This window comes from Mauremys mutica, chromosome 1 (assembly GCF_020497125.1).
Source record: "Mauremys mutica isolate MM-2020 ecotype Southern chromosome 1, ASM2049712v1, whole genome shotgun sequence".
Classification (NCBI taxonomy): domain Eukaryota; kingdom Metazoa; phylum Chordata; order Testudines; family Geoemydidae; genus Mauremys; species Mauremys mutica.
Window position 1 is genome coordinate 107,000,755 of NC_059072.1, and position 72,089 is coordinate 107,072,843.

The following is a 72,089-nucleotide window of genomic DNA, read 5'->3' on the forward strand; positions in this document are numbered from 1 at the left end:
AAAGTTATGATGAAAATTTGATAGAATGAACTCTCTTCTGATTTTTATTTCAAATGTACCACACCTCACACCCCTGGCTCTGAGTTAAGGACTTTTAGGTGGTTCTTACTCTTCAGATTTTTCTGAGCAGCAAAATAGCTGTGCAATTCCAGTTCATAAAACACATCTACATCAGTCTTCTCCTCCCACTCTTGGGAAATACATGATGCTTTGGAAAGACTCTGATTCCAGGGACAATTCATTTCCTCAGTGAAAGGATCCTATAGTCCCCTGCAACTTGCTCAGTGGACAAGGCTGGTTTCTACACTTTCCCCATCTAGCACATCTTTATGTCATTAAGAAAACTAGCAGCAGATGCACAGACATATGGAGATCAGCTAACATCTGGAAAGGCAGCTGTGTTCTTCCTATTTCTGAAGCACAAATAAAATCCTAAAGCAGGAGAGAGAAAAGAGAGATTAATGTTTTCTCATTCTACAAATTTATTTCAATTTGTAGGGTGCTGTGGGAGGGAGAGGGAAACAACTCTGGTCCTTCCTAATCAGAGAAAAAAATCAGCAACATAAAGGAAATCCCTCGCCAGCTTTGACCTGTGTGTATTGATACCTGATATTATTGGAGATCAGCTTACCCCATCTGTGGATCTAGTAATGTGTGAGTACTTCATAATAAACTATTTATTAAAAGAATTTTGCCTCTATTTCTGTTCCCAAATAGTTTGTGGGTAAATTGTTATATTTCTTAATTTATTCATGACATGAAATTATTTCTAAGAAACTAATTTCTTTGGCAAATAATTCTTGGAGCCAGGTTCTGCTATTCTTTCTTACATTAAATAATAGCTTGGTGATCTCAGTGAGACATCTCATAGATTAAGGTACTACTCAGTGTGAGTAATAGCATCTAGCTCTTAGTCTGCAGATTGTCTGTGGTAAATTCATAGATTTAAAGGCTGCACGGGACTATTAGATCATCTAGTCTGACCTCCTGTATATCACAGCCATAGAATTTCACCCAGCTACCCTTGTACTGAGCCCAATACTTCTGTTTGGCTAACGCTTCTCTTCCTGAAAGGCATCCAGTCTTGATCTGAAGCCATCAAGAGATGGAGAATTGGCTACTTCGCTTGGTAGTTTGTTCCAATGGTAAATCATCCTTGTTGTTCAAAACAATTGTGTTTTATTTCACTGGAAACTTTTGAAATCAATGTTGTGTTAGTTAGTTACCTAATTATTGTTTTATTGTTTCTGTCCCCTGATTGGCTGTCTGATGGAACTAACCAACAATAGTGCAAATTTAAAATGGAATATTTGAATGCAACATTGCAGTTTGTGACTCAAAATCCAAATTGTTGCCTGCTTAGTTATGAAATTCAGAATTGACTTTTGACTAATTTTTGAACATTTACAATTTAAATGAGCTGGTGTGTGTGTGTGTGTGTGTGTGTGTGTGTGTGTGTGTGTGTGTGTGTGTACACGCACGTGCATGCACACACGCTATCGAAGCGTGTTTTTTGGAATAGTTAAGGGAAATAACAAAAAGAGAGAAACACAGCAGAAATAAATTAGTTGAAAATTCAGATAACTTTGAATGGAAACGTTTTACCCAGCAATACGGGGAGCAGAAGGAGCAGTAACAGTTTTCAGTGGCACAATGCACAAGGAAGTCTGTGTGCAGTGCCAGCTCCAGCTTTTTTGCCGCTCCAAGTGGTGGGTCTGCCGCTTGCAATTGCTAAGGTAAAAGGGTCTAGGCTTGAAAAACTTTTTCTAAGGACCTGCTCTTTCCAGTGAGCAAAGGGACAGAATGATACTGCTTTTCAGAGCTGGTAGGGGTCAGTGGCTTTGTTGGAATGGTTTTCTTCATTTCCATTGTTCCCATTCCCTTGTTTGTTTGAACGTTCCTCCTCCTTGTTTTGTTTGTGCTGAGATTCCTACTAAGTCCCACATGTAACATCCCCAGGAGCACCAACATCCAGCTGCACTATCTTCCTCCCTCCCTCCCTCTCTGCTCCTTGCTGCAAGAAACGAAAATAGATCACATCACTGTACAGTTCCGTATGTATTCATCTGTGCAAAGAGATTTCAAGTTCTTTTTTTTGGATGACCTTATGGCTGCTACTGGCCAGAACTACCCAATAAGGATGGAGAGGAAAGATTGTCTGGAAGTCAAGGCATAGGACTTGGACATAGAGTGGGAATTGCACCCACCATTTTCTGTTAGAGATTCCTTGTGTGACTAGATCTCTCTGCTAGTTCTCAGACTATTTCCCTATCTGTGAAATGGGGATAATATTTCCTTTTTCCCTATTTAGACTGTACATTTTTGTGGCAGAGACTGTTTCTTATTATGTATTTGCACAGTGCCTAGCAAAGTAAGGCCCCAACTTCTTAGTAATACTATAATAATATATTCCACATGCAGACCTGCACGTCTTTCCTTCACTTTTAGTTTCTTTCTACTGACTTCCTGCTCTTCAATTTTACTAAGGCAACGTGACTTCACTACTGTACAAGCCTTCTTTTGACAGGCCTGTCTCATATATGGGCACAAAAGATTTCAGTAGGGTACTCCTCTCTTTATAACTAGGGGAGGAATGAATGACACAGGATATTCTTCCATGCTGGGAGGTGTCTGGGACTCTCTCAGGTGAACAAGAGTGACCTGATATAGTTTCTAGGTGAGTGAACATTTCTCCAGGTGCATTCTAGCTGTCTCACATCAGTGTGCTTTTTCCTGCTCAAAACATTTCACCCGGAATAGATACAGGTGAATACTTTATTTAGCTATATAAACAAAATCTCCAGAAATACCTCTCTATTTAAACTACAGATGGAAAAGGCCTTTAAATCTCCCCAAGGGATAGGCCCTACGATGTTATCACTAGCACACAGGAAAGGATTTGCCTCTCCAACCTGTTCTACACTGACATTGCTCTACACTGCACATCTTCTGATCATCTTCTTTGCAGTCAATAACACATCACATTGAGGCCTAAGATGATAGAATGGGAAGGAACACCTGGGCTAGGAGACAGCTTTTAGCAAATGGGCTCTTCTTTGATGCATGATACACAAATTAAAGGTAATCTGAAACCATAGTATTTACTTAGATAACTAAAGAAATATATAGTTCATTTTAAACAACTTTAAAAATAGAATTTATCTTAAAACAGCATAGAAAGTTGCCTGCTTTTCTCATGCATTCCCATGGCGGATGCATTTCCTGTGTTCTAACCTACAAAATCAGACTTTCAATATGGCAGCTTCATTTTTGGATCTTAGTTAAAATAATAATAATAATTAATTAATAATTAAAAAAAATAACAAACTTCTAGGCCTGCCTCTAGCCAACAGAGCAGAAAAAAAATAATTGTGTTTTTAACTCTTGGGAGCTGAGTCTAAGGTGGTGGGCATGGATATAGAAAGCTAGATCAACAGATTCTATTTGCTTTTGGGTTTTTTTAATTACTGATTTAGGTTTGTTTTTGTTTTTGCGGTTATTGTTTTCCTTCATAGGGGATGGAGACTTCATACCCCCAAAATGGAGGCTTTACTGCATGAAGGCCAGTTTCTACAGGTGTTTGTGTAGCACTTGTCATTGATGGACTTACTTGTGTGAGTTAGTGCAGTTCCATGTAAGAGCTGCAGAAACTGGTCTTTAGAAAACTGAGTTTTCTTGTCTTTATGGTTCAATCCAAATGATCTTTTCTTTCTTTCCCTTATTTCTATCCCTCCTCCAGCAGTTTCTCTCCCCATTTCTCTTGATGATGGGTTAGTATTAAATCATTTTTAACCTCGGATTTTTGATAGAGAAGTCAAAATGGCAAGAACTAAAAAGAAGCTATGCCTGACCACACTCCATTGCAATGCTCAGGGGTGGCTCCAGGCTCCAGCACGCCAAGCGCATGCTTGGGGCGGCATGCCGCGGGGGGCACTCTGCCGGTTGCCGGGAGAGCAGCAGGCGGCTCCGGTGGACCTCCCGCAGGCGTCCCTGCGGAGGGTCCGCTGGTCCCGCGTCTTCGGTGGAGCATCCGCAGGCACGTCTGCGGGAGGTCCACCAGAGCCGCGGGACCAGCGGACCCTCCTCAGGCACGTCTGTGGGAGGTCCACCGGAGCTGCGGGACTGGCGACTGGCAGAGCGTCCCCCGCGGTGTGCCGCCGTGCTTGGAGCAGCGAAATGGGTAGAGCCGCCCCTGGCAATGCCGGTCAGGCAAAGTTCAGGTCCTGGCCTGACAGCCAATTGCATGTGTTCTGCATGCATTTTCCAAACACCCTGTGGGAACATGCATCCTTCTGGGGTCAATGGAAGTGCTGGCCAAGAAGTAAGGAAGGATGGGAATATTGCAAACAAGTCTGCTCATCTCTTATTAATACAGATCCAGTCACCATGATCTTGGTGGATTTCATTACTTCCTTCACTGCCTGCTGAACATCCCTCATGGGCCAATACCACTCTACCCAGCAAGAGGCAACCCTTCTGCCACCAGGCGTAGGGCAAGCTCAGCCACAGATGTACACTAGGTAGTTTCCCAGGGATGCAAAACATCTAGTGACTCTTGATTGAGCAGTTGCAGGGCTGTGGGGTGCAGATATTTCACAGTTAACTTGAGGTGGCAATAATCCTGGAGCCAAGTCTGACTGATCAGGTGTTATTCTATTAATGGAATAACTAAACAAAAGGACTACAATGACTATTCCTCTAACAAAAGAATAATACTTTCAAACATCAAATATTATGGGTCTGACTCAAAACCCCCAAAGGCAGGCATATTCAAAGATGACAGTCAGATAAAAGCCTTAAGCAGCATGTCCTGAGTTTGAGTCTCACAGCAAAATTTCTGCTCATCCCTAATGTCAATACTGTAGTGTACTAGTGGGGTGGGAATTGTGAAATGAACTACTAGACATACCTCAGAGGAGCGGCTAAAGGAAATTCTCTTGTGAACTTCTCCGGTGTCTGCCCCATGGCCCTTCTGAAGAAGCTAGAGAATATCTTCAGTGAACGGCCGTGCAATCGTCTCAAGCAAATAGGTTCTATTATCCCAGGCTCTTTTTGAGCTATTACTGGGTGCATGATGGCTAATGCATTTGCCTGCATCGTCACTGCACTGCCAGTATCCAATTCATTTGCTTTGTCAAGTGCTTGGGATTACCTGAAATTAAAAAGATGCTGATTTACAATGAAAGTCTGTTCTAGGAAATAAAATAACCTCTCTCAGCTCAGTCCTCAGGATTGGCTGAGCTGCAGTCAGCACGGAACACAAGGGGAGGAGGGCAAAGGTGTCTCTAAGCTACTTTTGTGCCCCTTTTCCCCAGATCCTAGGACTGACAGTCATCATTGCAAGTTACAGCAGCCCTCCAGGCTGCCAGAATATGCACCCAGGAGCAACAGCTCCCAAGGAGCCATTCTGGCTGTTGGTGACCCACAGCTGCAGCAGCAGTGCTAAGGCTGTGCCCTGGCACACCCCCTGCACTGGGGTTGGTGGAGGGTTGATGTAGAGAGAGCTACACTCTGTGCCACCTGGAAATTCCACGATCCCAGGGAAATTCCTAAATACCCAGCAAAGTCGGCTTTCCACATGTCTTGCACTACCAGAGCAGTAAGCAGACAGAACAAGGCCCAGGTTATGGCCCTCTATTTATGGCCCTGTACACTGTGTGACAGCCAGAAACAGCAAAAAGCCACAACTTCAAGCAAACAATAAAACATGGAAGATCTCATCAGGCACCTGTGACCAGTAATGCCCTTTCCCACTACCAGGCTGGCCCTAGATTTTGAAGGACTGAAAATTAACTCCTGGGGGCTCCATCCAGCTTCCACCCAAACCCTGACCAGCTCTGCCCACCTCTGTGTACTCTCTTTCGGCCACTGCTGGCCACATCTGTTTGTGAGGCTCTGGCAATCCATGCTACAGGTGCAAGGAGGCCAAGAGGTAGAGCCAAAGTACAGCTTTCCTAGTGGGGACTAAGGAGGGAAATTAGGGTAGTCCATTGTTGCCATTGGGACCACATGAGGACATGGATGGACAATCAGAGATAATACTCTAGCTCAGGTGTGTGCATGGAATGTGGGGTGTCTTAAGGCTAAGCAGACATATATTTTGCATAAGCCACCCCTCTTCATCACCAGGAGTCTGGAGTGACTTTAGAAGTAGTCCTGATTTATCTTCAGCTGTTAGCACTAAGGAAACCTCCTTGAGAAACATGTAGAGAGTTACAGCTTTAGGACAATGGCAGTAGGAAAGCTGCTTTATCTAACCAAACTCTAATGCTAAAGTGCTGCCTGGAATTTTATCTCCTTGGAGCATTCCAGCAAGGATTTAGGCAGAACTGTTACTGCTTCACTGAGTTAGAGGGGATAAACAGAGCAGCATGGAAGGTTGTCACAACTTTGGGCCAGTTCTATTCAAATTGATTTATGATGTTGCAGACATCCTCCTCCTGTAACAACAAAAAATACTGTGCTCTAATGGAGAATTACCTCCAAGGAGAGCATGTGGCGTTTCTCTTTCTGGCCTCCTTTGGGTTTATGACTGGGAAAACAGTTCTGTTTCTGTTGGGTACTCCCTACTGTGGCGGTTGCCAAAGTGCTCACTGCCTCACTATAGCCCCCCTGAGAGACTGAGCTTGTGGTAACCTCCCATGGCCATAAATTTCCACCCTAGAGACTTTTCTACTCCAGCAGAGGCTATCACAAATAAGGGCTGATTTTGGCACTTCATGTTTTTTTCTTATTATTTAATTTTTAGTGAAGTGAACAAATGAGACTCTTCCGAGTGTAAAAGATCTTCCTGCTTTTCTGTGTGTGTCTTGGGGAAGGACATGACAGCACTGCCAAAAGAGACTTTATAAAATGCATTGGTTTCAAGCACATTATCACGCTGAGATTAAAAACAACATAACATTTCTCTATATTAGTTGGTATGAAAGGAAACTTCAGAAACCAGTCTGCTCTTGGATAATGTCTGTCTATTACAGCTATCTATAAAATATTTCCTTCTTGTTTCACCATTTTGGAGAGATAGGGTCTGATCCAGAACCCACTGAGGTCACAAGAATGACTCCCATTGGGTCAATGTTTATGGGTTTTATAATCCAAAGCCTATTGAAGTGAATGGGAAAAACTACCACTGAGTCATGATCCCATTTGGATTAGATTCTTATTTTGCAGCCCTGAAGACTGGAAACAGCATTATGTTGTCCCTGCAATAAACATACATTGGCATAGTGCTCACCAGTGTCATCCATAGGGTTTTGTATGATTTCTTGTCTGAAGGAAAGGGAAATAAATGTATAAGATTCACAATGGTAGTAAAAGAATGATTTTTGTATCTGTGTGATTTGCTCAATACTTATTTTGTGTTCAAGTCACTACTGGGATGAAAACAAGGCAAGCAGCAGTCTGGACTTGAAAGCGGATCAAAGTATCTGTCAGTTCGGGCCAGTTCTTAAGTGAACCTAAATGGAATTTTGGAAAAGGGAGAAAAATACTTGTCACAATACTAATGAAATACAGGACCCTCCAGCGTGGCTACTTTAGAAATAAGAAAACAGTCTTTAAGAAAACATTTTGAATATAAAAGTCTCTGACTAAAAAAGAAACTATTGCAAGCTTAACTCTTGGTGGTATATGTAAATATAAAGGTAATAATTGGAGATATACCAATCTCCTAGAACTGGAAGGGACTTTGAAAGGTCATAGAGTCCAGCCCCCTTCCTTCACTAGCAGGACCAATTTTTGCCCCAGATCCCTAAGTGGCCCCCTCAAGAATTGAACTCACCACCCTGGGTTTAGCAGGCTAATGCTCAAACCACTAAGCTATCCCTCCCCCCTAATATAAATATCTAAGCAATGGTGACCCACCATGAGTTACAAGTTGTCAGTGCAGTTACCAAGTAGGCTAATGCAGAAGCAGCCTTCATCAAAGCTTGTGGGATAGTTCTCAGAGGGAAGTAGTGGCAATTCCATCTCTTGTGTCTTTTTAGAAATGTTCTGTATGAAACAGTCTTGTGCGGGATGGACTGGGTGACCAAATAAAGCACATCCATCTCTAATATCTAAGACCATGCATGCGCACACCCACACCGATACCCTGAGAGCCTGCATTTGGTGAGAAGGGGAATGTTGGCCAAGACACACTGTTGAAAAGTGATCTGGGAATCTCTTATGTTAGTCTGTCATATCCCCTACCTCTTTGTCTGTCTTGTCTATTTAAATTGTAGGTTTTTCAGGATAGGGACTATCTCTTATTATGTTTTTCATAGGGCCAAGCGCAACGGGGCCCAGATCTCAGCTGTAGTCTCTAGGCACTATAATAGAAATTGGGAGGGCCGGGGGGAGAGTCAATAAGAATGTCTCCATTGACTAGATGATTCTTGGATCAGGCATTATATGACAGCATTGATCAGAAATCCCCTTCCTTCAGACCATCACAATTTTTGTGGATGATGTGAATCAGCTGCATCATCATCATAAAATGATACATATAACTATGATATAAATACCTAGTAATACTACAGGAAACTCCTTTGGGGCAAAAACTGGAAAAGAGATGGTAAGTCATACAAATAGTCCTGTGCTATTCTTTGATATTGCACAGGTAACTCATGTCAAAGCTGTAAGTGTAGGAGGAAGTCAAGTCAGCAGAAAAGTTTCTAGATGAGTTTATAATAATTAAATTCAGACTTTCTTGTGACTGGCTGGCTGCAAATCTTTCCCCATCTTGATGTTTGTGCTAAATTTACAAGCTCATAAACACTGAGTAAATGAAATCAGAAATCGCTTTCTGTAAATACATACACAAACCCTGAAGGAAATGTAAATCACTGGGGTTAAGAGAATTTAAAGTGTGTGTGTGTGTGTGTGTGTGCGTGCGTGTGTGTGGGTGTGGGTGTGTTGGAAGATGAGGGTGGTTAGGGATTGAATTAAAATGCTGAGCAAGAAAAAATAAAAATGCAAAAAAGGAACACAAAGTTTATGAAGATAGAAAAAAATTTCTAAGAACTGTAGCAAAGGTTTAATATCTGTATTTGGGGCCAGGTGAACAGTTCAGAGAGTTCATGCAAACCTGGCCCGTATAGAGGGGTTTGTATTCTCTAAATACATTTGCAAACAAGAGGCTTGTATGTATCATGTTCAGGCCTTGGCCCCATCAAATCTCACAGCCTACTAAGCAATGTCATCCTGGTCAGTTATTGGATAGGAAAACATCAGGAAGTGCAGCTAGTAATTCAGTAAGAGGCACTTTTCTAAGGATGTGTCTACACTTCAAACTGGGGGTGAAAATTCCAGCTTGAGGAGATATACCCATGCTAGCTCTGATCAAGCTAGCATGCTTAAAGATAGAATGTAGCCACCGTGACACAAGAGGTGAGAGGGGTTAGCCACCCTATATATATACACACCCTCAGGGAAGCTAGTCCCTCCTGCTGCTCTCACCCCTGCAGCTACACTCTATTTTCAGTGTGCTCACTAGATCAGAGCTAGCGTGAGTATGTCTCCCCAAGCTGAGAATTACACCCCCCAGTTCAAAGTGTAGACATACTTTAGGCCTTAGCTACACTTGCGAGTTACAGTGCAATAAAGCAGCCCCGGGCACCCTAGCTCACTCCCTGTCCACACTGGCAAGGCACGTAGAGCACTCTGACTCCACAGCTACGGCCCTGCTGTACTCCACCTTGGCGAGTGGAATAACGTTTGCTGCGCCCCCTGCTGGAGCACCACGGCACCAGTGTGAACGAGCTGTTGCATTACTGTGCTGCAATCAGCCTCCGGAAACGTCTCACAATCCCCTTAAGTCAAGTAGTCAGTCTTGTCACTGTTGTGAAATCGGCTGCAGGAATGTGGAAATGCCCTTTGAAAGCTCCCTTTTGGAGAACCCGGCTGCTTATCAGATCCAAGAAAAAGCAAACATTTACTGTTTGCTTTGAGTGAGTGAGAGAGAGGCGGGGAGGGGGGTCTGAACTTACAGGACAGCATGCTGACACACTCTCAGCACCCCAAAAACCCACTCACTCGCCCCCCCACATACACACAACACATTCCCTGTCACACTCCACCCCACACCATCCCATTTGAAAAGCACTTTGCAGTCACTTTCATGCTGGGATAGCTGCCCATAATGCACCGTTCCCAATGCCGCTTCAAGTGCCACAAGTTTGGTCACTCCAGTGTGCTTGCAGCTGTCAGTGTGGACAGACAGCAGCGCTTTTCCCTACTGCGCTTGACAAAGGCGGGTTTAACTCACAGCGCTCTACATCTGCAAGTGTAGCCATGCCTTTAGGTCAGCACTGTGCCAATTTCCTAACATCGAGAGGGTCTTGCTCATGGAAGTGATGTCTTCTGGATGAGTTGTAAAATAAAGGTATTGATCATTCTTAGCTAGATTCCAATGTAATAATCCACCCACCTAAATTCTCCCTATGCACTTTCAGCTGGCACTATCATCCTTCACTTCCTTTATCAAAAGCTGTTGTACAGTGTCACTGTTAAATAGCAGTTGCATTTCCGTGGGGGATAAGTGATGTCTATATATACATAATTTGTATAGTGCCTGGGAGATAGTTATAGATATAAGGCACTATTACAGAGACAAGTGATTCTATAGAAATCGATCTGTCCAGAATTTCAATCTATTTTCTATCCCCCTCTAACTTTGAATTGTAAGTAGTGATTAGTCTGAAAATATACATGGTTATAATAGATTTTGTTTTCCCCTGGAAACTTGGAAATTAAAAGATAAAATATCCATCCACTCATTCAAATAAAAATAGCTGTGTTTTTAAGTATTACAGCAATATCTTAGGATACTTTGATCACCTGTTCCACAACATAGGGAAAATTTAAGAATACAAAATTTCACACCTGTATAGATGTTTCTATGCATGGGGCAGTTTCCATGGAAAGGATGCTTAAAAAGTTATGAATGAATCGTCATTATTTTGACTGGATCTCTGCCAGCTGCTTGGCCATTAACATTTTAATGGCCTAGTGATTAAAGTTTGAATTACTAAACAGACATATCCATAGATAAGTTCATATTAGATATATCTAGGCTTGGAAGAATTCAATTTTTATTTTTTCAGAATGTTGACAGATAAGCTCGATGTTTATGTTTAAACATTTATTTTAAAAGTAATATATTGATTTAAATGTACACAATTGTGGGAAATTATAGATTTTAAGCATTTTTAATTTTTTTTCTTCATTTTAAATCTTTACATTTGCAGGACTTTACCACCAGGGAGCGGAGGGGTCAGACAACAGGGGGAATCAGAAAATAATACAGGACAAAAATGGAGATTCAAAAAGTTAAAGATTTGTAACTGTTAAAACACAAATTGTTAAGATCATCTGTCAAAATATACAATGTAAATATCCTGAAATCAAACTGGAATAAGTTCTCAAAGCAACATTTTTCTAACTTTGTCTGTCTGTACATTTTGATTGCTGTTGATGGAAATATGTTTTGTTAGTTGTGTGTGTACAGTGAAATCAACACTTACCAATATGGGGGGAGGGATAGCTCAGTGGTTTGAGCATTGGCCTGCTAAACCCAGGATTTCCAAGTTCAATCTTTGAGGGGGCCATTTGGGGATTTAGTTAGGGATTGGTCCTGCTTTGAGAACGGGGTTGGACTAGATGATCTCCTGAGGTCCCTTCCAACCCTGATATTCTACGAAAAGCAATCTAGTCCTTTCAACCCTGGCTATATCATAGACATGGCACTCTGACCATGCCAACAGACTCAGCTGTAGCCTGCAAGGAGGCTGTATAACCTCCCCTTACAGTTACCATAGGTGGAGTCTGAGCAATAAAACAAGGGTTGAGTGACTTCCTGACTATATGTGACTAACAGGGTGATCTGTCCTTTCCCTGTGACAGTATTAGATTCTCAAAATGAGGCTCCTTTCTGGTCCTGAATCAGAGAGAAAACCTCTAGGTCATATTATTTGTATTGCGGTAGTGCTTAGGAGCTCCACTCCTGGACTCTGGACCCCATTGTGGTAGGCACTGTACAGACACAGAACAACAAGCTGGCCCTTACCCCAACAAGGTTATACTCCAATAAAAGCTTACAACCCAAGGAGTCAATTTTCTTGCCCAGTGCAAGGTTGTTTCCCACAATATATTTTCTGCATCAGCCTGTACATTGGTTAAAGCTGATACTGAAATGTCCTTGGCTCCCTTAGTGTGTGCCACTCGCTTAAGTCTCTCTTCCTGTTGATTATTTTTCCAGCCATGCTTTTCCCAGATGCTCAGCGGTTTAAGAGATGGTCATCATCTGCCCCCGTGAGCCCGGTGCTGCAGAACTCGCTGGATGATGTGAACATGCTTTTTGAGGTTCAGTATGTTGGGGCAATGGGCACCCTTCTGTCTCTATACCGGAATAGTGTCATTGTTTCCCATTCATCACAGCCTCCCCATTTCACCCTATCTCTGAGCTCTGCCCCAGCCTCAAACCTGAGTTACTGACCACTGTGCAGTCCCTTATGGTTAGTAGCCCACTGTTGGTATCAAACAGAGAGGGATTGGAGATGTATATACTTTTTAAAGTATAAAATATCTCTATTTCAGATTCTACATACATGTACATTCAATAAATTAAAATATACCTAAATTTGAGAAACCCTCAATTCAAAGTGAACTGATTTAAAACAAACAAACAAAACTTCCCAAGAAATGACGTCCCTTCAGCCCATGGGTAAACCTGACATTGGCACCTGGAGTTCAATAGATGTGACTTCTGTTGGACCAACAGGGAGGGCAAGATCCAGAGCCAATGCCCCCCCCTGAACATACCCCATCTTCTGCCCCCTAACCGGTAACCATATGGTGCCATTTTGATTCCTTGATCCAAAGCATCAGTGCCAAACGAATCAATGCTTAGCAGCATAGCACCATGCCTGGCAGTGCCAAGGAATCAAAATGAAAAACAAACCTCCCGGGACAGCACGACTATTTCACCTGTACAGAGCAGGCTCAAATCCTCTGTTCAGGCCACATTTGAAAATGATTTTGGTGCTTTGACCCTAGTATACATTGCAAAGCCACTGCATGATCTGCCATAGTTCAGCATGACTAGAAAAGATCCTGAACTGTAAAAGGAAGGGTATCATAGGCCAGTATTAATATGTGTTGGTAACACAGTGTAGTGGCCCCAGAACTGGAAGGGCAGGAATTAAGGTGCAGTGGTGGAATATTAGAGGGCAACTTGAACAGTGTCTTTTTACTCTACCGTGGCTTAGTTCTTTGCTTGCATTTTACCAAGAAAAAGAAATAAGAACAAACTCTAAATTAATGTTTACTCTATATATAGATGCTCAGAGGATAAATAGCTTTCTGTGTTCTGATTTTGTACCAGTTTCTTTTAGCTGAGATTGAAATTGACAAAAATCTGAGGCTCTCCATAAAAGACGAGGAGCTGGCTTCGCTGAGGAAGGCCAAAGAATTTGACACTGTCTGCAATGACATTATCCCCAAGAGCATCACAGAGATTCGTCGGCTGAGTGCCAGACTGTCTGACTACCCGAGGGTCCTAAAGAAAGAAGATTTTGAAAGGACAGTTTTGACCATGGTCTACACAGCTTACAGGGCAGCTCGATCTCGGAAGCACCAGAAAGACTCTTGGGCCGAATCCTTCATCAGTCTCTACAAGGCCCTGAAGCATGACTTGATGTTCTCATGCAGCAAAAAGCCACTGCACTGAAGGAATTTATACACCAAGAATGCAACAAGCTCTGATGAGAAGGGGACACATAGCACGTCCACCACTTTATTCTGTAAACAATTTGTCTAGGCGTAGTTAAGGATTCTTTATTCTCTAGCTCCCCCTAGTGGGATCCTGTTATAGAAACATGTTAAATAGGAAAAACATCTTGTCTGCTTCAGTCCCTGGCATCCATTCTCATGTGGGCAAAGAAGAATGTTTTATTACTGAGGTAGAAGGGAATATTTATATTATATATACATATTTAAAGTTATTCCCAAAGGATAAAGGAAGAGCATGTTCATCTGGCAAGTTTGGGGGGAAGTTTTAGAAACCCATTTCCTGTTTTGGAAAGTAGTAGATATTTTGAAGTTGCATTAAACAAGTTCATCCCTGGTGTAATATCAACGAAGTTAATGGCTTTATGTCTGAGATGATTTGGGCTTGATCTATCTTGGGGGTGAAGGGGAGTATGCTCTGGTAACTACTTTGCACAGCAAGCTCAGAAGGAGAATGTGCTGGGGAATGCTACCTTCCTGGCTAGAAATGGGGTGTAAAAAGAGAGAAAGAGAAAGAGAGAGAGAGAGAGAGAGGCCCACTATAAAATGAAGAAGAGTCGTGGCAATTAGAGCTTGGAGGCTTTGGCAAGAGTAAAATCATCAATATTCTTGTAAATCAAACTAGCTGACTTGCTTCCCAGGTATTGGCAAACTATTTTAATCTCTTGTTCACATACATTGGGTTGAGCCAGTTTTTATTCACAAGAATGTTTGTTTGTGGAAGGACACATAGTTATCTGTGTGTGCATTCTCCCCAGAAGAGCTCTCACAGCCAGTCTATAAAGGTCCTTCCCTTATTTGCACGTCTCTGAGCCTGCAACTATCTGTCCATGTGGAGTCAACTCCAGGATCAGAGCTTAAATTAATTTAACAATTACACATTTTTCAGCTTGTCCCTATAACTCAAAGTCACTGAACTAGTCTCCCGGTTCAGAACTTCTCTGAAGTTTGTGAAGGGTGTAAAAAATCAGGACTTTTATGGATAATTCATGGACAGAGGAAAGGTATTCATCAGAGAAATTATTTGCAATGAACAGTTCAACCTGTTCTAGTGACAATGTCCTAAGATTTAAAACAGGTTATACTAATGCTGTTTATCTACCTATGTCCGATATTTCTAGCATGTCTCACAGTAGTATCTGAGCACTTCTGAAAAGCTGTTACCCCCTTAATATTTGCACCTGTGCTCTCTCTCATTGACTCTCACACACTACACTCAGTCTTTCTCTCTTTAATCATCCACTTTACTTCACTGTCTAAAGTTTATAAATAGAGACAGGCCCAAACCAAAACCGGCCAGGGAAATAGTTTAGATTTGAAGGGCCAGACTCTGAGCCCCACACTGCTCCGTTTGCATCACTCAGGCTGTGCAGAATTTGCCTGCAAGTCCCTTATTGTGGGGATATTCCACTAGGTGGGTGATTTCCCAGTAAATGTGGAGCCAGCAGAGCCACCTCCTACACTTCCCTCTCTGCAGCTTGCACTGCAGACAGGGTGTTAGGGACAGTCAAGGGCAAGCAGGGGGAGTTATCAGAGCACAGTGTGCTCTGGCAGTCCTCAGCTGGTGTATGACCTTGCCTGCTCGTGCTCTTTAGAGTTTTGCAAAGTTATAAACAACTGAAAATAGAGTTTTATAATGGCAAGTCTGAGACATCTTTAAAAACAGGTGTAGCTAATTGTGTTCATGTGTGAAAGAGTATTCATACCCAAAACACCACGTTGTGCATCCTTTAAAACTGGCCTACACTTAACACATCTAACAGAAACGTTCCAAATGAAAAGCAATACATACCTTCCACTCCTGTGCCCGGAGCAACACAACTCATTGCTAGCCAAACTACCATATGATACAACCTTTATTAATTAACGCTTCCCCGAAAAGGACGTCAGTCTTCCAGAATGCCCTTTCCCAAACTCCCACCACCAAAGCAGGCCAGCAGATGTCCCATGTGTAATGTCTCTTCTGCACCGTTCTGGGAAACCACCCTCCCATATTTCACAATCTTGTGGATTACTCTCTTTTTCCAGAGTGGCGTGGAATGCGAGTAGAGGGGAGCACCCATATGTGCCTTATTTCTTAAACGCAAACACAAACGGTCTGTTTTTTCCTTTTTAAAATTACCCTGTCATATAATTAATTTACTCATGGAGGGTAATTACCATGAGTGTTCATCCTGCTTTTACTCTGTGCTCCTATTCCATTCCCTAGAGTGATATCTGCTGGGAGAGACTGGAACCAGAGCATTCAGGTGCTCCCGCCACAGGCCAGTGGTGCTATGTTCTTCCTTACTGTGACAACAAGCAGGACTGAGGCAATAAGTATGAAGTAGAATTGGCTACACAGAGAGGTCTCTCTCACAGCTGGTGGTACTGTACTGCATACAAGGTTCATCATAAGCCCCTCAGAAAATGATCAGTACAAACATTGCTCAGAACATCCTCTACCATTCCCCGTGGATTACTGTACTTTACAAATTATCTTTATTTCTTCACTGTTAAATTAAGTCTTTTCAGGCTTGTTATCCCCTCCCTTCTGGCCCAATTTCTGTGGATAATGTAACAAAAGAGAAATACTATTGTGTCACTCACATTGCCCAAGTTTATTTAATACAGAATCATTAATGAAATAATAAAACTATAATCGAGAACTACTTGACTGTTTGGTGCATTTGTTAAAGGAAGTAACTCCACTGAGGATATGTGGTAACTTGCAGATGTAACATGCCCTTATTTCAGGAGCTGATTTGCTATTTAACTACCCTGCAGCATGCTCTCAGTCGCTGGATATCTTTCAATCTGTGGAGCTCCATCCCCACAAAGCATAACCATTAGAGATGGGCAGGAAACGGGATTTCTGTTCATTGGGAAACTCCAACACTTAGAAACTCGTTTTCATTTGTAATTGTTTCAAAAAGGTAAACAAATTTCATTTTCATGTTGCAACGTTGTAATATAAAATATTAAATATAATATACAGATGTAAATATTAAAATTAATATAATAGCAAAAAATGAAACAAGACTGTTTTTGCCTTATTGAAACTAAATATTTCAACATTACCAAAATGAAATTAATCATCTCCATGGTCTTCCATCAGAAATGTTGTTGAAATCAACATGTTTCCACCAAATATTTTGATTTCAATCAAACTGCATTTTCTGATAGAAAATTACTCTGTGGAAAATGTTTCTACCAGCTTTGATAACCACACTGCCAGGACATCGGGATAATTCTAGTAGCTGGATCTCTTTCCCCTTACAATAAGAATAGCCTAGTGATTGGCCACACAAGTTTTCAGCAGCCCACAATGTTTCACCAAAAATGTTTGTGGCCTGTTGGTGTAAAAGACACCATTGTTCATTGCAAGACATTTGGTGCTCACAGTTCTCTGCCAGAGTGGAAAGCACCGAGCAAATGGATCAATAGCCCCATGGGATATCTATCTTTCCCCCAGGCAAAGGATACAGAGTCGTGCATAGGAGCCAGGGTAGAACAGAGAAGGGCATATGGTCCCTTGTTTTGGAAAGGAGGAGGTAAGAGATAAGAAGTAGAGTTCCCTTCTTTTCCTTCAGCTAGGAGAGAGGGTGGAGCATGGAGTTCAGTGCAGTGGAGCACTCTGATTCAGGAAAGCCATCCTGGCACAATATCTCTCCTAGACTCGCTCAGACATGTGCACAGATTGTCTGATCTTCTGGGGAGAGAAGTAAGCACTATTGTCATCTTTATTCCCAAGCTCTTTCTAGCATAACTTGTTTAAAGCCAGGAATTTTTTGGCTCTCCCTACCTTGGTCTCATACTCACAGACTGTGACTTACACACAAACTCATTGCTTCTCTAGTGTGACAAAGACCCACTGTCCTTAAGAGAGTTTTATGCCATACCCTCAGTCATACACGAACAAACTGTCATGGAGTGAAACACTGCTCCCTTGTGGTAGCTTCATGATCCAATGGAGTTAAAGACACTTATGGCAACTTCAGATGTGTTCTCCTTAGCACATGGGCCACAGCAGCAAGAAGTGAATATTTCACTGCAGCATCACTTATAATTCTGGATTTATTCCACCCACCCGCCCTGAAGGCTGCTCCTGTAGGCCATATTCTCCACTTCCCTGCATTTTGTGTAGTGACTTACCTTCTGCCATGTCAGAATGGTGGCTTTTTACATCCACTTTGCACAGGTGTGGTTGACAACACAGGTGCAAGGCAGTGGAGAACGTGACTCTATGTTTTTAATTCTTGACCAGACTGTGCCTACCTCTCAGATTCCCAGTGCTCCAATGTGGGGGAAATAGGGATAATAATGACCTCAAAGAGGGGCAAAGGGAGAGACTTCATTTTTAATCTTATACGCAAATATCCTTTCTTTGCCTCCAGTCTCCCTTCACAAGCCCATCTCTCTTCATTGTTGCCACTTTTCCCATCTGTGTCCTTCAGCTCCAATTCCCTTATTCAGGCATCAGTGTTAGGGGGCTGCAGCTGTGGGGACCTGAGTAATTCCAAGCCTATGGGTGGTAATGGGAGAGCACCGGAGGAGAAATAATTTGTCTTTGCTATTGGTTGGGCTGATCCAGCCCTTTCGCTTGCCAGCGGGAGCTCACACCCAGCCAGCCCTGCTGCAGCCATCAGTCGAGGTGCACATACAGCTGTCTGGGCTCAGCCTGTACAGCAACGTTTTTTCCCAGGCTGCCAGCAGGCCTGATTGGTGTCCAGGGTAGATGGAGCAGATGTTGCACAATTTGAACCTATTTTGGAACATGACTCCAAAAAAACTGTATCTACTGTGTGGTTGCCCAGGAAATTCTGGATGCTTGAGATGTACACCCTCATGGATCCCTGCAGCCTATGGATGAGCTAAGCCATTAGAACCCCGTGGTTGGGGAGCATTAGGTCCTGAATTTGCGTCTGATTTCCATGGAGTCTGGCTGATGTTAGTGTGTACATAGGCACAGATTGCAGCACACCCCTTCTAAATTAATAGCCCCCATGAAAGAAGCAACAGTGATCATGAAAGAGAAAGTATGTTCTATAGAAAACAATGTTTGTTTATTTATCAGCAGCTCCTAGGCCTTGAACTAATCACACTGTTCAGCAACTAAAACAGCCTTTCTTTGTGAGGGGAGGTTGTTTGTCTTCTCAAGCATCCTGATTGGCTTTTGGATGGTGGGTGGAGGTTCTACCATTTTCCATCCTCCTTACTGGCGAATTATAGTTGGACAAGCCTTTTTAACAAGTTTTTCTATCTTGAGACTGAGGATAATCTTTGCAAGTACTGCCACCCTGTGAATTCCAGGCTGAAGAAAAAGTAGGGGAAAGGTAAATTCAAAGTCGAAAAGAAAATTATAAGGAAGAAATCTGAACAAAGCACATCATCAAAAGCAGAAAGACTTTAAAAAAGAATACTACGTCTTTCCTTCAGTGCTTTAAACTGTAAACTGTTGCTACTAGCAATTTCCCAGGAAGAAAAGAAATCAAGTATTGGAAAACTCAGGCTATAGTATTAGTGAAGAGAGACTTTAGAGCATACCGGGGGTGGTTATGCTGGTATTAGATTTCATTTACCAAAAGCAAGACTTACATCACTGAAAACCAGATGATGGAAGGAACAGAAGCTTTATAAAACAGGGATGAGAAGGCAATGCAGCAACTTCCCTGATTCTGAATAAAAACACCAATACCAGAAAGACCACTATGCTCCAGTTTGCAAACCTCTGTAGGTTATGGTGTGAGAATCATAAGGATATGTTAGTAAGCCCTACATAAACCTGATAAAAAGGTTAGCAAATTTGATAGTGTTTCTTTAAAAATATAACAGAAAAAGAATAAATCTATTAACAAAGAAATTTCGGGGGCAGGAAGGTGGGGAAAGGAGTTGACACAGTGCAGTCAGAACTCGTTCCGAGACATCAGGGAAAAGCTGAAGAAGGAGCTGGAGCTGAAGTAGAAGCATCTGAGGAAAACAAGGACAAATCCAAGAAGAAGAGTAACCAGGAAGTGAAGCATTATGGCACTGGTGAAGGAGCTCCTCAGGGCCAGAAACCTGCTGCTCGTTGTGCTCATTCCACTTCTGCTGCTGCCGCTGCCACTTTTATACCCCAGTAGTGTAAGTACATTATTGTTTCCTTTTTATTAAAGCTTGTGGAGCAGATGGGCAAAGAGAGTGATGGTGAGTTGCAGGGTAACCATCCTGGACAGATGTGCTGCAGAAAATGGGGGGCCGGGGAGGGACTTACAGAACAATTATTCTTACAGAGCAATGATGCCCCTTTGTAGAACTTAGAAATACGATTTATTTAGAAGCAAGAGTAGTAGTCTCCATAGCAACCAAATATGATGTCACAAGCAGAGGTGGGAAATCAGCACTGAAGCTGAAAAAGCTCCTGTTTTCAGTCAAATGCATCAAATACGTTTTTGTTTTTTTTAAAGTGTGACAAAAATACAGACGATATATGGCAGATAAACGGCATTATCTTTAACAAGCATTCTTTTAAAAATTATACCAGGTGTCATGAGGCTCGTAATGACAACAGGTTGTCCAGGGACTTTCAAGTTAGACTGAGTTTTTATAAGACAGCTGTAAAGAATGGAGCCAGGATTCAGTGATAGAAATGTAGGAACATCCACAGCATTTGCTACTGCATATCAGACCTTGGTTTCTCTAGTCCAGTATTACACTTCTGGCAGTAGCTAAGTGTTGAAGTCTCAGAGAAAGGCACAACAGCACAAAATGGAGGAATTGTGCTTGGGGGCTGAGGAATCTGGCTTTTATTCCTGGCACTGCCATGGACTAACTGTCCTTGGCGTAGTCATTTTATCTCTCTGTGCCTGTGTTTCCCCATTTGTAAAATGGAGGATAGTAATGCTTCTCTACCTCATAAGGATGTTGAGGTTTAATTTGTTAATGTTTGTGAGGTTTTAAAAAATCTATGGTGATGATCCCCGTAGAGATGCCTATAAATAAATATACATCTGGCCAGTGGTGCAGTACCTTATCTTGAGAGCAATATTCCTTCCTGATTCCTGCTAATGACCAACTCAAACTCTCCTACTTCTGTTAGGATACATATTACCATAGGCATAAATAGAAATATTATTAATGGCCATAAAATTATCCATCCCTTTTTGGAATATAGCCATAGGATTTGATAGGGAAGAGGCTCAAGATTCACAGAATAGGACTCTTCCAACACCAGAGAGCTTTGTGTTGGACTTTGCAGTAACTTTTATTGCTCCCTACTTCATGGCAGAATACTAATAAACTTAGCTGGCGGGATACTACTCAAGTATTTTAATGTAGTTTTTATTTCTTGCTCTCTCTGATTATAAATTCCTCCTCAAAGCTCGAAGATTAATTTAGCCCTTAACTGATTTTGTCCTGTTCCATTAGTCAATGATACTATTTTTCTGTCTTTCTCATGGAAATTGAAGTTAACACAGGATTTATGTTTCTACCAGCTGCCAGCTCCATTGACAATATCAGTCCAACACTGGGAATAACATTTGGTTATATGAATTACACCCCCTCACCTCATGCTGCCAGGCCCACTGCCCCACTGAATCCATTCACTCACACGTAGCATTTCCTCTCCAAGAAGAGCAAGAGGTGCTGGGTGCAGTAAACAGACAACACAGTGTGCCAGGGGGACAGACTAGGATTCAAAGAACATGGCCAAAGATTATGTACTTTGGTTCATATTAGTCTTATTTGAATTAAAGAGAGGAAACATATAGGGAGATGGAAAAAGCACAGGAATGAGGATTGGGATCTGGTTTTCATTCCTGCCACTGAATCACTGTATGATCTTGGGTAAGTCCAAGATTTTTCAAGAGTCTCTTGAGGTTGGGTACCCAACTTGAAAGGGACCTGGCTTTCAGTAAGTGCTGAGCCCCCACCCTCTGACAATCAGGCCTTTTCAAACTCTTTCAAGTTGGGCACTCAAAAAAACCTTCCCTCCCAATTTACCTGTCACTTTTAAAAATCTTACCTCATTTTCCCCATCTACATAACCGGTAAATGCCTTCCTACCTCATAGGGCTGGTGGGAGGCGACTTCATTCATGCTTTGAGATCCTAAAATGGAAGATTCTTCAATGATGAAAAATGTAATCATTATCTTTAGTCAGGGATTGTAACATGGCTGCCTACAGTCCCGCCTTTTTTCTGCCACAGGGGCTAATTGAGATGGCATTGGTGGAAGCAGAATCATTGCACCACAGCCTTTCTATATATATATCCCTCTCCACTGCATTCTGCTTCCCTACTCCCTGTTTCAGGACCCTCTGTAGCTGTGGATTTTGCACCCTCTTTGGGCTGTGGGAGGAGAAGGGATGGGGTAGAAGAGCTAACACTTCACTAGACACAACCCCACTTCAATACTTAGTCACTCTGGTTACCAATGAATAAACAAATAAATAAAAGTGAAATAGAAGAGATTAGCATGGTTTCTCATAGAAACAAGCCCTCTTAAAGCACTTGCAGAATAAATAGCCCAAGCTGCTACAGAAGCTGATTAAGTCTTTAGCAGAGATTATCATACAGCAGTTATTGTGGACACTTTTCTCCCCAAGCACTTACTGCTCAGTTTTCCGCCTTTTCAAAATGGACTTTATTTTGTTTTTGTTTGGAAATTGAGGACACACTTGTTCTTAGGAAGAAAAAAAGCATCAATTGTAACAGATTCAACTTTTCCTCCATCCCATGTAAACTGTGTGCTGCCCTGTTTTTACTATTGTGTGTTATTTACATCACAACAAAAGGGTTAGAGAATGTATGCAATGTAGTTGTAGCTGTCTTGGTCCCAGGATAGTAGAGAGACAAGGTGGGTGAGGTAACGTCTTTTATTGGACCAACTTTTGTTGGTCAGAGAGGCAACCTTTCAAGCCACACAGAGCTCTTCTTTATTTATGTGTTAAAAAATTATATCACATACTTTTGAAAGGGGAAGTAGTTTAGGATCAACATATTATCCGATTAAAATTATTTTTGGCAAAGAATATCTTTAAGATTTTACATATTTACCGTAAGCAAAGTAAAACACTCTTAGTTCCACCAAGATTTATTTTTAAATGGTCACTGTTTCTCATGTAGGACCTACCCAAACTCAGTGCTTTTGTTCTGCAGCAGAAGTTAACTAATAAACATTCCAGAAATATGTGAAATGGCTCCCGGGGGCTCTGAGTGCAGGTTCATACACTGTATCATATATAAGTCTATATTGCTTTTGTTGTCAATGATTGGGCTGCACTAACTAGGGAGTAAACAAATAGAGTTGTGTTTATGTCATGTCCTATGACAAACATATGGAAAGATCGAATATATGTTAAATGGGAAGGGAGAAAGTTCCCAGCAGAATTTTTTTTCAGGCTTCTAAATGGAATTATAAGCAACAGAGAGAAAAAGAAAGAAACCTATACAAATGGGCTTAGTGTTTAATTTAAGTATCTTGTACTACTTTTTCCTTGTCATCATCCTTTTGTATCTTTGCCCAACATTTGGACTCCTGTCACTGCCATGTCACAGGTGGGAATCGATAGCAACATGCAGAACAGCCTGGACACTTGATTTATGACTTGACTTGATTTATGACAATTTTTCCAAGGCTGCAGTTCTGCCCCCATTAAATCTATAGGCCTGATCTAAAGCACATTGAAGTCACTAAAAGTCTTTTCATCCAGGCTTTTGTGAGCTTTTCAATGAGACTGTGTCAAAGGGTGACTGGTCTTTTAAAGGATGCTGGGTCTAGCCCCAACTATGACACACTTAACTCACTTCCCTAGGTGGAGAAAATCAGCAATCCAATGACAGGCAGGTCATGTGGCTAAAATCATGCCTGGTGTGATGGTGATAAAAACAGAAGCAGGGCCGGCTTTAGGCCAATTCCACCAATTCCCCAGAATCAGGCCCCGCACCTAAGAGGGCCCTGCGCCCAGTGTGAATCTCTTCCCTGGCTAGAGGCTCCTTTTTAATTTTTACTCACCTGGTGGTGCTCTGTGTCTTCAGCAGCACTTCGGCGGCGGGTCCTTCGCTTGCTCTGGGTCTTTGGCGGCACTTCAGCGGCGGGTCCTTCAGTGCCACCGAAGACCTGGAGCGAGTGAAGGACCCGCTGCCGAAGTGCCGCCGAAGACTCGGAGCACTGCCCGGTGAGTACAAGCCCCATGTGTTTTTTTACATGTGTGGGGTTGTTTTTTGTTTTTTTTTGTCATCCCTGCGGGGCCCCGTCGAAACTGCTCGAATTGGGCCCCGCACTTCCTAAAGCCGGCCCTGAACAGAAGCCACTGAAGAGTCAGGAGATTTGAGGCACTGAGCAGCAATGCTAGAACCTGCCTGCTCGTGGGCTGGTGAAGATGACTTGAACCATTGCAGGAGGGCTACCAAGGGAGAAGTACTGCATAGCTCCACAAAGGAGGACTGTGGAATCCTTTAACCAGAGAGAAGGATTTGAACCCGAGAGACTAAAGGAAACTGTATATTTATAAAGACTCAATAAACTGGACACCAGGAAGGGGAATATGACTTTAGGATGTGAACAAGTTAGTTGAGAGAAGCAAGAGGGAGCTGAGGGTGACATTAGGGTTGCCATTTCTGAGGTTAAAAAAAACAATGGGACATCTAGGGTGAGCCCAGTCCCATGAAACTGGACAGCTGGCAGTGTGTACTGAGCACCATACAGCTTTCCCAGGACAGCTAACTCAAGAAAAGGATGATCCTGGGAAAACCTGGACAGGGGGCAACCAGGGGTGCTGGAACAATTTGTATAGTGGGGATGCTGAAAGCCATTGAACCAAACTGTAAAGCCTATATATGATGGAAACCACTTCAAGCCAGGGGGTGCAGCCGCACCCCCAGAACCATTAGTTCCAGCACCTATGGTGGCAACCCTAGGTGGCATGCCTGCAGCATCATGTTGTGCCAGCAGGGGCATGCTGCAGAGATGGAGCCAAGCCATACTTCTGGGTCTCTCTTGAAAATTGACTATGAAGTCTAAAAGTATTTGGTGCTGTGACTGACAAGCCATTGACTCCTAGGTTAATGTCATTAACTTGATTAACTATGTGACTCTGGCCTAGACTACATTTAACTTGTCTCCATAGATTACAGAAAGTGGATTAATTCTCTGCACCACACAACCTGTGTTCTTTCAGTTTACTCTTCATTTTGTGTAGGATTAAGAGGTTACACAGCTTTTTAAATATAAGATTTTGAAGCCAATCAAGAATTTCTTTTTATTGTGTGAGCACTTCAAATTCATAAACATGTACATCAAATAATTCAAATGTATGCTTCCATGTAGTTTGTAGATTTGGACCTCATTATTCATGTTTTAGTTTTGAAAAGAGAAACAAGCAAGATGATTGCCATGTGAATAAGGATACCGTCCATCCGTCTAAATAGCTAATAATTGCAGTGAGCCATATCCCAGGTGCATACTTCATTAACTTCCATGGAATTTTGTCTGACTTTGGCACAGTCTAAAAAAGAAAATTTCAGGCTAGCTCCAATCTCTAGACTTTTCACTATATTATTTTAAAGAATCTGTTACGAATGTCATAAACTATGTTACCCTTCCTTCACTACCAGATATCCCCACTCCCACCTCTGCATCTTCATTCTTTTTTCTAAAATTAATTCTAGGTTTCCTGCTGCTATCCTGCCCTTCAGAATTTGAAGAAACAAAAGTAACAAATGGTTCAGCGTAAACCTACAACCACCAGGAAATGTAGAGTTAAGGATGCCACTTTCTATAACTTACTTTGTGGCTTCATTCCAAGAGTTTGAGATACATGTGTGGGGAGGCAGAGAGAGAGAGAGCTTCTGAGATCACACCCTGTTTTTTTGTAATTCCAATGTATGTGTGTGTGTCTTTGTGTCAGATTTTGAGATCAGTGAACATGTGGCAAGAGGTGGTGGTCAAATCAGTGTTTGGGGACCTGTATGATGACTAGCTCTAGCTGAAACTATCACTCTCATGAGCTACAAACTCGCACTCAAAAATTAAAACAGAAATTTGTGATGTATAGCGATATAAAGGAAAAGGAAAAACCATTCCTTAATCTTACAGAATTCATTGCTCTCCAAAGTTCTGGTGTAGACAGAATTGGCAACAATTTGATAAATGTACATTTCTAGCAATGGAGTTAGCTGGTGTGACACCATGCAAGTACCTTTTCTAGGCAACCCGGATAATTTACTGCAGTCTTCCAGCTTATTTTTCAAACAGACGTGTGTCTCCTCACTCTCTATGACATTCAGCAGAGCTCGCCTGCGTCTCAGTGAGTTATGCTTAGAGTTCTGGGAATATTTACTGCTAACAACTAAACAAATTTAGCCTCTTTTTCTGTTCATGAATTATCTTCAAGCAGATGTCAATTTTCACAAATTAGGGGCCAGATCCTTAGCTGGTATAAATTGACAGCTCTATGGAAGTTAAAGGAGCTATGATCATTTACACCAGCTAAGAATCTTGCCATTGTTCATTACTGAAAATTATCCATTGGATGGTTTGTATGAAAATATGTCACCCTATGGATTTCTTACTAAATAATCACAGACTGTTGCTTTGAGTGTTCACTACTCATAATTTCCTGTTGGAGCTGTGTGATTTGTTCCTGCTCCTGGACTAGATGATTCCCAAAACAACAAAGAGTTTTCAGGAAGCCACGTGAACTCTTCTTGTGCCAATTGACACTTACCTTTTCCTCCAGTGAATTATTGTGTACAAAAATTACTGCAGAAAAAGAAACAGAGAGCAAATCACAGGAGACTTGAATACCCTTTAAATTAATTAGTTTTTATTCAAATCAATGTTTGTGAATATCTGTTGGCAGTACTCTTTGGGCTCTAGTTATGATCCACACTCAACTGTTTCTTTTCTGTAGTTCAGCATATACTACCATCCAGAACTCAACCCAAAAAAAATGTTTACGCAGATTAGTATCTGTCATTGCTTCTATTTATTTAAAAACTTCAGCCAGCCTAGGTTTAAATTAGTTGTTGACCTTGCTTTAACCCTTATTTCTGAAAATGACATTAAACAGTCACAATTCAAATAACAAAGAGCATTAAAGTAACTGAAATATAAATAGTAAAAACAATAATTTAATTAAATAATATAAACTAGGAGTACTCAAGCTGCCATTAGAGAAATACAGATCCAGATTGTTGTGCTCCAGCTATATAATTTCATTGGAAATTCTGGAACTATTACAATTCCATAACACACGTGTATATTTTGTTTGGTTCTGAACCTTAATACAACACTGGTTCGTATGCTAAACTTTCCATCATAAGGTTTCATTATTCCATAGTCTGGGATCTGGTTGAATTAGGAGAGACATTTTATCTCATTCTTGTACAAGAATTTATCACAGTTACAATGTCACTACAGGCAAGAAAAAGCAATTGGAGTGTCTAGACTAGACTGGGTTAGAGTGGATGAGATCAAAGACTGATTTTAATATTTGAGGATTATGAAGCATGCCTTTGGGAAATGGGAAGTCTTGAGACTCAAAGGATTATGGTTTAATTGGTAGCAATTTGAAGTGACCATTCAATAAAAATAAATTCTTGATTTGGCTTCAGAATTGTATTTTTAAAATTGAAGTAACTTAAGAAACTGTGTAACCTCTTTAATAGTCACTCTTTATGCTCTTCTTTTTACCCCAATTGTTTTCCTAATCCATTTCTAATTTGTCACCGGAATAATCCTTAAACTCTTAGTAGCATCCTGCTCTCATTTGGAATTTCTTCAGTCCTCTAGTGGTAGCCTACAATTTAGTCCCAGCTAACTGGCTCTTTGGGAAGTCCCCATAATATGGTCCCCATGGACTATGCTGTAATCTAAGCACCTGTTGTTGGGCCCTCTCTGTGGACACACTTGCAAAGGCTGATGCAACAGAGGTGATTTCAGTGATGTCTAACCTCAGTGATTTCTCCCCACAGGAAGCCTCATGTGCCTATGTGCTGATAGTGACAGCTGTGTACTGGGTCTCAGAAGCGGTACCCCTCGGAGCTGCAGCCCTAGTTCCTGCTTTCCTCTATCCACTCTTCGGAGTCATGAAGTCCAGTGAGGTAGCTCAAAGTGTACTTTTGAATCACTTCTTCTTTCTCTGCTAATTGTTTGCAACAAACAATTCAAGAGAGCAACCGGGATAACAGGGCGCTAAGTGTCCTAAACATGTTAAAAAGTAGGACAATCATCAGCATATAGAAGGAACATAGTATGACATTCTGGGGTGCAATCTAGACTGATGTGGGGCTATGTCACCCCTGCCCTGCAGCCTTGGATGTCTCACCGTGCTGCTGTAGCTTCCAACTTGGATCACTCACAATTAGCTTGCCAACAAGCAGGTCACACACAGAGTGCCTTTGTATAGCCACAGCCCCGGTCCATCAGCTCTGACCCCGGCAGCCTGTCAGCAGAGACCAGCCACACCCTGGCTTCCACCAGCCTGGGTTACTATTTGCAGGGTGACCCCAATATACTCCCAGTCCTGAATTTTCCCCCAAAACATGTGTTCTGCACTGTCCAGCCCTCTCCTGGACAGTCCAGCTATATTAGGTCTGTTGCCCCTCAAAGGAGATCCATACACAACAGTTTGTTACCTTAAATGAAGTTACCCAAATAATTCACAACACTGGTTTAGTTTTAATTAAAGAATAAAACAAGTTTATTTAACTATAAAAATAGATTTTAAGTGAGTAGAAGAAGTAATAAGGCATTAAAGTTAGAAATGGTTAAAAGAAAAATAAAGATAAAATGCTTTCTAAACTTAAGAAAATAGACTTGGTTCAAGGTGAAATTCTTACATGTTTTCAGTACTTTGCTGACTGAACTCTTAGGCCAGGATCTGTTCCCAAAGTCCATAGGCTGTTTCTTTTGTCATCTTAGGTGGCAAAGAGAGATGGATAGGGAAAGAGAACTTGGGGTGCTTTCCCCTCTCACTTTTATAGTTCAATCACCCTTTGAAATGTATTTTCCTGAGATTGACCCCTAGATAAAGTTCTTTCCAGCTGAGAGCAAGGAGACATGGAGTCTGGTAGGGAGGAGGCTTTTTGCTGTTGTTTGCTAAGATGCAGACCTTTTTTTTCCTGCCCCTTTTCCTTGCCAAAGAATGGCGACTTGATAGGTTATGGCCCATCAGCTTTGATGACATCTGGCTGTGGCGTCAAATTGTCCTTTGTCTTTGAGGAACAGGTTTACCCACTTCCCAGACTTGACTGATAAACACACTTCAGTCATGATTTCGCTTACGTTCATAACTATGCATATAATGTTGTTACCTACATCTGATCATGAAATTATTGACCAGCAAGTTATTAATTTTCAAATGATAGCTGACAAGGCATATTTTACACAAATATTATTACAATAGCATATAGCAGGGGTGGCCAACCTGCAGCTTGCCAGCCACATGCGACTCTTTTACAGTTAAAGTGTGGCTCACGGAGCCCCTCCCCCCATTCTCCAACTACCAGACTGTTTGGGGGAACTTGGGGCTTCTGCCCTGTGGGAGGGTGGTGGAGTTGGGGGCTTCTGCCCATCAGGGAGGCGGGTCTCGGGGCTTCAGCTCCACGGGAGGCACCTGCCAGGGCTCGGGGCTTCAGCTGGAGTGGGCTGAGACCTCAATCCCTGGCAGGCATGCCCTGCAGGGATGAATCCCCAAGACCCCCTAACTACGTAGGGCAGAAGCTGCTAGCCCCACCACCCCATCACAGGGTTAAAGCCTCAAGCTCCAGCAGACATGCCCCAACTCTTGAACTTCTGAAGATTGTTGTATGCAGCTCGGAGGGTCAATAAGTGTATAGGATGTGAATACAGGGGTGCATTCCATCACATAGAAATATAGGAATGGCCGCACTGAATCAGATGATTGGTCCGTCTAGTCCGGTGTTCTATCACCAACAATTCTCAGTATCAGCTGCTTCAGAGGAAGGTGGAAGAAACCTTGCAATAGGTAACTATGGAATAACTCTTTCCCAAGGAAAATTTCCTCCTGAACCCTAATACTTAGAGGCTGTCTGATCCCTGAAGCAGGAGGATATGCATGACTGATATTAATATTTACTATTATAACTAGCTATTCTTATCTATATAAATGTCTGATCTGTTTCACAAATCCAGCTAAACTCGACCTCAGTGATTGATATCTTGTGCCAATGAGTTCCACAAGCTAAGTGTGTGTTGCGAGAAAAAAAGTATTCCCTTAGATCAATTTTGAATTTTCTTCCTTTAATTTTCATTAGTTATCTTGTATTATGGGACTGGGGACTTCCATTCATGCTATCTACATTCTTTATAGGGGTTTTCTTTTGTTATTGTTCTCAGTATGAAGGTCATAGTCAGCTTATTAGAGCAGGAAGCACAGGGCTTATCTACATGAACAATGTGTATAAAAGCCAGGAAGTCATATTCCTCACTCATAGCATAGATTTAATCTAAATGTAATACAAGGCCTGAATGTAAACCGGTACAGTGAAGTGTACAGACAGCCTGAAACTGCTCTGCAAGGTGTGAAGTGCCCTGGCGATCATCAGTGAAATGGTTAACAGTGTTGACATGGAAAATTAAATAATTAGATTACAAGGTTATGTTTTACACTTGTTACACAAGCTCAGCCTGCCTCTTACTTGTTCCCAAGTGCCAAAACCCCAGCTATGCCCTATGCAACTGCAAGGCCCTTCACTTTCCCCAGACTTCTAAACAGCTACACATTTTCAGTACAAAATTCTGCAGCAGGCTGAAGATTTAAAATGGATGGACAGCGTGCTACAAATTGAATTTAATATTTAATTTAAATAACCACAGGAATACTCAACAGACTGCTTTATTCATTTATCAAAAATAAAATGGGAACTTAAATTAAAAAAAACCCCGAAAACATAAGCTGAAGCTGTTGCAAAATTTCCAGTCTGCTGCACTGGAGTGACACAAAACAAAGGTCTTGCCACACACTTTACATCAAATCTCGTTCACAGGGCCGTGCGTGTGTGTGTGTTATATTCATTTCTTTCTCAAAAATACTGTAAAAGGGATAAAGGGAAACAATTGAATCTTTGTGCTGTAAGCTCGATAGATTCCTTTCATTCAGTCTAAGAACTTTTTTATTAAAAAAATGCTGGACAGAGTGCTAGGGAAAAAAAAAGTTAATGAGGCAGAAAGTAGTGAAAGAAAGCCAAAGAGGTGATATTTAACAGTTTCTGGCAAACACTTAACCATGATGGCCAAATCCTTTTTCGTCACCATGGGAATTTGTTAAATAAAAATAACGTATGATAGCACTTTTCATGAGCAAAGCTCTACAAAAGAGAGTGAGTATCATTATAATGAGATAATCACAGATGAGGTGTAGAGAGATTAAGGACAGAGAGAGAAATCTTGACCCCGTTGAAGTCAATGACTAGGCTCCTATTGATTTCAGTGGGGCCAGGATTTAACCCAGTGTTTTCAAACCCTAACCCTACATTTAGTTAAATTCATAGTTGGGTGTTGGGTTAAATGTTTGCCTACTCTTTTATATATTACTTCTTTGGGATCATCTCCACAAGGAAAATAAGAGTGATTTTAAAGCGTGGTAGCTGATACGTGATTGCTAAAGCATTTTAAAATCCCAGTGTAGTCAGGAAAAGTTGTCGTATTAACTGTTAGCTGGTCCTTGTAAACCCTTTCCTGTGAATCCTTCACCCCAACAAGCTAACATGTTAAAACTACAACTTGCTCTATCTGTATTAGCGATCACATTTTAAAAATACACCCTTTGTTCAAGTGTGGAAGAGTCCTTTGACTTTCTTGAATTAGCAGCAGGCAGAGGTGCCAACTCCATGGGTGCTGCGGGGCTGGGCACCACAGGGAAAATTAGCAGGTGCTCTGCATCCACCAGCAGCCAAGCTCCTTCCACCCCCTCCTCACCTCCTCCTCCCCTAGCATGCCAGGTCCCTGCTCTTCCCTCTCCCGGTGCTTCCCGCCTGCTGCCTAACAGCTGTTTGGTGGCACTTAGAATTTTCCAGGAGGGAGGGGGAAGAGTGGAGATGCAGCGCGCTCATGGGAGGAGGCAGTAAAGAGGCGGGGCAAGAGTGGGGACTTGGGGGAAGGAGGAATTGGGGCAGGGTGAGGGTGGTGCAGGGGCGGGTCCAGGGGTAGTGGTCGGGGGTCGAGCACCCATGGGGCAGAGGGGAAGTCGGCGCCTATGGCAGCAGGAGCTGCAGTTGCACAGCACATCTGAAAACCAGACCCACCTATTTACATGCTGAAATATGAATTTAGATGCCTAACTACAGGTAACTAATTTTGAAAATTTAGGCTTTAGGGACTTAATGCAGCAAATCTGTGGCCGAGCCAGGAATAGCACCTAGGCATCCTTACTTACTTTCTTTCTTTTTTTTTTAATTATGGAGAGGCAGGATGGTCCAGTGGTTAGGGTACTAGTTTAGCGCTCTGGAGACCTAAGTTCAGTTTCCTGCCACAGGCTTCCTTTGTGACTTTTCAGGGAGAAACGAGGCCACAATTTGGCTCTAAATATCTTACCCACGGTCACTGAGAGAGTCTGTGTCAGAGCAGTGGGTTGAGGTTTATAATATAGACATTGGTAGTGACTCCATAGTTACATTTGTATGGAGATTTGCTATGAAATCATGATTAAATCCTGTTCTGTTTTACACTTTGGTGATGGAAATTTATCCCAAAATTTCCAGAAAATTCTTCAAAAAGCAATAGCATTTTCTGTGTAATTTTTTTTTAGTAAAATAGCTGCTGATTTTTGTGCTCTCTCTCTCACACACACATATGCCCACACGTGCATGATCAGTGGCCATTACACATTGACATTTCAATCTTTACCTGGTTGGGTAGAGTCAACATGTCTCTGGGGGCTTTTCTGTGCTTGCATTTTAGCCCTGGCTTTCCTTATGATTAAACAGAATTAAGTGGGTAGGCAGTAAAATCCCCAGGTTGAGTGAGCACTTCAGAAGCTGCCACCTTTACACCTATTGTGGGAATCAGTAGGAGATGTTTCAGTTTGGGTCTAATCAGAACATTTAATACATTACAAAGCAAATCCTGTTCACGGACATAAGAGAGAATCACATGATTTCTCTCAACTTCTTTCAGTCTCTCCAAAACTGAGAAACCTAGTGACAGGAGGCATGAGACATATTTTAATTTATAAACACCAGAAGAAAGAAAATTAAGATATGGTATTTTGACTCATAGGTTCTCCAGTTCCTCCACCTTGCCAGCATGCTTCCTGCTTGGAAACAAGTGATATAAGTGTCTTCACCATCTCAGCATGGTCTCTGCAAGTAACTTTTACTCTGTGATTGCTTATCTCCTGCTTGCCTTTCCTGCAGGTGGCTGCAGAGTATTTCAAGAACACAACTTTGCTCCTCATGGGGGTGATTTGTGTGGCAGCTTCTGTTGAAAAGTGGAACCTACATAAACGGATTGCCTTGCGTATGGTCATGATGGCTGGTGCGAAGCCAGGCATGTGAGTGAATCCTCTGCCTTAGAGCATTAAAGGATACAGGCATCAAGTTTAAAAATAAATGAGAAAATATTAGTTAAATCTAGCCCTGTATGCTTTTCAAAAGCAAATGATGTCATTACCCATAATGCACTGTACTTTTCCAATCAGGTGCCCTAAGTCAATCTTTAATCTTTTCATGGGCTGAAAGTTTATGAATTTTCCTGTTCTCTCTCATTCTCTGCCTCTTCTTTTTGCCTTTTATGCCTTCACCAGTACTCTTTGTTCATTGTGCTCTCACACTTCTTTGGTTTTTGTCTCCTCTGTTTGTTCACTCCTTGCCTATTGTTTAATGTGTACAAAATACTCACGATGAAATGCAGAATTTCTTGTTTTCGTGTTATAATGAATTTATAGTCAGGACATAGGACGGACTTAAATGATGCATTGTATTATGCTGGTCCCCTGCACTGGGGTGAATTTCAGCTTGATGCAATCTAATATATTTGTAAGCAAAGAGAATAAATAATAAATAAATAACAATGAATTAATTAAAATATTAGAAAAGGGGATCACACGAAAAGTTGTAAAAGTGCCCCAAGAGGGCTGTTCTCTCCTGTATTCTAGGTTACTTCTCTGCTTTATGTGCTGTACAACCATTTTATCCATGTGGCTTTCCAATACCTCCACCACAGCGATGGTGATGCCAATTGTGGAGGCAGTGCTACAAGAATTAGTGAATGCTGAGGAGGAGCATGAGGTCATCAGTACTGCAGGCAACACCATTTCTGAAGAGAGGGAGCCAAAAGGTATAGGATGATATCAGCAATTTTCCTTTCACTTTTAGATATTTAAGGCCGAATCCAGCTCCTGTAAATGGGCATAGATCCATGGAAGTTAGTGGAGCTATGTGATTTACACCAGCTGAGGATTTGGCCCATATTATCTATTTTCATTTATTTTATACGCAATGTTTATTTTATAGCCTCAGGGGTGCCTGGCAGGAGAAGTGGAGTTAGGAGCCTGAGTAGGCTGAAGGAAGCTGAGGTGAGGGCATCACTACAGGACAGATTTAAGTTGTAGCTTATGCACAAGATTTCAGTGAGGTCTAGCTATATGGAAAGTTTGAAGGGTCTGTGACAGGACAGAGGTAAGGTTGTTTGGGTGCCCTAACTCACATGTTTGGAATTATTTTATGTTTAAACAGTGAATTTCCAGGGTTGCTCAGGCTTAGTTTTCAGATGTTTATAACATTCCTATAATGCAGTTTACCCTAAATTATTGATATGTACTCTCAACATAGTTTTTGTCTAGGAATTTCCTTGTTTTTTTTGCTCTGTTTTAAATGAAAATGTTCATAGAGAATGTTCCCATGTGATATCTCTATTGATTTAAATATGTGAAGTATCCACCTTAACTCATTTATTTAGTTCTAACTTTTGGGGAGGGGGGTCATATTCTCTGCTACACTCTAGCTGTTTTGCCCAACTTGAAAACAGCACAAAACAGCCAGAGCATACAGGCCAGTTAACCTGGGTTCACAGTTGCTTTGTTTAATTGGAGCTGTACAAAACATCTTCAGTTTTCCCCCTCCCTCTTTTCCTCCAAATTCTTACTGTCTTTTCCACCTCCCTACACACACATCAGTTGCCTGCACTCCTCTACATTCCCTGCATGAAGACACACATATATATATACAACTTAGTTTCTCCTCCCTCCTAGTCTACTTATTGAGTAGATCTGGTGCAATGAATACTTTTGAATATTTAGGCTTAATGGTCATTTTGTGCCATTAGTTTTCATAACTGAAAGTTTATCTGTTACAAAGAAATCCCCCCTTTCCAAAATGGCCATCATCGCTCATTGCTGTCAATGGAACTTAAACCACAACTTCTCTCAGAGAAGACAGTGGGCACGGATGCATCACAGAGGCAGAGGCACTCAGTACCACTGAGAACAATGAAAGAGAGAGAAGATGGCTTTTTCAAAATGGCCACCAACTGAGGGCATCAGTCTCTTCAGTACTGCCTAGAACAATGGCAGATGGAAGATGTTTTGAAAGAGGGCAGGTCTTATTTCCTAGCTAACCATTGTGTCTTTCAGCTTTTGCTGAAGGAGAAACATCCAGTTATGAAGAATAAGAAGGGAAATGATCACTAATCTTAAAACATTAAATAAATAATAAAATACAATAATTAAAAAATCATAATCAAGTGTAGCTCATGCACAAGGTTTCAGTGAGTTCAAAGAGTGGGTTGTTCTGTTACTGAAATAATTAGGGACAAAAAATCTAAGATTGAGTGCTAACTTTTTAAAGGTCCCACTTTTAATTAAGTTTAATTTCTAAGATAAGAAATTTACTTGTACATTCTCAGAACATTGGTTCTATACTCAGTGTTATTATTTGGAAGAGAATACACTATATTTTAAATAAGGAACAAAGAGAGTAAATTCTTGCTTTAAGTGCAAGACTTAACTATCTATGCCTCCATAATACATTACTTAAAGTTCTGGACCATCTGTATCAGAAGGAAGATAGCTGATTATTTCACACTTGTTTCATCCATGGAAGTGGAGGAGGGAATACTAGACAGGGCATAGAGCTCTCTGTCACTACAGGGCATAGTTAAGGTTGTTTGGGTCCCTTAACTGTATTTCCAAACCTTAACATGTTTGGATTTCTTTAAGTGTAACTCTAACTCTGAATACCATCTGTCCCTGAGCTAATTTACAACATCACTGCAGTGTTTTTTACCCTTAAGTTGCTGAAACATACTCTCAACCTTAACTCCATTTTGATGTAATGTTTTGTCTGGGAATTAATAATGGAATGTCTTCATTCATCATTGAAATGCTTCCAGGACATGGAGGCACAGCCCAGAGGCATGGAAGCAAAAGTGTATTTAAGCTGGTCAAGGTCTGAAACAACCCTCCTTCCCCCACACCACCACCACTGCCATAAAAGTTGACAGCTCAGGGAGCTGATCTAAGGTACAGCAACCCAGTCCTTGTGGCCTATGGGTAGCTATGTAGAACCTCCATAATGCTATGTTATAGCCCCAGCCCAACCCCAGCATGACCCTTATGCTGGGGGTTGTGAGAAGGCCTGCACAGGGCATCCTATAGCTGTCCAGTTCAGTACTTGTGCTAGAAGAATTCGCCACCTGTCAGCTAAGGGGCTTTTTTGCCCCATATGCCACTGTAGGGGCTGTATTGGGAGAGAAAAGCCCTCTTTTTTAAAAAACAAATTTGGAGGTGTTCCATCTTAGTACTGACCAGATCCAACCTTGCTTAGCCTCTCAGATCTATGACTGAGGCTATACAGCTATAGTCACGTAGAGTGTGTTACTGTTAGGTCTTTATTGGCAAAAGTTAAATAAGCAAGAAAATATGGAGTAATAAGATGCTGCATTAGGTCCCCGAACAGAAGGAAGTGTTTATCGAAGATTCTTTCTGGATTCATTTTACATTAGCTCCTGCATATTCATGGACACAATTCTGAATTGAAGCCAAGGAAATCAGGTCAACTCCCATCTCTGACAGTCTCTCTTTCTCTCTCTCTTCCCCCTCCATCCCTCTACCCATTACTTTAGGTCTCAGCGAAAAACATGGCCAAGCCTCAGTGGAGGTCATTTTCATCAATGAGGAGTAAGAACGAATCCTGTGCATCACTACTGGAGATATGAACCTACACAGGTTGCAATAAGATGAACACAAGAATGGCAAAAGGAAGGGCAAACAGAAGCTTGCAAATAAACATTTTAGATGTGCTTGAAGGGAAAAGATTATGCAAGGAGTGGGGTTACGGTAACAGATGTCCCTATTTTATCGGGACAGTCCTGATATTTGGGGCTTTCACTATATAGGTGCCTATTAACACCAGGCCCAGGCCTGATTTTAAAACACTTGTTAGGGTTGCCAACCCTCCAGGATTGTCCTGGAATCTCCAGGAATTAAAGATTAATCTTTAATTAAATATTACGTTCAACCAAAATTGGCAAACCTATTTGCTATCTGGTCACCTTAAGTGGGGTTAATGTAATGATCTGGATCTCACTATGCTATGATCCACAAGCCACACAAGACAGATGTTAGTCATGTCGCTTTAATGTTAGTCACGTTGCTACTGGAAGGTGCTCAGATGTTATGGCAATAAGGGAGGTATAAGACTCTACACAGAATAGAATAGATTAATAGTGTTGGGTTTTCCAGTGATTCACTCCACTGTGATAGTGATATTAAAGGTTTGGCCATAAACACTGTTGGTTTCATGGAAGTGGAACCCCATCATCATAGAGCTAGAGATAAACCCTTGGAACAAAGTGATTCTTCCCATGTATCTAGCTGAGATGTCACAGAGATGTCAGAATAAATGGAACTTTTCACAACTTCAGCAGATTTTAGTTCTTGTTTAGGTGCTCCACTACCCGCCCTGAACATGTGCCTTTTGGGATAGCTGGGAAACATGCCTTTAAAAATAAATTTTCTTTTCTTTGTTTTTAGTGCTACGACCACTGACTTCAGCTCCGTGGTTCATACTAAGGTATTGTGATAGGTAGTACCTACACCATGTGACCAACACTCAGCTCTGCATTATAAAGCAGTACAGCTGGAATGATCAAAAGCACACTCCTCTATCTTTAATGGGAGGTAGTTCTAGTAAAGTCCATACATGATAGCATGCCATGCTTTCGCTCGATCCTATCAGCTTAGCTCCTGAGATCAAGATGGAACACTGGTTCTGTAGTTTCTGTGGTCCATATCTCCATCTTACATGAGAGTCTGTGATCAGCTCAATTGATTAGTGAGTAAGTGTAGTCCATGGGCTCCTAGCAAGTAGCAAATGTGGCCTTTTGTTCTGCAAGATTTGGGCACTCCTGAAATCAGGGATGTTCAGTCAACTTGAGCACTCTAGTGGTTGACCATTCTACATCTTATAAAATCAAGGCTCAGGTGCTTCTTGCATGGTTTATGTTGCATTCTACCATTACAAAGCTGCCATGGTGACAGAAGGAGATGAGCTAAACTGACCATTTAATTTTCAAGATTTTTTTAAAGATAAAAAGACCTATTTTTATTTAATCTGCCTTATTACATAGAATAAGGGTTCAGACAAATTGTAGTTGATTTATTGGAAGATTCTTTGCCTGAAATATTCCAAAGCACCCTTGAATTTAATTCTAAGTGCCTTCTGGAATTAGGTAGAGAGTATTGTCTAATCAAAGGACATTTACCTTCTTATAGAATATGAATGGTGTGCACATGATATCCAACCCAATTGGAACTGAGAATCCCCCAAACAAGGGGCAGAATCTACCTCAGGTAAGAGGTGGTAATCTTCTGGGGGAGACAAGTATCACACATTCTTCCTGGCTTCAGGTTCTTACCTTGTAAGTAGCTTTCCATGAAATCTTTGCCTCTGTAGTCTCAGAACATTTAACAATTAGACCTGTGCTGGTTCCTCAGATGGTTTCCACTTTTTTAGTTCCCCCCTTCACAGCCCCATTACATCTTTTTGGGTTTCTTTGATGTAGCCAAAAGGTGAGCGGAGCCCTTTTCATAGAGGTGCACCTCACAGGCTGTTCCCACATGCATTCAGTATCATATATTCCATGCTATGGCTAAACAGTTTCCATTTCTGTTTTGCTGTTCCACTTTGTTTCCCCAAATGTCCCTCTGGAAGTAGCTCTACATAAATATCAATTTTTGGCACAGATCACTGGCTAGAGCCAAACATAAGGTAGACAGAAACTGTTCAAGCACCTTATGGACAGCTCTATCAGCCCTCACTTCCAATATTCCTGCACTTCCTGTCCTTTGACAACCCACCACACATGCAGCACACACTCACAGAGACACTCCTGCCAATATACCTCAATCCTGATCTGCATTTCCTTCTTCCAATCCTGGGTATGCCTGAGGCAGGACTTCAATTACATGTATGCACTGTTTTTATGCACAAACAGATGCCCACCAGAGGTGAGACTCCAATCAACACATTTATTTGCATATATGGCTCAAAGGGAATTTATACCCAGATCTTCAGAAAAGCTATTGCACTACCATTGCCACTGACCATTGTCCCATCTCATACTCACATTCAAGGGTTATTTTGTAACCACCAAATTAATTTCAGTTTTGACCTAATACAGATTTGAACCAGGATTTTCATGAGAGAGACTGCAGGAGGATTGATAAACTCATAGCAGCACCAGATTCCTCATGGAAAATAAGGCCATTACAAACCAATAGAATTATATTATGGCAAATGAATCCAGCTTCTCTGCTGCTGGGGCCTTTTTCCTGAGCCTACAGTACAGCCTTTTTTCTTTCTCTCTTCCCTGTGCTACAAGTGATAGGTCTCTAGGAGTGGCACCTTATTATTTTCAATATAACACCTTAATTTCCCAGAACAGCCACCACTATGGAAGCTTCTTTGTGTCACGCTGCCTTTTGCAGCCATGTTTTCATTTACCACTTCTCTCTGGGACATATCCTAGCAGCTAAGCATTAGGCATCACAGCTAATTATCTTGTACCTTCCCCCTCCTAATATTAGATTGCTAATTAGAGGTTATGACTCATGAGTCAGTGTGAGGGTGGAAAGTCTGCCAAACATTGCCTGGAAGCTTCTAACATGCCTCAAGGATTATATGCTCTTAAAACTGAAATAATAGAATCTCCTCCTCCCAGCTCATAAAGGTTTCCTGGTATCCAATTGAGATCCCATTGAGGACTGGAATAGGGCCAGACTCTGATCAGAAGTCTGATTACTGTTTATCCTGCATTTTGGTTGCAGATCAAGCAGTTTGGGGTCACTGGACAGGTCTCTAGTTCTGATCCCAGTTAATTCCCATTGAGAATAAGCTTCCTGCTCTTTCACAGGCAGGTTATTTCTTTGTAAACTATAGACATCTTGGCACTCAACGTTTCCCTCTGGCCCAGGCCAGGCTGTTGGTAGAGTCTAATACTCCTTATGGCATGTCTTTCTTCTTACAGACTCAGATACTTGTCCTGCCTCCTAACCCCAGAGATCTGGACCTGAGCACTAAATACCAGTACCAGTCCAGACATGATCACATGATCTGCAAGTGCCTGTCCTTGAGCATCTCATATGCTGCAACCATTGGGGGACTGACCACCATCATAGGGACCTCCACTAGCCTCATCTTCTTAGAGTACTTCAACAAGTAAGTGATGATATTGCACAGTTTCTGATATTACATTAGGGAGCTATGCTGGAGTAAATACCGTCACCATGATGACTCTACCAAAGGGTTACTGATGTCTAGTGGACACCCTGGAAGATATTCTGTTTAGAGATCATTTTGCTTCTATCTTGTATATATTTTTTGTATATACTTTCTCTCCTAGGGCTTTGTTACTAAAGGTATTTGACTGAAAGCAGGATCTTTATTTCTTATGTGCCCATGCCCAAATGGGAGTTGACCTCTTTTGAAAAGATCTGGCCCTATGTTATAGTGGACACATGCATGTACACAGATGGAATGTTTGTTTGCTTCTTTTATTAGAAAAAATGCAAAACTACTTTGAGGGTCAGAGATAATTTCGCAGAATAACTTTTGAAATGACACACATGGTTTTTGTAAAACTGATTCTGGTGGTGAACTCTTGATGGAAGGTTTGGGTTTTCAAGTACCCTCAGAGAAGACATATTAGTGTGCCTTGCCATTATGACACTTCCAGCACTTTTGGGTTGTCATGAGATGCACTACTAAATGGCTTTGCCAGAGTCCAGTCTGCTGTATTAATTATTTTATATTTTGTGTCCCAAGACCACAAATACACAGAAACCATGAGTGAAGTCCTGCTGCTATTGAAGTCAATAGAGTTTCAGCAAGGCCAGGATTTCATCCCTTGTGCTTGCCTGTACCTCTGAAATTATCTGTACATATGCTATCATTTTTTTAAAGAACAATTCACTGTATTGAAGCAGTTTGTGATACAACTAGGATGAAAGACACGATGCAATAACAGTTGTATTGCATTATAACATCCATTTAAATTTACCAGTGAATTCCATCCTCAGACTAACCTGTTATTTCCATAGCCATGGCTGTTTTTACATGTCATCCAGACTACCTCAAATATGAATCAATTTGTTTCCATCACAAACTCCTTGGAGCAAAGAGATATTTTATGCAGATGTTGATTTCTGTTGAGACGGGCATCAGGATGTATTGATCTGTGAGCTTCTCGACTGAGGTTACTACATATATTCGTGACATGTTTTGAGTCTATATTACACTGGGCCAAATTAATCCCTCCTGTAGTAGCAATAAAAATATGTACCATAAAAACATTTCTAAAATGTCTGGGGTAAACTGAATACATGCTGGTATTTGATGTGGTGTTGATATAAAGGCTAATTTGGAAATCATTTGGAAGTGGCTTTGCTATGCATGTGTAATGCAGTTATCACAAACTCATGCTAATACAACCTTTATGCCATACCACATGGCCATATACATATGCATAGATGCATGTTGTGAGAGTCTGACCATACATCCTGTGGTTTTCTTATCTCTTATATGGTCTTTTTCTTTACAGCCACTATCCACATGCTGAGGTGGTGAATTTTGGAACTTGGTTCTTGTTCAGCTTCCCCATATGCCTCATCATGCTGGTCTTGACTTGGTTCTGGATGCACTGGCTGTTCTTGGGATGCAAGTGAGTGCAGGCTGCTAGAGCTGTGTGGGAATCCCAGGGCTAAAACAGCAGGGAGTGCCACAACTTCCTCCCAGTGCTGATGCTAGCCCACTGGGGGTCCTAAGCAGGAATATTTTGGCCCCCCCCACATAACACATACTAATAATTAATAGGGGGCCCCCTTTGTGCTGCTCAGGGCCCTAAGTAATTGTTTAGTCTGGTTATGCCTAGCGCCAGTTCTGCTGGGAACCACCATTTTAGAGTTCACAAAGGCACTAACAATCACAAGGGGCAAATGCTCCCCCTTACCAGGGCAGTGGGTCGTGTCAACTCCCTAGAGAAAGTCTCCTTTCCTAGTAGCACTGGATGTGCAACAATGTACTTTATTGATGCTTGAGTCCAGTGGCTGAAGAGGGCTGATGAAAATCTGCTACACGCCATGTTTATTTTTGATGGGAACAGTTTTAACACTGCCCTGCTTTGATGAGGGCCATTAACCAGCCTTCTGATCAGAAGGTGCAACTGAAAAAAACAAAAGAAAAAGAAAAAGCCAGTTAGTAAAAACATGCCCAATTCTCCTCTCACACTGCTGTAAACCAGGAGGAATGCCACTGAGGTCATAGTAGGTTGGAAGGGACCTCAGGAGGTCATCTAGTCCAACCCCCTGCTCAAAGCAGGACCAACACCAGCTAAATCATCCCAGCCAGGGCTTTGTCAAGCCTGACCTTGAAAACCTCTAAGGAAGGAGATTCCACCACCTCCCTAGGTAACCCATTCCAGAGCTTCACCACCCTCCTAGTGAAAAAGTTTTTCCTAATATCCAATGTAAACCTCCCCCACTGCAACTTGAGACCATTACTCCTTGTTCTATCATCTGCTACCACTGAGAACAGTGTAGATCCATCCTCTTTGGAGCTCCCTTTCAGGTAGTTGAAAGCAGCTATCAAATCCCCCCTCATTCTTCTCTTCTGCAGACTAAACAATCCCAGTTCCCTCAGCCTCTCCTCCTAAGTCATGTGCTCCAGCTCCCTAATCATTTTTGTTGCCCTCCACTGGACTCTTTCCAATTTCTCCACATCCTTCTTGTAGTGTGGGGCCCAAAACTGGACACAGTAGTCCAGATGAGGCCTCACCAACGTCGAATAGAGGTTAATGATCACGTCCCTTGATCTGCTGGCAATGCCCCTACTTATAGAGCCCCAAATGCCGTTAGCCTTCTTGGCAACAAGGGCACACTGTTGACTCATATCCAGCTTCTCGTCCACTGTAACCCCTAGGTCCTTTTCTGCAGAACTGCTGCCTAGCCATTTGGTCCCTAGTCTGTAGCAGTGCATGGGATTCTTCCGTCCTAAGTGCAGGACTCTGCACTTCCCCTTGTTGAAACTCATCAGATTTCTTTTGGCCCAATCCTCTAATTTGTCTAGGTCCCTCTGTATCTTATCCCTACCCTCCAGCGTATCTACTACTCCTCCCAGTTTAGAGTCATCTGCAAGCTTGCTGAGGGTGCAGTCCACGCCATCCTCCAGACCATTAATGACCTGGTCAGTGGACTTACTTTGGTGTCAAACCAATGTAAATGACAGGGGAATAAGGCTCAATATATCTGTACTTGTACTGGTATAAAGTACCATAGTCACAGTGCTAGAGACAAAAATCCGATGTTTATCAACAGAATAGGTGGGCAGTGAGAGTTAAAGCTTTCCCTCACTCCCAGGCTGAAGGCAAGAGAGGGAGTTAAGTCTCTATGATCACTTTAGACCAGGGATGGCCAAATTTACTGACCCTCCGAGCCGCATACAACAATCTTCAGAAATTCTTGAAGGAAAAATGGCTGCTGCGGCTCGGTGTTTCAGCCCTGCGGTGGGGTGGTAGTCTCCACCTACCAGACTGTTTGGGGGAACTCAGAGCTTCTTCCCTGTGGCAGGGTGGTGGGGCTAGGGGCTTCTGCCCAGAAGGGCTGGGGGGGTCTTGGGACTTCAGCCCGGTGGGGCATAACTACCAGGGCTCAGGGCCTCAGCTCCACTCCAGCTGAAGCCCCGAGCTGCAGCAGGCACCTCACATGGGGCTGAAGCCTCGAGACCTCCCTCCCTGCTGGGCAGAGGCTCCTAGACCCACCACCCCACAACAGGGAAGAAGCTCTGAGTTCCCCCAAATAGTCTGGTAGGCGGAGAATGTGGGGGAGGTGTGCATGCGGCTCACAAGTCATGGTTTGGCCACCCCTGCTTTAGACGATGGCTTCTCCGAGGGACAAATAAAGCCAATTGTGAGGGCAAGAGGGAGTTTGGCTGACATCATTAATGTGTTTCACATAGGACGATGAATAGCTGTTAAATGATAATGACTTCTGGTTGCTACTGATCTTGAGTGCATTTCAGGAGGTAAATAGCTCTGTGTCCTTTTCTCAATCAATCCCCTGAGTCTTCTAGTTTTGATGTAAAAGGCTATAATAAATTATTTCTTTTTTAATCCTGAGAGGAAACAGGCCCTAACATGACTCTCAATTTCTTTATTTTTTAATAAACAGCATTGAAATTCCACATTGCATCCAAGAATTCGCCCTGATTAATGTTATTCTAAAGAACACCAATGAACTGAAGCATTGTTGACCTTTTGTGAAGTTTTGGTTGGTTCCAAGCCTCTTTAATCTCCAACTCCTGTTCTCTGTGGTTCATTAGATAATATGTTAGGTTAGGAGTTTGTCTATAATGCTCTGCCTGCAAATCCTTCTAAGACTTGGCAAGTGATATTGATAACATGTTGAAGCAATGTTTAGTCTAATGCTTGCTGATGGACATCGATGGAATTCCTGGAAATGTTCATGCCACGTATCCTTTCTAATAGGGCACCCACTGTCAATGTCTTGCCTGTAGCTAGTGCAATGACTGGAACAGCTTTCCAGATTTTCTTTCTAGCCTAGAAACTCAAGTTCTTGGATCAGAATGCAGCATCTAGCCTCTTCGTAAGTCAAAGAGGAAGGGAAACAGGCCTATAAAGTTCTTCCTACCCGAAAATAAGGGGAAAAAATATTGTGACCCCTCCTTGGGACAGGGGAAAGGGTAGTTCACAGAGACACAGCTTTTCACTTCAGCTAGTGCTGCACAAAGTAAGTATTGCTGCAAATATCTAAGCATCAGTTTTAGAAAGGTATTTTGGTGCCTAAAATTGCAGGTAGACCCCAATGCAATTTACAAAAGCATCTAAGCAGGTTAGGTGTCAATCTCCCATTGGAACAGAAAAGCAAAATGTTGCTACAGTACTTGAGAAGAGGGTAGAAAAAAGCTTACAAGCATCTCAATTTAAATAAACGAGTAGAAGACTCTGTGACACGCAAATGCAATTTTACATGGGCCTGAGGGCTGCACCTAATTTGCATATAAATTTGTAGGCAGTTTAAATGCACTCAGCCATAAAATGTGCTTGTATTTGTATCTCCTTGATAGAAGTATAGAAATTGTTCACTGGCAGAACAGTAGGATCATCGGCTTTGACTTTACCCTTCAGTTACAGAAAGAGTGGAACCTTGCAAGAGTAATCCTGGTTTAAACAGTGCTAGAAATATCAAAGGCAGTCATGTCAATCTCATGGACAGCAGACACTGTAGTTGTGGGGATTCCCAGCGTACGGTGGGTCATTCAGTCCTTTGTTCAGAGCTTCAAAGTTTGTAGCAAAGTTCCTTCAGAGGTAAGAAGCAGGACTGAAGACAAAATGGAGAAGATGCAGCTGCCTTTTATAGTCTTTTGCCCAATGATGAGCTGCCAAAATATTAACAACAGGTTCCCTCCTCCTCACGCCACGAGGGGGTTGTGGCGGACCCGCCTCGGGCCTCCTACCCAATCCAACCCCCCGCATTCTTTGATGCCCCCCTGGGACCCCTGCCCCATCCACCCCCCTTCCCTGACCCCTGACTACCCCCTGCTGCCCCATCCAACCCCTCCTCTCATTCCTGATTGCCCCCCGAGACCCCTGCCCCATCCAACCACCCCTTCTCCCTGTCCCTGACTACCCCCTGCCACCCCATCAACCCCTGCTCCTTCCTGACTGCCTCCCCAGGACCCTTGCCCCCATTCAATCCCCCTGTTCCCTGCCCTCTGATCACCCCATCCCTATCCACCCCCCCCCACGACCCCACAAACTCCCCTGCCCTCTTCCAACACCCGCTCCCTGCTCTCTTACAGCGCTGCCTGGAGCCGCTCCGCCGGGACCAGCACCAGCACTGGTGCCGTGGGGCCTGAGCCGGGCTGGGCTGGAGCTGCGGCGCCAGGACCAGCACTGGCACTGGCGCTGCGGGGCCCGAGCCCGGCCGGAGCCGCAACCGCGGGGGCTGGGACCAGCACCGGCGCCGCGGGGCCCGAGCAGCAACTGTGGGGCCGGGCCCAGCACTGCCGCCCGGGACCGTCTGGGCCAGAGCCAGCACTGGTGCCAGCGCCGTGGGGCCCGGGCTGGAGCCGCAACCACGGGGGCCGGGCTGGAGCCACAGGGCACAAGCCCAGCACCGGCACCCAGGACCGGCCGGGCCAGAGCCAGCACCGGCGCCCGGGACCGGCCGGGCCAGAGCTGGCACCCGGGACCGGCCGGAGCTGCAGCACCGGGACCAGCGCCGGAGCCGCAACCGCGGGGGCTGGGCTGGAGCCGTGGGGCACGGGCCTACCACCGGCACCCAGGACCGGCCGGGCCAGAGCCAGCACCGGTGCCCGGGACTGGCTGGGCCAGAGCCGGCGCCCGGGACCGCCCAGAGCTGCAGCGCCAGGACCAGCGCCGGCACCACGGGGCCCGAGCCGGGATGGAGCCGCAACCGCGGGGGCCAGAACCAGCACCGGCACCGCGGGGGCCGGGCTGGAGCTGTGGAGCCGAAGTTGGGGGCGCTCAGTGGGGGCCAGAACCGGGCTGGGGCTGGGGACACTCGGCCGGGGGGTGCCAAGCTGGAGGGAGCCGCGCTCCGGGACCAGGAGCTGTGCTGGAGGGAGCCGCTGAGCCGGCCGCACCTCCCCTCCCCACCACCCCAGCTTACCTGCCTGCCTGCTGCTTGTTCAGGCTTCCCGCGAACATCTGATTCGCAGGAAGCAGGGGAGGAGGAGGAGAAGGGGGGCGGAGCAGGAGAGGAGGGGGAAGTGAGCTTGGGCCGGAGCTTTTGTTAAATAAAGCCCTTATAGAACCGGTTGTCCTGGAACAACCGGTTCTAAAAGGGCTGCTAAATTTAACAACCGGTTCGTGCGAACCGGTGCGAACCGGCTCAAGCTCACCACTGCTTTTGCCGTGCGGTCTGTGCTTCCTTTGTTTCAATCACAAGCTGCCCAGCACATGGCTTGAAAGCCTTAAAGTTCTCTCCATAAGCATGTCCCTGCATGTCTTTCTGAGTCACAAGGTGTATCTGCCTTCTTTCATTGGGTCAACTATATAGCTGATGGTCCTTAATGGGCCATCAAACAGGCTAGACAGTGCTGTCTGGGGGTGTCACCCACAAGCATAGCACAAGTTTTGAAATACAGACATACATATCTATAATCTGTAATACAAAGGTGACACAAACATATAAACAAGATTATCATAGCTGGCAAATTATAACATTTCTGCAGATACCTTACATGGCATATCTAACTCATTACAATTTTACAATATTGATATTCATAATATCCTCAAGTGTCTCCCAGATTCCATGCAGCATCACACCTTTACCAGATTACTTAAAGCAGAGAAGGTTGCACCCTGAGCTTTCAAGAATCATACTCTCTTCACCAAGTCAAATGGGATTAGGCAGCCAGAACGCCTTTTGTGTACGCTATTCAGAATGCTATGCCTGGAAGGGGACAACACATAGATCCACTATGTAGAAAAACTAGTCCAATTTTAGAACAAAATATCTATATGTTTTGGGCCACAACCTACCCATGATGTGGTGTAAAGTGTTTGTAAGCTGCCCTAAACAGGCACTGTCAGAACACAGGGCTCAATGGACCATTGGTCTGACTGAGTATGGCCATTCTTATGTTTCTAAGGATTGCCTGGCATAGGGACCACCTGGATGTTGCAGGTCTGGTGAAACTGGCTAGTGAGGGAAATGTGATGGGGCATGGCGGAGAGGAGGTAGCATGGCCGGAACACTAATGTGCTCCAGTGATTATGATCTGGCATATTGACCCCTTGTGTGTTATTACCAGCTGGTATTATTTAGAACAGCCCGAAGACTGCTCATGCTGGGGGTTGAACTGGATCTCAGCACCCCTGGGAATTGGATGAGTGCAAAAGTGGTAGACAGCAACCTTCCCCACTTTAGCTCTCATGTCCTGCACCAAGCACAGCTTGGCCAGCCACAGGGATTAAGTCCTCAGCCATCTCATCTGCTGCATAATTTGCATACTGTGGTATCTTCATTCTGAAATCTGACTCTCTTCTCTCATATTCCTGTGCCAAATTATCCTTCTCAGTTTTAAAGAAACATGTTCTGTGAGCAAGAAGAAGAAGACCAAACGAGAAGAGATGTCAGAAAGGAGAATTCAAGAGGAATATGAAAAACTGGGGAATACTAGGTAAAAGGAGCATATATTCCTGTGGAATTTGCCTTTCATGTGTTGGAATCCATCTTTTGTTTTGTCCTCCAGGTTGAATTTGTCTTATATATGTTGGACTTGATCTCTCAATTCTTTCTCCCTATTGAATCAGTCCCTATGTTTTGGAACTTGTTTCTCTTTCTTTTCAGGGTAGGTGTGGGGTCCACTATAAATATAAGTCAAAACCAGAGACTTAAATAAAAACACCTATCTTTTTTTTTTAGGGGAGGTGGGAAGAGGGCATTGGCTTCAGACTCAAACCCATAGATCTTGATTTGCCCCTACAGCTGAGCTTGCAAAGCAGAAAGGGACCTATTTTGGCAATTTCATGTCAGAGATGGCAAAGAGAAGCTAAATTTTGCAAGATGCCCACCTTTCAGGATGGGAGCTATCTCATGAGATCAACTCTTCTTCAGAGATTTCTCATTGTTCAGTGGAAAGTTCATGAGATCAACTTGCAAGATTTTAGCATGATCAAATTTGAATCTAAATGCTAGGCCTTATTCAGCCTCTGAACCGTGAATCTGAACCCTGAATAAAATCCAGATCAGAATAGCAATTCCTCAGCCCATCTCTGTATTTGTTTGTGTTTAAAGTAGCGATGATTATTTATTTTAGTATCTGTAATTATATTTTTCATATGCTTTTAAAAATACAGAAATAAGGGAAGATTTATTTTGTTGTCATATTTCAGTTCCTGGATCATAGAAATACTATAAGAATACAAATTTTGTATTTGTTTGGGCTCATAAATATCTCATGACAAATGAAAGTATAAATACAGATAATGAGATACTCAGCTTTATTTTTTTTCTGACTTTATTTAGGTAACAGCTAGGACTCAAATGTAAAACCCTAGTTCAAACTGATCTCCCTGTATTTTATTTTATTCTCCCTGTAGATTTTTTGCTTGTATGTTGAAACCAATCTCTAATTCCTTTCTCTCTGTGGAATTTGCTCCTGGATTTTGGCATTAATTTTAGGTTCTATTTTTGCTTTTTCTCCCCACCTCTCCTCCCAAGCTATCCTGAGATGGTGACTGGGTTTTTCTTCATCTTGATGACCTTGCTTTGGTTTACACGGGAGCCTGGCTTTTTTCCAGGCTGGTCATCTTTCTTTGAGAAGTAAGTGAGTAAGGTTGCCTCCTAATCATCTGCAGAGGAATGAAGTTCTGATTTTCCTGGGTTTCTAAAACAATTTGGTTGATTGGTTTTTGGCCATAGAATCTCACGATGCCAGTAGCCATTTTGAGCAAGGCTGGACCATATAGAATCTTAATCCTAAACTGAGGATGCTCACTATTTTAACTAAACCTGTTCACACAACCAAAACAGTGTCTCTGTTTCTCCAGGTAGCAGGGTGACCCCATTAGACTATGAGAAACAACGCGAGAAATTTGTTCCTAGTAGAAAAAATGGAAGAGCCCAAATTCTGAAGTCAGAAGCAAACAAATCTTTAAAAAAAACAATTTTACTACAAAGAAGTCCCAAAAATTGATTGCTGCTAGGTTTGATTGTTGTTATAGTTCACAGTTCTGGTGTTTGGGGCTTGGTTTTGGATATTAGCACAGGGAGCATCAGATAACCTGCAGACTGTTTTTAAAGTCATCATCATTCTCTAGTTCATCCATGCAACGAAACAGTTGGATTTTCTCCCAGAATTTGTTTACTAACACTTGGTTCTAGTAAACATAGTTCTTTCTGCTACCCTCAGTTTTACCAGGAATACTATAGAGGGTTCAGCATTTAAATCCTGAACAGTTCTATTGAGTAGATTCAGAGACTTTAAAACCTGAAGGGACCATTATTAGTCATTAGAATATTAATAATTCTTGATAATGACTACATCGAGCTAGCACACTGAGGCTCAAATCAAGGGAAAACACCAATTTATTCCCTTCACATTTTGGGGCAATTTTCTTAAGGCCATCTACTAAGTTTTCAGCATTGCAAAATTGCATGTGTAGAGCCCTGCGTGGATACAAAATTCATATCCACATCCAATCCACAAAAATGATCCACGGACATCTGCATCAGTGGATCTGGATATCTGCAGATATAAAGTGGATATCCATGGATTTGCAGGGCTCTGTGCATGTGCACTGATATGTTTCCACACATGAAAAGTGCAAGCACATGGGCTTGTGACTGTAAATCTCTAACAACTTCCCACAGATTTACATCTAAATCGTCATAGATTATTCACTTCAGTGAGCTACATTGATTTACATCAGCTGAGGTTCCCACCCAGTTTATCTTTATGTTTCTGACAAAATGTTAAAGTGGTTGTCAGTTAAGCAACGTTTGGATGGCACTGTTATAGGGCAATACAAGTACATTACATTCTTGTATTTGTGTTGGTGCTGGAAGGAGCTGAAATGATTTTATGCTTAAAGTATTTCCCTCTATAATATATAGAATAAATGTATGGTGTGATGTGTGGAGGAAAGGTACACCAAACCCAATAACAAAAAGAAAAGCAAAGAAAAGCAAAGAAAAGGCTTGAGTAGTATGCTCAGCTCTGTCAGCTCCCCATGCATGCTGTTGAGAACATGGGGTGTTGCACATACACTTCACTACAGCACACTTTTAGTATAGCACTGCTATAATCACAATGTTTCTTTCCTAGGAAAGGCTACCGGACTGATGCTACTGTCTCTGTCTTCCTTGGTTTTCTCATGTTCCTGATTCCAGCAAAGAAACCATGCTTTGGAAAGAGGGATAAAGGTAAGGAGTCATCTAGAATGAGACTTGACGCACTTTTTGATGGGAGGTTGTGATCCCCATTCTCTTATTTTACGGCTACATTAAGGTCCCAAAACTTATAACATAGGATCATGGTGTGGCAAAGGTTGAGAACGACAGTCTTTATTATTGCAGTTGAGCGTTGCAATAGTGCATGGAAATTAGAACTTGTAAAAAACTCAATCCTTGCCCTATTTCAGGTTTAAAAGAATTGGGGAACTGCTTGGCACAAAAAAAAAAAGTCTCCAATGTACTACCACTGCTATCTGATAATGTAGCTAGAGACTGCTCTATTTTATGTTATCATTACTGTTAACATCGCCTTCTTGATAGTGATTATTATTATTTAATGTTTACATTTTAGTAACACCCAGAGGCCTAAGTCAGGACGAGGCTCCTGTTGTGCTGAGCATTGTACAAACATATAAAAACATGGTCCCTTGACATTTGCTTCCATATATTTATTAGAAATTGTATGTAAGTGTGTATTCTTACATGGCAGATCGCCCTAAAGATATATACAGCATTTAGGAAAAAAATGAATTAATAGTAAGTCCAATTCAACTAAAGACTCAGACCTCTAAAAGCTAATACTACCCTCAGGAAAAGATTGAGCAAATAGATGGACCTTGTATATTGTCCTGATATTAAACATACTTGGGCTCTGTTGGGCCAGGAGAAATGAATTCTACAAGTGAAGACCCTCTTCTGAGAATGCCCAACCACCAAACCTCAGACATTCAAGTGTAGGACTACACAGACATGTCTGAAATACACACATGCACACACTTCTCAAATAGCCATTACCTAAACCATAGGGCTATATAACCATCAATGTCAACCCCAGAAGCCAATACCAAGTCAGTTCAGCCTTCAGAAAATGTAGGTACTATGCTTCCTGAGGCTGAGACCACCAAGGAGGTTGGCAGCTGCATTCTCCACTAGCTTTATTCTATAGATGGTCTTCAAAAGGTAGCCCTATAGAGCGTGCATTACAGTGATCCAAGCTAGAAGTCACAAAGTCAGAGGTCAGTGCAGAATGCTCCATATCTTAGGGAAATGGCCAGTTTAGCATTAGCCATGTATCTTTATTTTGCTTTGACATAGGAGATAGTGAAAATTCTACAGATATTAACTCAGTGGAGCCAATAATTACATGGAAGGACTTCCAGAAGACCATGCCCTGGGAGATTGTAGTGCTGGTTGGAGGAGGTTATGCTCTAGCGGCTGGATGCAAGGTACTGAGTTCGATTTTCCATTCTTCTCTCACTGAGAACTTGAATATCTAAAATACTTACAAGCCTGCACCTTTATTTTAATCTGTTGTGTTCTGAGAATTCTGATAAAATTCCTGTGACACTTTCAAAAGGGTATGTCACTTAAATCTCCAGGATGCTCTTCTGAAAGTTGGTCAGCTAACACAATTCAGGAACTTGGTGTGCAATCTCTTTCATAATGACTGGAAAGTAGCAAACAAAAGTCACAAACACAAATCAACCACTGTGTTACAGTGTTACCATTGGAAACACTGCTTCAGTCTTCATACTCAAATGCAAGTACGGATTGGTTTTGGTGATGGCAGGGATTAAAATGAAATGAATATGAGTGAATCAAATTAGATTAGCAACCCTAGGAACTGAGGTCCTTGATTTGCAGAACTACAGCACATGAAATGGCATTACCATTACTTTTGTAGTAGCACCCACAGGCCCCCGTCTGGGTTGGGGTCCCATTGTACTAAATGTTGTAAAAACCTATATTTAGACACGGTCCCTATAAGTTTCCCCCACCCATTCAGTGTGCCTCAGTTCTGACCTGGAAGGACAATCTTTACAAGTTAGGGGGAAGTACAGTCTTTCTGCCCATTCAGTTTTGGTCTCTCTGCTAAACAACTAGTAGTGCCATTTAGTGCCAAATGAGATAGTTTTATGTTATGGACCCCTAGCTACAGTAAAACCTTAGGGTTATATGAACACCAGAGTTATGAACTGACCAGTCAACCACACACCTCATTTGAAACTGGATGTATGCAATCAGGCAGCAGCAGACACAGACAGACAGACACACACACGCGCGCACACACACACACACATACGGTGATGGGGAACAGTAGAGTACTGTGTTAAATGTAAACTACTAAAAAATGAAGGGAAAGTTTAAGAAAAGATTTGACAAGATAAGGAAACTGTTTCTGTGCTAGTTTCACTTACATTAAGATGGTTAAAAGCAGCATTTTCTTCTACACAGTAAAGTTTCAAAGCTGTAATTAGATCAATGATCGGTTGTAAAATTTTGGAAGAGCAACCATGATCTTTTGTTCAGAGTTATGAATATTTCAGAGTTACAAACAACTTCCATTCCTAAAGTGTTCATAACTCTGGGGTTCTACTCTACTAAGAACTGGACTAAAAGCACTAATTTATTGACCATAAGCTACTAGATAGAGGACTGCCCAATTTACTGAGCTAAATTTCTTTGCCAGTGGGATACTCCATTGCAAACTCTCTCAGGTACAAGGATTTGGTTTGGAAACATAACTTGTATCCTGCCATTCTCTCATTATTGTATGTTTCTGCCAGACCTCTGGCCTTTCAACATGGATTGGGCGTCAGATGTTGTCCTTGAGCAGCCTTCCCTACTGGGCTGTCACTCTTCTGGCTTGCATCTTGGTGTCCATGGTAACAGAGTTTGTTAGTAACCCAGCAACCATAACTATCTTTCTGCCTATTTTATGCAGTATGGTGAGTAAAAGCAATGGGATTTTATGTTGTTTTTTTCCCTGTTAACTTCATGGAATATCTTGAGATTTTAGGTGATTAGTGCTGTGAGCCAGGGTAGAACTCTGCTTCATTTTGAGTGCCATTGCTTTGCTCTTTCTTTTATAGAAAAATTAATAAGCATGGTCAGCCAACAGGCCTGAGTGCAATAAATTTCTTAACACCCAGAAATATGCTCAGCACTTCTCAAAACAAGTAAAAACATAGTCCCTGCCCTGAGGAGCATACAGTTTAATTGTAACAGAAAAGGGAGAAGGGAGATAGACAATAATAAGGTCATAAACCATGAACACGTCTTCAAGCCTTTTTTAATTCTATGTTGTATTTATAGTCCACTTCTTTGGGTTTTGTAGCAGAAACATCAGAATTGTTTCATAGGGGATTTAACTGAGGGGTGGGAGGCAGCTTGGTGAACAGGTTGGCAGGCCAAGCATAAGGACAGCACGAAAAAATGAACAGAGACATTTGTGAGAGAGGAAGACATTGTGGGTATGGAGGCTTGTATCACTGGTGGGGGAGGGGGAGAGTAGATACTAATTATATCCTATATTAGTATATATATATAAACTATTATTTTCACAGAAATTATAGAAACCTTCCTTGGTCTTTGCCTTTTATGTAATTAGAAGCTCTTTTCACAAGGGACATACACTGTGAAAAGTGAATGCTAGATATTTTCACGACTTTCTCCATAAAAGCCATTTTAAGGATTTGTCTTAGTGATCTACACAGTGAAATGTCATGGGGGTAATGTGTATGTTGAGCAGACATCCTGATTTCATAGGCTATTCAGGGCTTTGTCTTTCAAAGGTGCCTATTACAGCCCACCCCCTGTCCTGATTTTTACACTTGTTATCTGGTCACCCTAGTCACATGAATTCAGACCAAAAGCCCGGTACCATGTTCCCCAGACCAAGAGTGCTAAGGGTTTTATGGATGCAACATGCTTGACTGCTGGGGGAAGGGAGCTCATCCTGTCAGGCTATAGTGGCCTTCTCTGGAAAGAGCAACATGGAGTACAGCCCTCCTGCATGCCCAAGGATAATGGAGGGGGGAAATAAGATAGACCTTAGAATTTAGGGAATGGAGGGTATGCAAATAATTCTAGATCTTGAGGAGGGGGGAAGCAGACAGGCATCTTTTATCTGTAATTGTAGCCAACAACATGGAACTTCTCTTTCTCACCCAACCTCTCTCTTTACAGTCGGAAACCTTGCATATCAACCCTTTATACACCCTGATTCCTGTAACAATGTGTATTTCCTTTGCGGTGATGCTGCCTGTGGGCAACCCCCCAAATGCCATTGTCTTCAATTATGGGCACTGCCAGATCAAAGACATGGTAAGTCTTGAGTATAGTCACATTGTTCCAAGCTTAATGCAAACTGAACTCATCATCATATATGGGATCTGAAAATAATCACAGGATCCAAGTTAATGTAAAGTCACATTGGTCAGCACTGCAACAATTTCACAATAACTCTCATTTTAAGAACATCGGAGGCAGGAGTGTGCATGTGTGTGCTCTCTGTTTTTTAAAATGAATATAATGCTTGTGAAATATATCAGAGAGTGACAGTACAAGATTCCCCCACAATTATCCTGCAATACAACTACAATAGGAGTCCTGGAGAAGGGAAATTAAGATATGTCTACAGTTGGAGATGGAGTGCAGGGGACTGGGCTAGATGACCTCTTGAGTTCCTTTCCAGTCCTGTGATTCTATGTGATTGAGCTAATACACTAAATATAGGATATAACTTCAATAGCACAAGGGGAGAGAGGGGCTAGCTACCTCGAGTTTGTACATGTCTGAAACCTTAGGTATGTGTTCAAGGCAGTTAGTCCCTTCTGCCACTTGTGCTGTCATGGCCACACTCTATCTTCAGCATGCTAACATATTCTTGAGCTGGAATTTATACCATTCAGGTCTAGTATAGACATAACCTTTGTGAGCGGAGTGCAAGTGCGGAAGTTAGAGGGATATGACAAATTAGAGTTATCATATACCTACAAATAATCTATAGCTATCACCTGGCATATGTGGTATAAATATATGGAGCTGTCCATGTGACAAATTGTAGTCATGTGATTAATTGCATTTATCATGCACCTTTGACGACGTCTCCTGCATTTCCCCCATTAATATACACACTCTCACACACAACTATTCATTAGGCTTTTTCTGCCAGAGCAGTCAGCAAATTTACTTTGTTCTTTATGCAACAGGGAGAGTTAGAGAATTGAATGTTCTCCACCCCGCATCCTACTACCTTCTGTGTTTATTAATTAATGCTTTCTAAACTGTTTGACGTTGACTGTTCTCTGGTTTGTTTGTTTTTCCCACAGGTGAAAGCTGGCTTGGGTGTAAATCTGATTGGTCTAGTGGTTGTCATGGTGGCGATCAACACTTGGGGAATTAGCCTCTTCCAACTGGATACATTTCCAGATTGGGCAATGGTCAGCAATGTAACTGGTCAGTCATAACCATCAGTGACAAAACTTGTAGAACCAAAGCTGATTGGGGCAAAATATTTAGTTTAAATTGCACAAATAAAAGAAAGGAAGAAACTTGAGTGTATATAGATTCAGTAGCCTCAGCAAAACCATGAAGCAAGTGCAGAGAAAGGTCTCCCATGAAAGACACCTGGCCCTTTATTTCCTAAAGTGAAAATTTACATTGCCTTTGTCAATGTTCAAAATCAACATGAGACTAAAAAGTCAGATTTGCTTTGATTTATTGCTGCTTACCCTGAGATACCATAATTCCAAAAGAGAAGCCTGCTTATATATAGGATACATGATTCCAAGGAGAGAACTCAAGAATATAATGGATACCATTCAGATTTCCACAGGTGACGTTATTCCTAACTTGAAGGTTTTATAAGCCTAATTCTTTTCAGTGCAAATTTTTTTTCTGAGGTGAGTCATTGCTGCTTCAGAAGGACCAATTAGTCAGAGACAGAAGGTAGAGAGAAATCTGAATAGCAAATATGTAGCACCTACAGGAATGGGAGGGAAGAAACAACTACACAGAGAGGGACAAGGGGCCTGGGCATGGCTATAGGGGAGGGGGCTGAGGGTTTCTCCACAGTTCTAGCATGAAAATTCATGTACTGCAGTACTTGTCGTCTCTCTTTTGGAAAAGGGAACTTCAGAACCTCCACCAGATCTCAGTTGAAAAGTATTTGTCAGACCTTGCATGCCTTTTTATTTCACTGCTGTGGTGAGAGCTTCTCTAGCAGCTCTATAGTGGAAGCAGTTCCCAGCAAACCTTTATGTGGCCAGGCCACAAGTTCCCTAAATGGAGAAAAGACAGTCTCATCTAAGATCACAATCAATGCTGCTCTATGAGTAAGAAGGGAGAGAGCTGAAGAGGAGTAGCATTGGCATAATCTCAACATCACCACATTCACTCCAACATCACCACATTCCAACCCTAGAGCAGCCACATTTTGGGAGAGTGCTAGGAAGTCTGGGATATGGGTGATTGGACTCGGGGGCCACATAATGCAGTGTAGACTCTGGAGCCCCAGGTTGAGACCCAGGGTTCAATAATTCCTAATCTGGGGTTACACATGAGTGTAGACGCTCAAGATAACTAGAGTTCTATATCCCTGGGCTTACATTGCAGTGTAACTATACTCCAAGAGGCCAGTCTCTCTCACCTTTCTAAAGGTGGATGATCTGCATTACTGACTGGATCCCAATGATCCCCGATAGGCTTCCCTTATGCAAAGTATTTTTAATTACTGATTTACTGTCAATCTTTGATCTGTGTATTAGGAAAATTGGCTCTCACATAATCACTATGTACTTTAATCAGTTTTTATAGAGCTCATTCAATAGGCTACCCACTTTGAAACGAGCATCTCTCACAGTTAGTGTGAATTTTCTACAGTGCAATCAATAAGATGTCAATAAAAAAAATTATTCACTGTGTCATGTTCTAATGCTCTGTAAGACTATAAATGAGCCTCATGGCTACTTTTCTCTCAGTGACCCAAGTGCTGCTCACGGTGGCACATTTCCAAGTAGATGTTAACATTGGTGTAGCGCTTACATTTTAACAAGCGGTTTCCTTATAATATAATCGATATAATAAGTAAGGCCCTACCAAATTCAAGGTCCATTTTGGTCAATTTCACGGACATAGGATTTTTAAAATCATACGTTTTATGCTTTCAGATATTTAAATCTGAAATTTCACAGTGTTATAATTGTAGGGGCCCTGGCCCAAAAGGAGATAATGGGGGCATCACAAGGTTATTATGGGAGCGGGGGGGAATCACGGTATTGCCACCCTTATGTCTGTGCTGCTGCTGGCAGTGGCGCTGCCTTAAGTGCTGGCCGGACAGAGAGCAGCTGCTGCTAGCCAGGAGCCCAGCTCTGAAGGCAGTGCCACTGCCAGCAGCAGCACTGAAGTAAGGATGGCATGGTACGGTTTTGCTATCCTTACATTTGTGCTACTGCCCTCAGAGCTGGGCGGCTGGCCAGCAGCCGCAACTTTCTGGCCACCCAGCTCTGAAGGCAGCGCAGAAGGGTGGTTATACCATGGCCCCCTACAATAACCTTGCAACCCCCCACAAACTGCTTTTGGGTCAGGACCCCCAGTTTGAGAAACTCTGGTCTCCCCTGTGAAATCTGTATAGTATAGGGTAAAAGTACACAAAAGACCAGACTGCAGGGTCCGTGGTGCATTTTTCACGGCTGTGAATTTGGTAGGGCCCTAATAAGAAGGGCCATATGTATTTACAAAGAGAGGTGTTGAAGGAGGGGGAATCTCTCCATTTGCCTTCCTATTTAACAAAAAACACTCCTTTATAATCATAACAAAAGAAAGAGGCAACACCACTTGGTAGAAATTTGTTCCTGAAAAATATAGTGAGTCCTACATAGTAATAGTATAGTGTAACCCACTGTTTAGTATGTGCTATACATTCCCTCTCTTTAGCTGTTACATAGAGGGTAGCTGCCAGCTTCTTCCCCCAATGATGGTCTTTGTCCTTTGGCTCAAGTGGTGAAGGTTTGCGCTGGAGAGCTTGAATTCAGATTCAGCTGCTGATCCATGCAGGGGGCTACAGCAGCACAATGGGCAACCTGCATGTATTTAAATGTGGGTGGATGGGAGCTCAGACTTTTTAAAGGGGTCCAGATCCTCAGGATATTATTGCCTCTTGGCTGGCGGTTACTGTTAGGAGGCGAGATTAATGATTATGCCTGGTCTTTGGTGAAATATTGTTTATTTATAACGATGGTGCAAAGCCCTGTTTCCCTGAATGCAGTGGAAACACACAACAGAAGACAGTTTCCTTGCTCAGAAATCCAAATCTGCTTTTCCAGCCCGTACTATGCCCCAAAGCAGCTCGCTCGCTCTCGGCTTCCTCACAGAGCCATGCTCACACTGCTTCTCTCACTGTCTGTTCACTTTCCTGTTCCTTTCTGCCACACTCAGACCGGCAGCTGCAACCACATCAGTCCCAGCATTTGTAATCAGTCTCCAAGGAAACCCCTTGGGCCACATGGTTTAACTTCTGTTTAGGCCTTGCCATGCTGGTCCATGCCTTGGCCGCTGACATCTATTATTTCAGCTATCACTAAACCTAGTGGCATTTAATTGCCCCCTCATTTAGCCTGAATGAAATGTTGCTAGCATGCCCCTCAGCTTCAATATCTGTGACTGCCTAGAGACCAGACACCTTGATTAGCAGCTACCAATACTCTCCAGCAGGATAACATATGTTTGGAAAGTATTTGATGTAATCTGATGCATTTCAAAAGCAAAAATTTAATTCTTCATAAGTATTTTCAAAATTGATTCCTGACAGGGTTAATGTAGAGACATCTAGAGAAGGGTGAACTCAATCAAGGAGTCTCCACAAAAACCTCTCCCAGCATATCAGTGGATGCAGCACGTTGATCTCCTCAGCTGTTGCAGCCAAGATGCCACGTTTTGCTAATTTGGCACATCAGGCTGCTTACAGAAATGTGGTATGCTGAAAAAAGCACTTTTTTCACTATAAGCAATACAAATGGCTAAATTCTGCCCTTAGATATATGTGCAGGGCTGCTATTAGTTTCAGTGGGAAACATGAAAAAATATCTGAAGGCAGAAATTGGACCATAGTCTATGCTTTGGTATGCCAAATGGGGCATATTTCTCCAACAATGGTCTCCGAGTGGCACCTCTTTGGACATGTTGCTCATGTCTACGCTACAATTAAAAACCTGTGGCTGGCCTGAGCTAGCTGACTCAGGCTCACAGGGCTCAGGCTAAGGGGCTGTTTAATTGCGGCAGAGCTGATCAGGCTTGGCTGGAGCCTGGGCTTTAGGACCCCATGAGATGAGAGGGTCCCAGAGCTCAGGATCCAGCCTGAGCTTGAACATCTACACCACAGTTAAACAGCCCCTTAGCCCAAGCCCCTCAAGACCGAGACAGCTGGCATGGACCAGCGCGAGTGTCTAATTGCAGTATTAGACATACCCTAAAAGTAAAACTAAAACTGATAAATGTACAAAGGGGGAAAAAAACTTTTAAAACAGTTATTTATCTTTATAATGTACTGTCATTTAACTTCAGGTTTCTCTTTTCCAATAACCAAAAATTAAGCCTTTTCTTCAGAAAGGAAAAAAAGTAATTTCCACATGCTTTGAACATTTCACATAAATAGTCAAGCCTACTAAAAGTTCTGTATCAGTCTGACACGTAACAAGAAAATGCCAGGTTTCTATCCAAAATCACTCTGCCATATTAACTGATAGCTGTACTATACTGTCTATGAAACCATCTTATAATCCTATATGCAAGTAAAAGGTTAAGTAGAATCCCCTTTAAGGACAAATATATAATTTATTACATTAATGTAAATCCTGAATACCACCAATGAGGTCAGCTGAGTTACTCTGGATTTACACTGAGAGCAAAGTTTCACTCTATAATGGACAGAGTGGTATTTTCTTTCTCAGTGCAGAAATCCCTTTGTGCAATTGTAATTGTGCTAACACTTGTGCAACAGCTGTTTGTTTCTTTCTGGCTTGTAAACTATAAATCATAAAATTTAAGAGTGGATTTCAAAGGGTCAGTTTTTCCATCCTTCTGCACACTGGACCTTACGCCGCAAGAAGCTCCATAGATCTTAATGTTGTGTTTTTCAGAGTAAGGCATGACTCAGTGGGAGTAAGCCTGGCAGACTTTGGCATTCAGACCCTAGATCCTCAAAGGTATATTGTCGCCTAGCTTCTAACTGAAATCAATCTAAGTGAGGAGCCTATCTTTGAAGATCTGGGCCTCAATCCGATTCCTAGCAAACTGCTGAACATTTCCTACAGTGTTAGTTGGTAGCTTTAGGGGTAATGTTAGTAGAAAGACCAATGGTTGGAAAACTCCCCTCAGCTCTAGGGGTAGTCTGCACAGTTGCTTTGAAACATGCTTGTGAGGATATGATTGGGCATGCAGCTCTGTGCATTAATAGCTGAAGTTGACCTCAGACTTCAAGACTGTTATGCTGACATCTGAAATCTTAAAGCACAGTGAAAGAAGATAAGGTTGTAACAAGATAGAATATGAATCAAGGTGTGTGTGCGGGGGGGAAGGCTTGAACTGTGGTTATGGCTTCAACCAGTGATACACCATCACTTCTTTTTCTAGCCCCAAATACTCTGCAACTGGGGGGTGGGACAAACCACAGCTCTGTTTTCATGGAATATCTGTTCTGAGGATAAGTTCTGCAACTTTCTCTATTCTTCAAAGAAGCAAACAAGACAGTTCATGGTGATCATTTAAATTTTAATGCATATTTCAAGAGAAGTAGTGAATAACATCTTATCTTATATTGGTACGTATTCAATAAATAGAACCCACCTCTTGGGAATCCATAAAGGTTAGCAGACACCACTGACAAACTTAACAAAACAGCTATTTTTTTCAGTCCCCCAGAGAAAGACGTAAAAATAGCAGTATAGGGGAATTTGTCCCTACACTGTTTAACTGCCTAACTCATTGCATGAAGCACCAGTTTCTAAGACACAAAAGTAACGCCATCACACAGCACTAAGATTTACTCTATGCAGAAATGGCAAGGCCTAAACATATTTCTACAAAATGTAATTTATATTAACGAAATTAATCCCACATCACTTGAACATATGGCACGGATTTGTCTTTGTCCTGTATGCGCACCATGGCCGGTTGAACAGTATAGGCCCAGTAGCACAAAGGGAGGTAGGGGCCTAAGTACCTTTATGAATCTTGGCCATAGTGATCCAAAGCTGGTACAATCAATACAAGACGTTGCCCCCAGGCCAGCACAGAATATATCACAGTGCCCCCTAAAAAAGGCAGATGTGGAGAGGTCAGCAGGAACCTGTTGGGAGACGTGACTGACAATGAGGTAGGAGAGGGAAGTCTAAGGCCCCATAGAAAGCAATTAGAGTGTTACCATTGACTTCCTTTGGGCCAGGATTTTACATGATGTCATTTAATACACAGAGAAAAGGCCCTTTGCTATTAGGCCAGCAGGGATTGCCTCCCATCAAGATTCATCAGTGCTCAAAGTTGTGCTAAGATGTCCCCCAGAAAACCATGTTCAGCCCTCTTTAACTAGAATGAAGACCTCCATCATTAAGGTCTGTTGGGGGCAGAGCAGAAAAGGGTTAGTGAAGAGAAGTGAAAGGGGAGAGGGAATGAGAGACTCTACGCAGAAGAATATTGAAACAACCATAATAGTGAGTTCTTGCCTTCATTTGTATAAATGAGGATTCTGCAGGAGTCTTGGTTTGGCGCTGCCTGACCTAAATGAGGCCCATGAAGTAACACAGGAGCACCTGTGTATTGGGTACGGCAGCCTGCATCAGCAGTTTTCCATAGCAAGGTATTCTGGGATAGCTATAACAGTCAACAGACAACCAGCCCGGTGGCTCTAGCAGCATGTGGTTGGGTTAGAAGTGGGTCACAGGACATGCTAAACTTGAGGTACACTGATAGCTTCTTGGTTTGAAGCATTCTGTGATTTAGTATTTGTTGATCAAGGGCTCTATTTTTGTTAAACATCTGGAACGCAGCCTCTCTGTGGTAGCATTCCATATCTTCCTTCCCCAGACTTTGAAACAGGCTGTGCTCTGTTCTCTCCCATTGCTGTGTCCCCATGAAGGATTCAGCCCTAGAAAGTAGAACTAGTAGTTGCACCCCAGTTCATCCTAGGTGCTTTTGCAAGGGAAGGATGGTTTTAGATTCTGGTTGGCGATTCAGCTATTTACCTCAGTATCATTCATGTGCTCATTGCCATGGTTCTGCCAGTTGGATGTGTAACTGTGGGTTATACATCAGTATAATCTAGTGTAGCGCGCAGCTAACTTATGTTTAAAGCAATTTATTGTAGAGGGCTTGCAAAATTTTCAAGAATTATTGCCTTCTAAAATGTAATTGAGCTCTCCAGTTTTCCAGGTGGAAGAAAAATAATTTTGGGCTAACATACAAGGTGTTGCAAACTTTGTGGAACACTTAAACCCTTATTATTAATACTTTTGTATTGTTTATATAGCGCTACAGATATGCCTGGTTCTATCTGAAAAAGCTTTATAGGCTGATAGAAAATTTCCTGACATCTGCTGTGATTGTCAGATGAACATTTGAGATATAAATTGCACCTTTCATGCTAAAGCAGCTTCTATGGTCAAATATTATAGAGAAACCTTAAATACTCATTCCCTCCTCATCTCTGTGTGATATGCAGGAAGAGCATAATATACGCCTTGGGAAAAAAAAAACTAAATTCACAATAAGTGTTCAAATAATTGTAGGTGGTAACTGAAGAAATCTGAGTGGTTTTAAGTACTGTATATCAAAATTTTGGCTCTAAAGTTCTGGAGAAAAGTAGAAAAATAATTTCCCTCAGATTGTTTATTACCAAATTCATCACATTTGGAAAAGGGGCTTTTAAAAAAATTAGGCAGCATGGGTCCAGTTCTGTACTCATTACTCAGGGGAAAAGTACATGAGTACAGAGTGCAAGATTGACTTGAATAGATTTTGGATTATCCAGTCTGAGTCTCTCTCAAAGAATAGTCTGTGCTCAATAGTGGTTTGGCATAGCTGTGTTGGTTACTGATCAGGGGTACCTGATGGGTCTGTTTCTTTATACATGTACTTCTAAAAACGTGTGAAATGCAAAGGATGGGTGCTTTTTTTAGTGGAGAACAGTAAACTAATTAGTTAACTAATAAACATACATCTCTTTTTGTCTGATAGGATGTTTACCGTTCAGACCAAAGAGTGTAGTACTTGTAACATCATGGATCAATGCCTCATACTTAAGAGTTTGTATTTCCATTTAATATATTGTGGCCAAGAAAGGTAAAGGGGAACACGCTAGGCTAAGTAGTGCCAGAGCATGCTCAGTGAGGTGGTAAGATGAACCTGTATACATACTAAAATTATTGTCCAACTGCAAAAGAAAAGCAGGGGGTTGAGGGACTGGTAGGGTGTGTCAAATACTACACTCAATGTGCTAATGCTTCATCTGGGGGAAAGTGCTGCTTGGGGCAGTAAGGAGAGGATGCAAAAGAGCTGTACATTTAAACTATCTTTAGAAGATGACTAAGTGAATTTGAGTCAACTGCTGATTCATCATCCCCAGCTTAAGGTACGTGTCCCAAAATGACCAAGGGGAGGGGAAGGAGTGAAAATGAAATGGGGTGAGGCAATGGAACAGAGCAGAGAAAGAAAAACCAGTGAAGGTAAAATGTAGGTTGAAGCTGGTATCCTTTTACATCCTTTGGAGTCAATCATGTTTTGCTCACTTTGTGCAAAGAAAAACACTGCCAAAAAATAAGATAATATACAAACAGTGGAAACAGACAACTATTCATGTAAATTCACTGGACACTCAAAGCTCTCATTCCATCTCCAGCACAAGGACTGAAATTATCCATGATTCAGTCCCACACAGGAGGATTAAAGAAAGGACAATGATGTAATATAACTCAGAATAAAAGAAGTCTTCAGAAGTGACTTCCGGATACATTTGTTTTAATTTCTTTTGAGGCATTTTAAGAATTATAATAAAGCATCAGGTAGGGATAATTGTAGGATTTGCAGTGATCTCCAGCTGAGCCATATAAAAATTGATTATAAAATATTAGGTAATTGCAAGAAAATCCAAACTTTCTTTCCTAATCACATCAGCTCTGAGTCAGGTTTCCTGAAACTCCTGATGTTAGGTCTCACTGCACATTCATGATTGCACTTCAGCTCAAGGACAGCCAGGTTCTGGGAGACTGGAAGTGGAGGAAATCCCCCAAAGCCCAAATTCTACTTGGAACTTGTAGCTTGAAGGGGAATTATATCCTTGAAATTTGTGTGGAGATGATCTGGTCAACATCAGTAGCTTACGATTTGTCACTGGGAGGTTTCTTCTTAGCTTCCACATCTCTTTTAAAATCTTCAAGTTTCTTTGCAAGGTCAGGAATCTTTAAAAAAAAAAAAAGTTAGATATCATCACCTGTATAGTTGACTAATTAGGGAATGCGAGAAAAACTTTATATAAAGTTTAACGCTAACAACAAAGAGCTTGCTCCTAGGACCCACTCCACAGGACTACCCTGGACAGAAGAAGCATGCTCAGTACCGTGAGGTGAGGCGAGGCAAGGAAGAAGTGGTTTGCAGACATGTTGAGCAACCCTTTCTAGTCAACTCAGTGATGGTGCTGATGTGCCCCAGATGGAGTCCCCTCCAGATCTTTTTGGATGGAAGGAGAGTTAGACCTAATTTGGGGTAATCTTTGTTGTTGTTGGAAAATGGGAAAGGAGGATGGACATATAAAGGGGTAAATAGGACATTTAGAGGATCAGCCTGCCTACCTCGCCGGAAGAAAATGAACTGCCACAGAGTAAGCCGCAAAAAATACCACCTCAGTAATATTAACACATTCTTCTGAAAATACCAACAAAGTGTAATGAGAATTTCTGTGGTCTGTGTAATGTAGGAAGTCAGAGTAAATAAACACATTGACTCCTTCTAATCTTAGTTAAAACCTATAAGGAGAGCTGTGCAAAAGGAGGAAAATATTTTTTTTGCAAGATGTCAAAAGTATTTATTCTGCTCTATTTTTTTGGCCCCCAAAATGTGTCAATTTTTGCACTGAAATCTGCAACCTTTTGAAATTTCACACTTTAAAGAAAAAAATTAAGACTTTCTTCTAAAGATCAAGTTGAGTTGCGAAACTCCAGCAGTCTCCCCTTAAAAATAGAAGCATTTTAGACTGAAAATGAACCAATCAAAATTTTTGACTGATAATGGCAGATGCTGTGCAGCAAATTCTTTATTTTGGTGGCAATCATGCAAAATTTGTTTTTTTTTCCCCCCTCAAAACCACAGCTCCGCAAGTTAACTGATTACATGAGAATCTCAGCTTTTGTATTAAGATTCTAGCTCTCATGGTTGTGGAGAACTGCTTGAAGATGAGACCCAACTGGGACGTAAACCATCAAACGCCAAAGGCAAATAAAACATAACCCAAAATGCGTATTTTTATTCATGATTTTTTAACCAAATTTCATGATTTTTTGGGGCTCGACTCAAGACTTGAGTGGTCAGGTTAGCCATATGAGAAATGTCAGAGCATTTTTGCAGGGGGGTGGGGTGGGGGGAAATTGGACCAATTTTGTGAAACTGAAACTAAGACCCCAAAACTACATATATTTATCCATATATAGGGTGACCAGATGTCCTGATTTTATAGGGACAGTCCCGATATTTGAGGCTTTGTCTGATATAGGTACCTATTACCCCACACCCCCTGTCCCAATATTTCACACTTGCTGTCTGGTCACCCTATACATATACTTCAGTTTAAGCAAGTAAGTAGTCTCACTGATGTCAATAGGGATATTCACATGCATAAGCATTTGTAGGACTGGGGACAACATGTGAAAGAGCAGAACGTTGAAGCTTTTGAAAAGTTACACATTGCATTACCCTTACACTCCCTAGCAGCATCTGCAGGGGTTATAGTACTTCTTAAAAACTCCTTGTTTAATTTACTCTTGGGCCTATTTCTAAAAGAACTCCCTGTCTAAAGAAGTTTTACACACATGCCAAACACACACTTGCAGAGAAAAAACACCCTAACTTTTAAATTTAATCACTCTGTTTGTATAATTGGGGCTTTTATGATTAACCATGTGGAAAATCATCTTAGATACTGTAACAATCAAATACTTGGTTCATGCTAGCAAATTAGTTTTACCTCACCAGGGGAGAACTTCCTCTGAATTAAAAGTAGAAGTAGCCCTCTTGTGGTGACACTTCAGTTGTACTGAACGAAAATGATTATACTTCATGCTTTCATTAATTACATATGCAACATACACTCAGGTGACTTTAGATCTAAACTACAGTATAGGTTTTGTAAAAACAAGCTTTAACAAAACCTAGCTTAATGAAACTTCCCTGATTTAAAAACAAACAATAGAAACAGCATACTAGGTAGGGAGCCACCTAAGACAGCCAATGGGAGATGCTGACAAGGAGTGGGGGCATGTGCTAACCCCAACCCTTCTCAGAGATACCGGTAAGCACCTAAGACCAGGCTGCAGGGATGCAATCTCTACTTAGCGATCCAGGAATGGAAACCCACTGCCTGGAGTCAGCTGGCTTAGATGCCTAACCTGTTTCTTGAGGGAATGACTTGTGTGGAGTAAGGCAGGCACCTAAAATGGCCAGAGGAAGAGGAAGTGGTTGTGGTGGATAAATATAATAATAAAAAATGACAGGGCTTGTGTAATTAGCCAGAGTGGAACAGCTTCAACAGGAGATATGGAGGTAGCCCCATATCAGAAGATCCCATAAACTAGTGATTAGGACACTCTCCTGAGAGGTGAGAGACTTCTGTTAAAATCCTTTCCCCCCTTTGGCAGAGGGGAAAAACAAACCTGGGGCTCCCACATCCCAGATGAGAGCTCTAATCACTGCTCCTTCAACTGGATTTTGAATGGGACCCAATCTGGTAGGCAGCCTCTGAGCACTGCTACCAGATCTGGCCTCTCAGGTGAATCCTCTGATTTGTGAATCACTCTGGGGCTTAGGCAAGAGATAGGTGCCTGTATGCCTAGAAGGACTCACCAGCGAACATGTTCAGAGGCAGAAATGTAAGCTCCTAAGTTTTTGCAGTAAAACGTTCCTTGGGCAGAGTGAGAGTTTAGGTGTCTACAGAGTTCAGAAGGAGTTTTGTGCACCGTAATGGAGCCAATACTGGGACTTAGGTGCCTAAGTCTGGGGATTAGGAACCTAAATACCTTTGTGGATCTCACTCTTCAATTCTTTTAATTTTGAGATAGCATTAGCAGCACAGGTAAGGAATGTTTTAAAATTTAGGATTTCTAATTGGATAGTAGGTTTTTAATTTTAAATCTACTAAATCCTCAAACCTGCACTGATACTACCAAAGTTTGGAGGTTCAGCCCCCAAGGCTTCTCCTCCAAATTCTTGGAAAACAAAATCTCCCCTTAATTCATATTCAGAAAACCTCAATCCAAGTTGAAAAGGAAGAGTTCAGGTCTACATAAAATTCCAAGCAGAACTCAACAGGCTGAGCCCTTCCAAACGCTCTTGACAATTCCACTTTCATCATCATTCATAGAAGAGAGAAATTCAAGTCGCTATAAAACTTTCATATGCAAACAAATAGAACTGTGTGGCAGCTAGTGTATCCTACGGGACAGGGCACTAAACTAGGAGTTAGGAGAGCTGGTTCTAATCCTTGCTCTACCGCTGACCAGCTGTGTGATCTTGGGCAGGTCTTTTCACTTTTCTGGGCCCCCATTTTCCCCTGCTTTGTCTGTTTAGACAGGACAGAGACTGTATCTTAATATGCGTTTGTGCAACACTTGCATAATGAGGCCCTGATCTCAGCTGGGACCTCCAAGCATTACTGTAATACAAATAAATTAGGGCCAGTTCTAGGTGTGGGCAAGCTGGTTGCCCACTTCCATGGGGTGCCATACAGTTGTGCCGTGTGGATTTTTGTTTTTTGCTTTATTCTCATTGGCTGGTCATTTTTGCTCTTCTTATTGGCCAGCTTTTTTTCCTCTCTCTCTCCTCTGATTGGCCAGCTTTTTTTGTTTGTTTAGTTGTTTGAGCTCAGCTGCTTGGGGAAGGGGCAGTCAAAGTATTTTCCACCCTGGCCAGCAAAACAGGTAAGGCCACACCTGCTTGCTACTACTACTTTAATAAATAATAATACTTACATCATAATTCTGCGCCAGATACATCCCAACCACATTGCCGAGAGCAAAACCAAGCTTAAGAGGAAAAGGAAAAAAAAAAAAGACAAAATAAATGACAAGGAGTTTAACATTTCCCCCTCACTTGCACACAATGTATGAACACTTGGCAGTAGAGGAGGTTGAAAAAATGGTGGTGGCGGAGAAATCATGAACGTTTTTTAAATGGCTTCCATTTCACAGGCTTCAAAATGGAGATTTTTTTGCAAATCATTTTCTGAAATTTTGTTTTCATTAAGAGAATGCAGGTGGTTTTGGTGGGGAAAAAATTCTAATTATTTCAAAAAGAGATTCTGGTAAAAACATTAGTTAAAAACCCCAGAAAGTTTAAAATAATATTTCAGTAAAGTTTTTTCATGAAAAAAATTTCAACCAGCTCTACTCATAAGTTGTTTTATATTACTCTCCCCGAAGCTTTCTCTTCCTTCAACAATGTACTCATTTATACCCCAACTTCCATAAAACCACCACCACCAGAATGAGACTTCTTTTTAATCACTGTTCTCTTACAATTCCAAGAAATCTTTGGTGCAGAGATTGGTCTTTTGTTCTGTAAAGTTCCTTGCACACCCATTACTATATAAATCATAGTAAGTCCATTAACTATAATGGCACAGGAAAAGTCTTTTTGTTCAATACTTGTACATCTCTTAGCACGAGGGTCCTGGTCTATGACAGGCTCACAGGAGCTACCACAATACAAATACTAAGAATAATAGGCGCGGGGGGAGGGAAATAAGAGGGGGGGGGGGAAAATCACAGGACAGACGCAAATGAAGTGGGCTATAAAACATATGGGCTGAGGAGATCGTAAGGAAACAGTGCATCAGTAGATTTCTGGGCTGGCCTAGTTATGCTACTTTGCACAGAACGTAAATTTAGGTCCCAGGCTTGGGAGAAGAGTTGCTGGGTGCTAAAGAAAAGGTCACTTCAGTCTATGAGTTTTAAAGGAAGAGTAAGAGGGAAATGGAGTGCCTAGCTCCTTTCACTTACAGGTTGAGGAGAAACTCAGGTCTCAATCACACCGGAGAGAAAATAAAATACCCTTTGTTTCCTCAGAAATATACATCCAGATTTTCCAAAGTGCTTAGCATCCAGCAACTCCAAGTAAAACTCTGGCTCTTATTATCATTACATTTCAGATTAAGCTTGCTTGATGTACAAATGCTATTAAGATTTTTCTGACTATCAATACTGCAAGTTTGGCCTCATCTCTGAAAATCTGTGTGCTGCCTTTTTTTTTTTTTTAAACCATCATCAACAGTAATGATTTTGAAGTCAAAACCTAGCTAGAAATTGTATTCACTGCACAAAGTAGAACAGAAAATAACTCACTCTTCCAGTAGCATAAACACAGCACCACTCACTGGTAAAAAAAAACCCCAAAACATGTTCTTGTCAGAAAGCTATGGTCATTAATAGAACTGGTTGCACATTTTCACACGCTGATGCCATCATTAACTAAATGTCTGAACTGTAAGGGAAACGGAACATATATTTAAAATATTTGTTTACTCCATTTTTAGAGCTTAGGGCTTCTTGGCTTTTTTCAAAAAACTGTAGTGTTCTTTTTGTGCGTTTTTTGCCTGGGATAGTATTAATGCATGCTGCACTGAGATAAGCAGGATTTAAGATTCCTTTTAATCCTGAAAGTCAATCCAGCAGAGGGGCCTTCCCTATATCTTGGCAGTGTCCATGAATTCACCCAAAAGGCAAGCAGACTCTCAGCTGAAAATTTCAAGACTCTTTGCAAAGATTGGCTTATATTACTAGTCACTGGGGCGAACCTTTCAGTCTATCCCTTATAAAATAGTTTTACTAAGGGTATGTCTTGACTACCCGCCGGATAGCAATCGATTTCTCGGAGTTCGATATATCACATCTCATCTAGACGCGATATATCGAACCCCGAACATGCTCCTGTCGACTCCGGAACTCCACCAACGCAAATGGCGGTACGGAGTCGACATGGGGAGCTGCGGACGTCGATCCCGCGCCGTGAGGACGGTAAGTAATTCGAGCTAAGGTACTTCGACTTCAGCTATACTATTCACGTAGCTGAAGTTGCGTACCTTAGATTGACCACCCCCCCCCCCCCAGTGTAGACCAGGCCTAAGAAAGTTCTCTTGCTTTTTCTTCTCCTAGAAAGGACAAAAACACCTTCATTCTCCTCCTCTTAGCCTAAAATATGTCCAACTCCAAAGCTAGGACCAATACTATACCGTGCAATGTCTTATTTTGTATTGCAAGTATCTTAACACCTATGTCAGACCCAAGAACATAAACAACTTGTATCACATTAGTTGAAGTCGGAGCTCCACACACTCCATGCAAGACCAGTCTAGACTTTGATGTGCTATTTCATCAGTTATACAGGGTTTAAGAGATGCCACTTCATGAAGAGGGGGAGTCTCACTGTTTAATCATCGCTTTTAACAACTAAAAATGCTGCCAATTAAAGGGTGCATGCCAATTAAGGACAGTAAGGACTAATGAGGGGCTTCCAACAGCCACCCAACAAGCTAAGATACACGTTAAATGTAAAACAAGCAATTACTTAACTCTGAAAGGCAAAAAATATAAAGTTTTTAAGATTATCCCTTTATCTCCCTGCTGCAGCTCCAGCTAGGGTGAAGGAGCGACAGACACCCTTTCCATGCACAGGAAAGGAGAGGAGGGAACCCAGAATTAATACTGTATGCCGTTCATCTTTTCCCTTCACCAGCTTTCAGGCACTAATCAGAAAGTCTTAATTAAAACTGATTTTTATCAGGCATTTGCAACACAAGGACTTCAAGTAGCAGTTGAGTTCAGAAACATTATGACTCCAAAATCTGCTGAGCGTATTAGTCCTA

The 72,089-nt window shown here is 42.1% G+C and overlaps 3 protein-coding genes across 4 annotated transcripts in view; 2 read left to right on the forward strand and 1 right to left on the reverse strand.

Moving 5' to 3' along the window:
* The first annotated feature begins 11,274 nt into the window (after positions 1-11,274).
* On the forward strand, positions 11,275-13,910 carry FAM180A (family with sequence similarity 180 member A). Its single transcript, XM_044995573.1, has 3 exons — positions 11,275-11,369; positions 12,239-12,342; positions 13,364-13,910. Exons 2-3 carry the CDS (start codon positions 12,241-12,243, stop codon positions 13,706-13,708), a joined length of 447 nt encoding a protein of 148 aa, XP_044851508.1. The 5' UTR covers positions 11,275-11,369; positions 12,239-12,240; the 3' UTR covers positions 13,709-13,910.
* Positions 13,911-18,992: 5,082 nt separating this feature from the next.
* SLC13A4 (solute carrier family 13 member 4) lies at positions 18,993-56,739 on the forward strand. 2 transcript variants are annotated; one of them, XM_044984919.1, is made up of 16 exons: positions 18,993-19,869; positions 27,705-27,833; positions 33,108-33,244; positions 33,848-34,029; positions 36,814-36,868; positions 37,724-37,763; positions 38,465-38,542; positions 40,219-40,409; positions 41,791-41,910; positions 48,312-48,413; positions 49,457-49,558; positions 51,063-51,160; positions 52,286-52,416; positions 53,758-53,919; positions 55,160-55,297; positions 56,305-56,739. In XM_044984919.1, exons 1-16 carry the CDS (start codon positions 19,771-19,773, stop codon positions 56,440-56,442), a joined length of 1,902 nt encoding a protein of 633 aa, XP_044840854.1. In that variant the 5' UTR covers positions 18,993-19,770; the 3' UTR covers positions 56,443-56,739. The 2 variants fall into 2 exon arrangements, with proteins under 2 accessions (XP_044840854.1, XP_044841496.1); XM_044985561.1 differs by lacking the exon at positions 49,457-49,558.
* A 4,981-nt stretch (positions 56,740-61,720) lies between these two features.
* The window catches only part of STMP1 (short transmembrane mitochondrial protein 1), a 16,402-nt gene continuing 6,033 nt past the window's right edge, over positions 61,721-72,089 (reverse strand). The window contains exons 2-3 of the mRNA XM_044989808.1: positions 69,199-69,252; positions 61,721-65,421 (exon numbers count right to left, since the gene is read on the reverse strand). Of these exons, the coding sequence (XP_044845743.1) occupies positions 65,341-65,421; positions 69,199-69,252 (135 nt within the window). The 3' untranslated portion in view covers positions 61,721-65,340. The remainder of the gene's footprint in view (positions 65,422-69,198; positions 69,253-72,089) is intronic.

Coding starts and splice junctions, on each gene's coding strand:
- FAM180A (XM_044995573.1), top strand. CDS start 12,241: ATGCTTTTCCCAGATGCTCAGCGGTTTAAGAGATGGTCATCATCTGCC. Junction 12,343..13,363: donor ATGTGAACATGCTTTTTGAG/GTTCAGTATGTT, acceptor ATTTTGTACCAG/TTTCTTTTAGCTGAGATTGA.
- SLC13A4 (XM_044984919.1), top strand. CDS start 19,771: ATGGCACTGGTGAAGGAGCTCCTCAGGGCCAGAAACCTGCTGCTCGTT. Junction 33,245..33,847: donor GCTGGTGCGAAGCCAGGCAT/GTGAGTGAATCC, acceptor CCTGTATTCTAG/GTTACTTCTCTGCTTTATGT. Junction 52,417..53,757: donor CTCTAGCGGCTGGATGCAAG/GTACTGAGTTCG, acceptor TGTTTCTGCCAG/ACCTCTGGCCTTTCAACATG.